Source organism: Myzus persicae, unplaced genomic scaffold, assembly GCF_001856785.1.
Source record: "Myzus persicae strain clone G006 unplaced genomic scaffold, MPER_G0061.0, whole genome shotgun sequence".
In the NCBI taxonomy this organism is placed as follows: Eukaryota; Metazoa; Arthropoda; class Insecta; order Hemiptera; family Aphididae; genus Myzus; species Myzus persicae.
Window position 1 is genome coordinate 617,145 of NW_019104056.1, and position 56,206 is coordinate 673,350.

General features: G+C 29.5%; 5 protein-coding genes across 12 annotated transcripts; 3 read left to right on the top strand and 2 right to left on the bottom strand.

Annotated features, from left to right (window-relative positions):
- The first annotated feature begins 252 nt into the window (after positions 1–252).
- Positions 253–28,534, top strand: LOC111038130 (guanine nucleotide-binding protein G(q) subunit alpha). Of its 5 annotated transcripts, none has more exons than XM_022321079.1 (8): positions 253–2,008; positions 19,734–19,918; positions 20,325–20,479; positions 21,431–21,559; positions 22,068–22,197; positions 22,274–22,427; positions 24,673–24,780; positions 25,896–26,021. In XM_022321079.1, the coding sequence occupies exons 1-8, from the start codon at positions 1,891–1,893 to the stop codon at positions 25,976–25,978; spliced, it is 1,062 nt and encodes a 353-aa protein (XP_022176771.1). In that variant the 5' UTR covers positions 253–1,890; the 3' UTR covers positions 25,979–26,021. The 5 variants fall into 5 exon arrangements, with proteins under 5 accessions (XP_022176771.1, XP_022176770.1, XP_022176769.1 ...); XM_022321078.1 differs by lacking the exons at positions 24,673–24,780; positions 25,896–26,021 and adding exons at positions 25,273–25,380; positions 26,570–28,534 and having other exon boundaries at positions 506–2,008; XM_022321077.1 differs by lacking the exon at positions 21,431–21,559 and adding an exon at positions 20,871–20,999 and having other exon boundaries at positions 520–2,008; positions 25,896–26,019.
- Positions 28,535–33,814: 5,280 nt separating this feature from the next.
- Positions 33,815–36,122, bottom strand: LOC111038167 (SUMO-activating enzyme subunit 1). Its single transcript, XM_022321148.1, has 7 exons — positions 35,981–36,122; positions 35,580–35,822; positions 35,343–35,514; positions 35,033–35,268; positions 34,294–34,391; positions 34,056–34,209; positions 33,815–33,986 (listed from the first exon to the last, which is right to left on the bottom strand). The coding sequence occupies exons 2-7, from the start codon at positions 35,681–35,683 to the stop codon at positions 33,833–33,835; spliced, it is 918 nt and encodes a 305-aa protein (XP_022176840.1). The 5' UTR covers positions 35,684–35,822; positions 35,981–36,122; the 3' UTR covers positions 33,815–33,832.
- A 5,397-nt stretch (positions 36,123–41,519) lies between these two features.
- LOC111038159 (suppressor APC domain-containing protein 2) lies at positions 41,520–44,315 on the top strand. 2 transcript variants are annotated; one of them, XM_022321136.1, is made up of 7 exons: positions 41,520–42,123; positions 42,370–42,527; positions 42,592–43,119; positions 43,221–43,303; positions 43,383–43,529; positions 43,624–43,848; positions 43,916–44,315. In XM_022321136.1, the coding sequence occupies exons 2-7, from the start codon at positions 42,398–42,400 to the stop codon at positions 44,060–44,062; spliced, it is 1,260 nt and encodes a 419-aa protein (XP_022176828.1). In that variant the 5' UTR covers positions 41,520–42,123; positions 42,370–42,397; the 3' UTR covers positions 44,063–44,315. The 2 variants fall into 2 exon arrangements, with proteins under 2 accessions (XP_022176828.1, XP_022176827.1); XM_022321135.1 differs by having other exon boundaries at positions 41,527–42,123; positions 43,621–43,848.
- Positions 44,316–45,556: 1,241 nt separating this feature from the next.
- Positions 45,557–47,546, top strand: LOC111038175 (probable palmitoyltransferase ZDHHC24). 3 transcript variants are annotated; one of them, XM_022321157.1, is made up of 3 exons: positions 45,557–46,051; positions 46,115–46,263; positions 46,323–47,546. In XM_022321157.1, exons 1-3 carry the CDS (start codon positions 45,888–45,890, stop codon positions 46,886–46,888), a joined length of 879 nt encoding a protein of 292 aa, XP_022176849.1. In that variant the 5' UTR covers positions 45,557–45,887; the 3' UTR covers positions 46,889–47,546. The 3 variants fall into 3 exon arrangements, with proteins under 3 accessions (XP_022176849.1, XP_022176850.1, XP_022176848.1); XM_022321158.1 differs by having other exon boundaries at positions 45,557–46,030; XM_022321156.1 differs by having other exon boundaries at positions 45,567–46,263.
- A 1,465-nt stretch (positions 47,547–49,011) lies between these two features.
- On the bottom strand, positions 49,012–55,296 carry LOC111038161 (rho GTPase-activating protein 1). Its single transcript, XM_022321138.1, has 10 exons — positions 54,593–55,296; positions 51,994–52,104; positions 51,714–51,904; positions 51,432–51,577; positions 50,638–50,856; positions 50,473–50,571; positions 50,224–50,417; positions 49,957–50,157; positions 49,745–49,851; positions 49,012–49,424 (listed from the first exon to the last, which is right to left on the bottom strand). The coding sequence occupies exons 1-10, from the start codon at positions 54,630–54,632 to the stop codon at positions 49,254–49,256; spliced, it is 1,479 nt and encodes a 492-aa protein (XP_022176830.1). The 5' UTR covers positions 54,633–55,296; the 3' UTR covers positions 49,012–49,253.
- Between the last annotated feature and the right edge of the window lie 910 nt (positions 55,297–56,206).

Here is a 56,206-nt window from a genome sequence, read left to right on the forward strand (position 1 = left end):
GCACCAAACAACTAAACATCGCGTCACGGAGGTTTCGCGCTTTTCGGGTCCATCCTGCGTCGCCGCCGTCGTTGGTTTTTGATTACCGTCGGGTTGGAGAGGGGGGGAGACCGTTTGGTCGCCGAATTTCGTCCCCCGGAAACGAAAAAAATCAAACCGGCCCGTTATATTTTTGACCAACAGATGTCGCCACCGCTGTAAAGTACAGAAATGGGCGTCTGTAATGCAGCCTGTATGGCGTGTACTCGCGGGAGTGTGCGCGCATCTATAATCTCGTTAATAACGAATTACGAAACTACGAAATGCAGTGCGGCGCTCTTGTCAGAAATGATTGGCTTCTTTAAAATTGAATTAAGTCTAACAGGATAATAAAGGGGCCGCGCCGACGACCGGCACTAGCGCCAAGCAGCACCGGCACCGGCACCAAGCAGCAGCAGCAGCGGGCCATCGCGTGCGTGCTCGTGTGTGTGTGTGTGCGTGCGTGCGTGCGCGTAAAAAAGAGAAAAAGAGCGAAAAAAACACAACAACACACGCCACACACACAAGTCACAACAGCGACAACGGTCGACGGACGGAGTGCTGGTATAGTGTCGTCGTCGTCGGTCGAGGTACTCGGTGCGAGTACTTGTACTGCACACAGTGCACAACGGCCGTTCGCGTCGCCGTTTTTCCGTCACCAGTGTACGGTTCGCGTCGTCGAAACGTTAACGTACAACATCGTTCGGCATACCGGTACGGTGGTGGCGTTCAGTAGCCCCCCGTGCGCTCGGTACGAGTGTGGTAGTAGTTGCTGTTGTTGTTGTTGTTGCTGCCGCTCGTGCACGGCGGTGGTGTAGATTAAAATTTCCGGTCGACCGTTTCACATCAGCTGCTGCACACGGGCCGCCGGATCGTGTACACACACATTTTCACACACACACACACACACACACACTCAGACGTATAATATATTCGCCTCACCACCGCCGCAACGTCATCACTCGCTCACCCGCTCTCTCACTCTCGCTCTAGCGCGCGCACACTGCTGCCGCCGCCGTCACCACACCCAGCCGCGCGCCGGCGAGACGACCGCCCCAGCCGAGTGCGAGATATCGCCGTACCCACACGGCCACACACACTCACACACACATACTCGTACACACTCACGTATTATACACGTCGTCGTATAATATTATAATAATATAACACTCGCACACGTATATTATGTGTGGACGAGTGATGTAGATAATAGTATTATATTTTTGTGGTGAATCGAACGCGCGAAAAATCGCCTTGGCATTTTTTTTTTTTTTGCTCTCGTTTAGCAGCCCTCCCGCGGTAAGTGTGTGCGCGCGCGCTCGTGTCGTTTTTCCACTCGTGTGTGCGGCCGTCGCCCATCGACGGATAGCGATTTTGTGTGCGAGTGTGTGTGTGTGTGCCCGTGTGTGTGTGCGTGTGCGAGCCGCGTTTGTTTTTTCGTGCGACCGATCTCTCTCGTCGCCGGATACCCACGGACAGCCACTGGCCCGACGACTACCCACCCGGGATCAGCGCCACCACGCCGGCAGCACCGGCACCACCAGATATGTGTACACGGACGATGGCGTGCCGCCGGTTGTCGCCGCCGTCCTAGGAGGGTGACGGACGGCCAGAGTCGTTGTGTTTGACGACGACGACGACGCACACACCCACCCACACGCACTGTGCGTTTTTGGTGAGGCACGGCGCGTTGCGGGTCACTGTGGAGTGGCACGAGGTGTCTGCTGCTGCTGGCCGCGTTGGTGGTGGTGGTGGTGGTGAGTACGGCGGGTGGACAGCGCAGCAGGTAATAACGGACGCGCTGCGGCAGCCCACTGTCCTCCGTCGTCGTGGTGGACCGGGCCGCAAGGTGCTGCTACTGTCATCGCTGAAATGGCGTGTTGCCTATCTGAGGAGGCCAAGGAACAGAAGCGCATCAACCAGGAGATCGAACGACAGCTGCGGCGTGACAAGAGGGACGCCCGGCGAGAGCTCAAACTCCTGTTGCTCGGTAAGTACCAACCGTTTACCCCCTTGGCAGCTATGAAGCAAGCCATTCATTATCCCTATTCTAAGCCGACCCGCTGATAGACACATAGGTCAACACCGCCTCTTAGATGTGTCTGTCGGTATGCCTCTCATGTACCTAAACTCATGTCCTAGTCATCTAGGTAGGTTTAAAATTTGTATGTCTTTGATGAGTAGGTCATTTTACCATTTTATAAAATTCTACCTACAAAATATATGATATTTATTCCTATTTAGGTATTACTATTGAGAACGTTCAATAAAAACCCACTTGTGCCACAATTTCTATAAAAAAAGTTTAAAACTGAGGAGTTAAAACCAATCTATGTACGACTCGCGAAAGTCTGTAATATTACCTATTAAATCATTGTTGGTCATTACTCAGTTGTATAGCACCGATAGGAAAAAAAATTTTTTATTGGATGCTCATGATAAGTGCCTTTTGACTAAAATATTTTTGACCGTGTATTGATTGTATTGGATGTCTGTACCTAGGTACATCAATAATATTGAAAATATCAAATCTGTTTTTATATTTATTGATATCAATAATATTGATTAGGTTTATGGTTGTTTTAGTGTTAAAGGTAGGTATACCTAATAGATACCTATATTTTTAATTATAATATTATAAACTTTAAATAATTACTTGGGTAACTGTAATCTTAAATACCTAAACTTATTTGAGTATGGCTTCTTACTTATGCCTATTCTTTTCACTGAAATCTATAAGTTAAGCTATTATAGCTACCTAGGTAATACATCAATACTAATAGTATGCGTCCTGTATGACATATAAACAATTGAATTATCTATACAACTCTTAATAAAGTCGGTTTTGAAGTCAAATTAAAATATTTAGGTTAGGACTCTTATACCTATATAAATACCTTAAAGAATTTTTGCATTATTATTTAATAAATATCCCTCGAAATATCCAAAGCTATAATATGACCCAATTATGTCTTCCTTTTTATCTTATTAAACTACAATGATGAAATCAATTTCAATATCTTTAACTGATATTTTATTTTTAATTATTTGTATCTAATATCATCATCAGCAATTTTGTACATCTACTTTTTCGGAATCACAAAATTAGATAGATCCTTAACTCTTTGGTTAAAAAAAAAATGATTTAGGTATACCTAAACTTAATTAACTATGTACCTATATAAGTTAGGCCTTGGTAATAGCCTATACGGATATAATAAGAACAAATTATTAAAAACATTATACAATGAACATAAATATTAATATTAACCTCTACCTATCATAATATTATAGTTCATATAATAGGTATGCAAAGATACATAGTAGTAATATCCGAAATTGGTTTTAAAAAAATGTAGGTAATTCAACAAAAAAAGTTGTAAAGGCTAAAGTAAAAGCATGTAGGTATACATATTTCTTTCTATTAATAACCATAATAAATAACTAGTTTTATTTCATTCTACCTTGGTAGTTTTTTCTAGAGTTAGAATCTAACTCTTACTTGATTTTTGTCAAAAAAATGTAATGATTATTAAGTTGAAAGATTAATAGGAATAAAGCAACTAAAGTGTATGTTATCAAAAATATCATTGTATTTTTTTACATAAGTATTAACCTCGGTATTAATATAACTATCATTTTATGTTCTAGTAGGCATGTTTTTACCTACTAATTATTTAGGTACCTAAGTACTTCATTTTAGAAGGCAATATAAGTATATATTAAGTACATGTATACATATATTTGTTTTTAATCAAGTTCATTTTGTTCAATAATATGATTTTTAAATTAGCTATCAATAAGCAATGCCGCTGCTGGGGTGGACAAATGGGACAATTTGTCCAGGACCTCGCAATTTTTAAGTATCATCTTAATACAATAAGACCCAACGAGATTTTAAACAATTACATTAACAAATTATAAATCTATAAATGTATTATTCTATACTACACATCACACAATATGTATTATATTAATATTATTCCTATCACTAGTTATTTGGAAAACAATATTTAAAACTAGCCAAAAAAATTTAGCTTAATTTTAACTACAAAGTAAATCGTCATCAATACAACGAAAGAGTAATAGTTTGACGATACCTGTCAGATAGGATCCCTACAATAAATATTTATTATCTCTTTAGTTATTGTTTTCTCTGTTCTTTATTTGAAAAGGCTTTCTGTTTATTTCTGTACTTCTGTATGGCAGTATTATAGAAGGGACAAGAGCGATATTCTTAAAATATTTATTTGATTAGGTAACTAAAATTCATAATATGTTCTTACCTCAATTATATAATATTGTTGTTGTATGTACCTAATTAGCTATTATTTTATTATTTGTAAATAATTTTGTGATAACACATTGTAATAAAAAAAAAGGATAAGAATACCCTAATATTATTATTTGCAATGTTAAAAATTCCAAAAAAAAAAAAAATATTTTTTTTTAAATCCTGATTTAAAAAAATCTAGAATTTTACCCTTCTCTAGGGTACCTAATGGCTAAACCTTGTCCAGGGCCTCCTAGCACCGGCACTGTCAATAGGAACATAGTTAAGTAATACATTTGTCTTATCAAATAGTGTAGACTGAATGTGAATATTTTGATAGTGTTAAAATAAAAAAGTAGGTAACCTACATGATTATTTAAGTTACAGAATAAAATATTTGGTACTTGATAAATATAAAATATTTAACATTAACATAGCTTATGTTAAGTAGGTACATTAATTATTCAACAAAATGCTAAAATTGATAGTTAGGTAAATTATTTTAACATTATTTCTAATCACCTATGTGTATAAATAAAAAATAATACCTAATAATTATTTTAAATAGTTCTGAAAAAGATTTTGAACTAAAGAAAACTGAACTACAGTATCATATATTACCGAGTGTATCAGGCACTCATCTAACCACTACCTATTTACCTAATTGTGTAAAATATATATTTTTTAAAGGACAATATTATGTAATATTATGTTCTATAATGTGTTTAACTTTTACTGGAACTATCGATACACATTTAATGTAATATAATTTAGTGTATACAAATTCCTACAATAAATAGGAAACCTTTTTACTAACAAACTGTTGTACACTATTTTACCTATGAGTACCCATAATTACTCGGCTTTCATTTTTTTAGATTTATGGTTGACGTGTAGGTATCTTATTGATAAAATAATATTGCATTTAAGCGTTGTTTATCAATAACAACCTAGTGTATTTCCTTGGCCGTAAACATACAAAAATGTATAATTATTACATTTAAATATTAAATACATTTTTATACTGCTTGCATTAGCTGTATTAAATATCTTTATTTTCTTTTTAATTTCTAAAATATACCTATTTCATTAAAAATATGTTATTTAATAAGTTAATATTTAGAGGAAAGCAAAACATTTAAAAAAATGTTGTCACTAACAAAATCCTCATTCAATGAATTTCTCACCCATAATATATTAATATGGTATGGTTTATATCAGAAAATGTAGGTAATTTAGGTAGGTACACTATTAATGATATTTTAAATTTTAGGATAAGACAATAATTTATCATGGTATGCATTATACATTGTATACAAGTTTAATGTAAAAGGTGCATCAATTATTAGTTGTAACTTGTTACTTATTATAGTTAGTTATATTTTCTTAATTTAAACTGTTTAATTATAAATACTTTACTATATGATATGTAGGGTATCTATATGAAATAGACAAAGATAGTAATAAATGTTACATTAAATTCCTTTTTATCAGTGTTAAACACTTCAAATTCATATCATAATATACCTTATAATGTACGGTAGTTAAATTGTCTATACTTTGTTCCATGATAGAACAGGAATCTTTTCTCACATATCCAAAGATCGCCAAGACCGTCAAATCCTCTCTACATAACCATCATTATACGGCACAGTATGGGTTATAAGGAGCCGATGACTGGTTTTGGTCGGTGGATGATCCAATTCTCTCATGGAATGGAGTATAAGTATTTTTTCTTACGGACAAAATATTGTCCTTGGTTCTTACACAACCTAATTGTTAATATAACTGGTACTTAGTTTGAAATAACTGTATACAACTTATTTAAAACTAATTTTGTAAGGGACCTAAGTATATTGGATAATGATTAACCAGTTAATTGTTTAAGAGTTGTTTTGAACTAAATGTTGATGTTACATAGTAGTGTATGATTTTGTGACTTATGAAAAGAGTAACAATTCTTGTTAAACTTGGTAGTCTTTAGTCTATATGATGTGCTATCAATATTTGTTATACTTCCTGGTTTCACCAATATTACTCCGGACTTCAACTAAATTACATAAAATTTGTCCACCATCTTTTTTCTATTTTTCAACTTTTAGAAAATTAATTTTTTGTTACCAGGGTAGGCTCAGAAATCTTAAATTAAATTCCTAACTGGTGTCCCAGAAGCGCTATTTCTTCTCATATTCGGAACAATATATTATACGCAGTAGAGCTACCTATAGGTAGAGCTAAAGTGGACTGAGACCCATTTGGCCCACCATTATTATTAAAAAAAATTGCCCTTTACTATTACAACCTTAATTTTAGAACTTTATTTTTGAATTTTGGTAACTCATCAATCACTATAATAAACTAGTAATAAATGTTTTTTAAATTTAAATTTATTGGGGGTAATATTGATTGTTAGTTATTTATATTGTACTTTAAATCATAGATAAAATCTAGAGTATAAATGTAGTAGATATATGGATCATTTTCACTTAGGTGCATAATAACTTCAAGAATAATTAATTGCTTAAATAGATAGATCATAGTACACTTATGTACAACTATTTATTTGGTTGTACTTGAAGCAACCGATCATATTGATGATTGTATTAGGTCATTGGCAACAGCCATATTTTTTTAAGTACTTTGTTGTATTAAAATCAAATTTTAAATGAGAAGTTTATGGGATATATGTGGGACCTGCATTTAAAACTAATAAAAAAAGATCTATAAAACTACATATTTACCGCAATAATGTCCTTAAGAAATGAACAAAAATGTATTTTAACAATTCTTATACTAACAAAATTATGAACTTAATAAAATATACCAACTGATCAATTAGCTGTTGCTGGTTTGAATCCTGTACACATACAACAGCTGTTTAACTGTAAATAGATAAAGTCGTTACCAATGTATTAATATCATAAATAGTATGATCGGCAAAAGGTAAATGGTCAGTACAAAATGTTTTGAATTACCAATTAAGTAAAATCTAAAAATGTATTCATATGCACTCAAAAAATGCCAAAACAAATGAAAAAAAAAGTTAGTTTTTTCAATTCTTTGATGTATGAACCAGGATTATACTTAAAACTCATTGCTGGAGACTAAAGAAACCATTCATCTTAGGTATCTAGGTGTAGTAACTGTTGCTATACTTCTAAAGTCAATCTGTACTTATAGGTATCCAACGTTGGTGAACTGCAATTAAATATATATATTTATACTCAACCGATACTTTAAACTCCGCTCTTAAAATTCAAATCATCTGATTAGCAGAATCAACCTACTAACTATTTCACTCCCTCATTGAAATCACAGAAATATTATGATCCTTGCTCTTGACTTTAATACTATACCAACAAATTCTCTTAGAAGCCATTAGAGAAACAGAAAATATAATTTAAGAGGAATTTGTTACCGCTGTATAATTTTTTTCCAATTTGTGCAGTCTACTGCTTTAATTCTACATTATATTTTTTTTTAAAATTAATTTCAGATTCTTTTAAAATTTTAAATTAATGTTGAGAAAAAAAATACATAAGAATATTTGAATCTGTATTTGCATGCATCATAATATCATTGACATGATTCATGAGATAATTTTGCACCAGGTTGGACCAACAAATTTGTAAGGAAATTTCTAGACTAATACACAATATTGATATTATATTTCAATATGTAGTTCATCATATTGTGTGTATCCCACACCAGATGATGGTCAACCTTAAGTATACATCTAAGGTGTCAATTTTCTAAAATATATTGTATAATTGTTTCATGAACAAAGAATCAAAATTATTTAAAGTTTTAAAGATCCCCAAGTAGGATTTGTCTAACCTTTTCCTTAAATTTCATTCTCGATTTTATCCATATAATATAACAACAGAAAACCGGTTTCATGATAATTAACTATTCATCAATAATGTTGATGCTAAATCATACTTGTATATAACCATTTATAATTTAAAATACCATACAAGAATGATTTGATACATTCAAATTATATTTTTCAAAGCAAGTTCTTAGAATCTTCTATTTGTAACATTTTAGTAAAATAACATAAATATTGTGACATGATAAGGAATTTATAAATATTTAGTACTTTTAACTTATAAATGGACATTACGCATACTAGGTTTAAACGTAGCAAGTATATGGAACACGTTATTAAAAAAAAAAAAATTTAAAAAAAGTTTTAAATCGATAAACAAAAATTAAAAACGTTTTCTTTCCCTGATATCGTAGGCCATAGATGTTCTATTATAGACAATCCTATAAACCATTATTTTAAGTGTGAGAACACATCGATTTTGCCTGCACATCCCCACCCGACACCCTGTTATCGAGATCAGTACCACTATGGCAGGATTTCAGATGGGGATGCGCAGAACCGATTTTTGTCAGGTGTCAACGTGTTTTCTCGCTGGATAAAGTACCTAAGTATTATTATCATTCAATTTTCTAGCTACTAAGATATTATAGGATATTATAAATTTATAAAAAAAAGCCACCTAAAAGTGGGGCAAATCATGATAAAAATATTTTAGAAGACTCGATTTTATTTTATTTTTGAAATGTTTGTCAGTTAAATACCTATGTCCTAATAATATATTTTAGGGGGGGGCTTAACCCCTAAGCCATCCCTTATTTGCACCGTTGGAAACTTCTTAATGTTAGTCTTACCACAGTCCACAGATTTAAATACTATACTAACTAGTACTCATAAGACGTATATTACAGGTCTGTTAATTAAGTCTATAAAAGTTTAATAATAATATTATTTTAAAGGGGCGTCGTCGTCGTTATAGACCTGTTGTTCTTCTGAAGACTAGTTAAAAATAGATCTGATGCAATTATTGATTGCTCTCCTACATGGTGATACCCGTTAACGAGTTCAATGGTTAATTGCCGCCACCGGTTCTTAACTTGCTTTCTACAAAATATGTATTAATATCGTATGCCATATCCGTGTTTTAATTCATTAAAAACACCGCTACAAGAAAGAAAAAGTAAAAATACAATTTGTGATTATGAGTTGTGCATTTGTAGTATTTTCTACATAGTCCCTTCATTTAAATGTATGCAGGCCCAGCCACACTTGCTCTTCTCACTCGACACCCCAGGGTCTTGTGACATAGAACAAATAACATTTTTTTTTTTTAAATTATTCAACGTCAATAATTGTGTGACTGAACATTTTTTTCAGCTGTTATTACTGATATTATACCTCTATAAATAGGTACATTTTATAATTTTTACCTAATTAAATTTTAAAGCAAGTAAGTATAATTGTGTAAGGCACCTAGGCACTGAGGTATTAGTGTATAACCCGAACCCTTTTCCTCTGCATGCTTCGACAAAAACACATTATCACTGATAAATCTAGAGTATATAGGACCCACGGTATATATTGGTATACTATTAAAGAAGAACTTTTCAAAGGATAATATCGGAGCGTTAAAAATATATGTATAAGTAATATTAAACCATTTCAAAAACATAAAAAATCCAATCATATATAATAGCAAGGTTGGAGTTTTATTTAAAAACCACTTAATTTACAACCAAACATTTTTGCTATTTCATTTTTAATGTATTAAGTCTTACCTCTAAAATTATTTCTCGGTATTTTATGATAAATCCGCCTGAACGTATTTTTACTTTGTTGCACGTGTGACGGACAGACAATTTCGGTTTATTAGCTGCGTTTTTTTAGCCTTATTAAACTTGACCACATTTTATCGAGAGTGGCTCACTCCTATATAATTAGGTTTACTATTCGGGCCGTGATTAGCTCGCGATAAAAATATATGCCATTGCTTGTGCTAATACATGTCTAACGCGGGCTTAGTATCTGCAGAAATTACTTCAAAATAACCAATATTACCAATTCGATTAAAATAAATTTAAATAGTTAACTATTTACTTAAAACTTAAAAATAATCATTATACTTATTTTAGTGCATACCATATTTCTCGTTGCATGTTGTTACTTTGTGGATTCAAAATTAATATTCTTAGTACTTATCAAGTTATTGCTGTTAATAATTACTTAGTCATAAGAATCGTTTTTCATCATATCAATAACTCGATACCTGCTATATTGCATTTTTAGCTATGTAAATATCAATCTTATTTTATGAATTATGATTGTTAAATTAAGTGTCCTATATTTTACACGAGATTTTAGCATGTTACATTATAGAATAGGCTTAGGGCGTAATCGAACGTTCGAGACGTATGAACCAGTGATGTTTAATTGCGGACTCTTTTTATCACTGTAATTGTGGAGGCGTAGTTCAAAGGTTAATGAGTAATGACTAATAAGTAATAACTCTCGTGTTTTTATCTGTCCCCGCTATCATTTAAATGTGTTAAATACGTACCAAAGTCTGATTATGATATCGTCAAATCCCATGTTAGGCCATATATTATTGGTATCGCGGGATCTCTTGAACTGTGTATAGGGGTTTTTTATATAATATAGATAGGTATGCCAATTAGTCCGCTGCAACAAATAATTTATTTTACTCTAACAATTATTTATTATAGGTATATTGGTATATTGTAACCTAAATATCTTTAATACTTCTATTTTTTGGAAGATTTCATTGATGTCATATTTGATCCCTTGATGCTAGTTTGTAAAGTTATTAATTATTATTTAGATTCATGTATAACATGTACTATGTGACACTTGCTATGTATTTGATATCCAATTGCACAATTTGTTTTGGTTATATGAAACTAACAATATTATTTTCGATCAATTGTTTATTATTCGAATTACAAATCCGCTAGTTCGAAGCATCAATGTCAAATGGTAAAATTAGAAGAGCCCAGGGGAAAGAAACCTAGTAAAAAGATGATACCCTGCAGGTATTTTCTGGTAGAATGTGTATATTTTTTTATTAAAACCTTTATTATCGTCCTTGACATTTTTTTTTTCGTTACGCAGGGCTTAAAACTATAACCTCGATAGGGGTAGGGGTTCTTTTATAAGGAAACTTATACATTTTTCCTCCCTGCCAAGTATATCTAATTGAATTTCATTTATGGCTAAAGCAAACGCATCACGTTTGGATACGTGTCTTGTGAAGTTGCAAGGCCATGGTTTTGATATCCACATGGGATTTTGTTGTATGCTAGACATTAAAAAAATTGGTATTCTGTTTACGTAATCACTGTTAAGGACAAATTTCAAATTATTAGTCACGATGACTCACGAATACATAATTTTTATTATGGAAAATTGTACGAAAATAAAAATTAAGATATACATGCACAAAACAATTTTCTTATGGGTACCTAGCTGATGTAAAAAAATCATGATTTTTTTTTAATGTAAGAATTGAGTTATAATCAAAAAGTGTCTCTCGTATATTATCTGTTATATAAAAATCTCGTGTCACAATATGAAAAATGTTTGTTATCGAACTCCTCCCAAACGGCTAGACCGATTTTCATAAAATTTTGTGTGAATATTAAGTAGGTCTCAGAGAGTGATGTAAACTATTTTGCATACCTCTAGGTGTACAGAGTGGCTCACACAAAATATTTTTTAATATTTAACGTGTAAATTGTTTAACAATAATAATAATACGCAACTAGCATACAACAACACTATATGGTTACCGAATATTAGTATCAATTGAACTTTTAAACGATCAAATACATATAATTGACTTAAAAAAACAGAGCATTACAATAATTTTTGGTAAGTTTGATGGAATATTTTTATTTTTAAAATGCCAGCCATTAGACGTACAAATTTAAGTCACGGAATTAGCAATGCTACAAGTCAAAGATATACAATATCAAGCAAGACACATAATTTCGCACCCCCGTTTAAAACGTATGTACACGTTTATTTTAATTAATAACTCATTTTCTTAACTTTTTAGTGGAAATTAGTTTTTTTTTTGTTTTTTGGTTGCCAATTGTTAATTGGGCAGAACAAGTTTAAGCATGCATCAAATCGAATCTTCGCACCCATTGCCTACCAAGGCGGCTGAGATGCACTTATAGCCGATCATCGTAATGTCCAGTCAAAATAAAAATAAAACACATTATTCATATTATAATCATATAGATAGTAATGTAGTATGCCCCTAGCGGGGACTACAATCCTGATAATATACTGCTCGCATTATCACCATCAAGTCTCTTATATAGAGATGAAATTTTTAACGGGCAACGAAGTACACAGGATCAGCTAGTTTAAATATAATATATTGATTCAACTACCTCACGATTTAAAATAGTAATTTTTTATAACTATATAAGAGCTTGTATACATGACAGAAACACTTATGCAAATCCATTGGCAGTCAATTGTGTAATTCATCAGTACCGACAGTACCTATATAAAGCCAAGCTAGGCTATAGTATCACGATTACACTGTTTAAAGAGAATATCATAACTATATTTTGGCGAAATTCTCAAGTACCTATATTGTTTGATTCTATAATAATAGTATGTGGATATCAGTACAATGTTCATGATTATAAGTTCCAGTTTTACTAATTAAGTTATTTAAGTTACCTGCATTAATTTGTATTATTTTAAACAGTATTTTTTTTGAAATACGATTAAAATAGTATATAGTGTTATATAATGTATTGTAAATTTATTTTAATTGGGCGATGGAACGAAGTAATGTATTTCCTTAAGATGAAAATTATTGCTTAAAAAATGCTACACAATGAAAATATACAACAAAGAACATTTATAGCCTTTAGTTTGAACATATGTGTTAGTAAAATGTTTTTAATTTGTTCTATTTTATGTGCTCGCATAGATCTGGTCGTAAAGGGACGAAGTTTATCGTCTAGAAATATTTCAATCGTTTCCAGATGTGCATGTTGTGAATGAGTTTAAAGTATATTTCAATTTTCTACTTAAGAGTTTATTACATTTGGCTAGAAAAATAATTCCGTTAAAATTCTATGCTCAATTTATACGTTGTTTAATTATAAATGAATAAGTATAAAATATCCATTACAGTTTAAAATTTAGTATATCAAACGAATACACAATAATTACGACGATTACATACCTACTTGTTGATTATAGTTTATTGTTAAACAAAAATTATAATAATAATATATTATTTTTACAAAATGCTCATAATAAAGGTTTATTTCATCGGATTAATAGTAATTTATTAGTAAGGTTTATTAGCTATTTTAATTTAAATTATAGTTATGCATTTATGCATTTAAGATATAAATTATAAACATCTTCACACAAAATCTTAATAGCTATATTATATATAATTTAAATGTATTTATTTTAATTTAACTTATGTGTATATTTTCCTATAAATATGTATTTTTTTCATTAAACATTTTCTACTCTTCGGAAATTCTAATAATAATAAAGACCGAATGTGAAGAAAATTATATATTTATACAACCTATAATAATAGTGTGACAATGGGAACTTTATTGTATTGATCAAATTATATTTGAAAACAGATTTAATAATTGTGTACGTAATAGATTTTTTACACAAATTATACGTAAATACTAAATAGAGTAATACATAATAGTATTATACTCAAGTAAAACAAATTTTAGCTATAACTCGCTTATGAACTTAATCTGAAAAGACAAAAAAAATTCTAATTATATAATTATTAGTTATTAAAGTGTGTTTTTACAAAGTATAGACTATTTTGACAAAACGTATTACTATTAATTTTTTTATTTCATGGATAATTTTGGTTGGATTGAAATCTATAATTATAATTTATTCAAGTTCTTCTATCGTATTAAAATTATAAATGCAAACACACTCAGTTAAAAAAAAATACACCACCTATTTGTAAAATATACTAACTTATCCGAAAGATTAATAATATTCGTCGTATGTTATAACATTTTAATTAGGTAAATTATTCATGTTGGCACCTATAATTTTTCTGAATCAATATAAAATATTTATTTTAAGAATGTTGACCAATAAATAATTAAACTAGGGTTCTTACTTTTTTTCGTAAAAACCCCGAATGAAATACTAATCTATTTTTTTATGTTAATATTTATTTAACCAATTAAATTTAACTTAATTTTAAAACCATTGGATTTCTTATAGAACCAATTTTATACATTTTAAAATTCCAAGTTAATTATGCTGTGCCATACTGTTTTTATTAATAATAGTAACAAAAATCATCTTAAAATTTAAATTTGTATCCGTAAAATATTGCCTTTTTAGCAATAATGGCCCGTGATTAGTAACTTTTTTTGTAAAATTCTTGTTAACCGATGACCTACGAAGAACTTAACCTCGATCATTATAACTGTTCTGGTGATAACTATAATACTGATTGATTTTCTTAACAATATTGGTTATAGTACTTACAAATTGAAATAAATATAGGCGATTGTATACAATATGTTAATATTTTAATTTTTAAATCGATAACATTATTTATAAACTACTGTCGTGTTTCCTATTCTAAGTTAGTATTAAATGTATATGTCTTTAATTTTAACGCAAGACTAATTAATTTAACCCCAAAGATACCTTATAATATGCACTCATACTAACATTTAAAACGTATTGTAACAAAACTGTCTTTAAAATATTGCCTTACAGTATGGCAGTATGGATACAAATAAAAACATCCATTAGAAATGTCCCTTTTCCAATTTTAAACTAAATACATTTTTTACACTTTTAAAACTTAAATTTATTTAACTCGAATGTGCTTCAGTAATTTTTATACTCATATACCTATTTAATTGAATTCCTTCACTTTTAAGTTTTGATTCTTTTTTGTATAAAAGTTGTAATTTGTTAACGTGATTTTAATACAATCAAAGAAAGTTGACTCAATCTTGCACAACCTATAATGGGTAGAATGTAAATGAATCATGTACCTAATTTATGTATATTTTCTAATTTCGAGGTTACCTAAATGTTTATTAAAATGTTACCTAATACAATGACCTAGATCATGCAAAAACTCTTTCTAATTTTTGTAAACTGTTTAAAAATATGCAAAAAAACACCACCAATGTATTTCTAATTGGAATAAAATAATAATACTCACGAATCTAATAAATTTAAACAAAGCTTTTTTCATAATTAAAAATGTTAACTAGTTATTGATTCCCTTGTGAATGTTTAATAGGATTATACTAATATTATGTGGTTTTTTACCTAATTTATTGATATACCTATGTATATTTTTTTATTGGTCTTCAAATTATAAATTTCTGCTTCGACAATTAAGGCTATTAGCATTACATTTGTATATGTACATATATTTTAAATATAAGCATAACATAACTTTGACTATAAAAATAACTCTAATATTTAATTATTTTGATTGGAATAATATAAAGTGTACATTAAAAATCAAGTTCTATAAATATATTTTTACGGGTTAACTAGTATAATATATATGTCATATATTATATGTAAGTGAATTAAGAAAATGAAAAGAAATGACTTATTCTGACTGTCAGTAAAAATATTACCAATTAGTATGATGGCAGCAATGCTTGTGTTTTGCAAAAAACGCATAATAAAATAATAATATATTTATTGGTGACAACTAGTTGCTGTGCACACCCTTGATACCACCCCCCCCCCCCACACACACACACACACTACCTGCAAAATGGTTATATATATCTGGTGACTACGTTAAAATCGGGAATGATGCTCCGTGGATTCGCCTCAGAAAAAAATACAAATCCGGTAAAACATTTCTCCTCATCCTTTGAAAATGTGGGAAAATAAAAATTTACTCCCGGCGGTGGTGGTGGTGTGCAGCATATTATACGGGTGTATAAAATAATAATGCGTCGGCGGCGGCCGTGTGTGAATGTGCCGCCGCCACCACCGCAGCCGCAGATTGTGCCGAGGAGAAATAGTGTGTAAATGCCGTTACCGGTACCAATCGATCGCGGCGTGCACACGACTCGCACAGCGTTGCCGGATTGCGCACGAACACGCGAGTCCGCCACCGTTCGAAATTTCCGGCAGAGTACCCGCGGCGACGGTGCCGCCGCTGCCCAAACGGCAAACACAACTTACCATCGCTCTGCGGCGGGCGGTTTATGGGCGGCGGGGATGACACTCGCTCGAGCTCGGGCCACTTAATATCGTGCCATTTTCAATTCCGTAGACTTGAGATCTCACTCAAACGCGCATGCGCGCCAACCCTGAACCCTCCCTCCGCCGGTCGCCGGCAGTGATAATAATATAATTTATACAAATTTCAAATTGTTCCGCCGGGTTTTTCCGTATACACAAATAGGCGCACGTCCCGTACGAGCTTTTTAATAACGCTTTTTACCTGAGATACCCCCTTAATTTTTGAATTTGGAACTTTTCATTTTGTCCACCCACCAAGCACATAGTTTTTGCGACGGCAGTCATATTTCGACCCGCTGTTGGAGCACATAAAATAATAAATTAATCGTCATTCGTTTCCGGCCTGGTTGCGCTTGTTCTTACGAAAATCAACGTGTAGATCTTTTGGCTTCCGGTCTCTATTCCTATAGTACAGAAATCGCACGATTACCTTGTTATTTATTATCACACCGTATGATTCATACATTATTATATTGTAAAGTAAACCGACATCCTAGTCACCAGTTACCTATTAAAATTACTTATCGGCTAAAGTTATTGATCGGTTGCTCCAAATGGATTCCATTCCGTACTCATTACCAATAGTATCAATTGTAGTTATGTGTATCTAATATTGTTTATTCTTTGATTTTCGGACGATTCTAATAATAAGACCGCAACCGAATTTGTTTACTGTTTATTATACAAAGCCGGGCAGCTAAGGATCATGACAAACGGTTTATCTTGAAAACATATTCGATACTTCCTACACTCTTGGGGTGATCAGTAGTTCGTGGCTTCGTGCTGCCGAAATGGAGCCATAGGGGGGGGGGGCATTATCAATATGTCATACTACAATGAAATATTCAAATAACCAATAGTTCCCCTTAATTTTTACCACCCAAATTTTGACAGTATACCTTACTTGTTGTTTGGTTTTGTTTTAAAGACTTATTAACCGTTACATTATACATTTGTAGAAAATTGTTGTCAAATTCCAAAAATCATATTCGGTTACAATACAACAAGCGGAATAATTATTGTCTATGATATTATTTTCTGCTGACCTAGAATTGTTATGTATGTTTTACATAAAAATGTTTGATAAGCAACCCTAAAATGTGATTAAGAGTGTTTCTGAATAATTTCTAATTGCTGTGAATTCATATTTGTGTGCTTAGTAGAATTTTGAATTAATTTCTTCGAATATACACTCAAACGTTTAATACCTATACTGACAACAGATTCTTAAAGATATAAATTATCATTTCGTCGTAATTAAAATACATTTTCTTAAAATAAAAATTGTTGACAAGAAATTCCGATTATTAGATATTTTTTTTTTGTGTGATGTACCTACTTTTAAAGTACCCATTGAATCATATCCAAAGTATCAATAATTAAAAAAAATATTTCGTACATAGCCACATAGGGTATTACATTAAAATTAAATTTAACGTTGTGGATGTTTTAATATTTTTTTTATAGATTTAAATGAATTTAAGCTATCTTAATATCGATCTAAAAATGTAGTTTTCCTGTGAGATTTAGATTTGTGACAAACAAAAAAATTATAATAATATATTTTAAGACAAACTGCGGCAAACGGACCTTGGACGATGTTTAAGAGATTACAGTTAATTTCTAATTGTTTTGTTTATATTATACACTATACACATGATCATTCAATTAAATCACATTATATCTAATAGTCATTATTTCTGATAAACTGTAATTTCAATTTGTATTTGAATACAAGTGTCCAACTATAAATATAATATATTTAACATATGTTTATCACAATAAGATATCACAAACATTTATAGTAAGAACATTTGACACCTTCTGGACTGACTATCAAGATCTATTGGAATTAAGTGTCAAGATATGTCTATTATCTATAATTTTAACGGGAAAATTTTAATTTTATTATTGTTACTTTGGTTGATTTAATAATATTTATTGTGTTATGAGTATTACATTTTGTATTTAATTACAGTTTAAAGTTTATTATTGTACCTACACCTACCTAATGGTCATGAATTGATATTAGTGCACATTAGTTTCTTTGTGGCACTCTGTATTCATTTTGCATGACAAACTCTCTCTTTTCCAATTATGGTCATCATCTACACATTTCCATCACTACATGACTTATTTACTAATTATTTGTTTTACGTTTCTTACCGTCCTTCTACCAAATTATTAAATCTCTTTACGGGAATCCTCGTATAGTGATTAAAATTATGTAAATAATAAACATGGTGTACTTATATTATATTATGATAACTACGACAAATCAGATACCCACTCATTAGTCAGTAATTCATTAATTTCATAAATCGTATTACTTTTCAAGTACCTACAACTTAAAATAAACCATTATATTTGGATATTATCTTTATTCTTACTCTAGATTAATAATGGATGTACCCCCAACTAAATGAACCTCAAATCATTATAACATATTAATCTATGGGTAATTTTAAGATTCAAATATTCTTTTGAAATTATATAACCAGTTATAACTTGACTTTAACTACTTTTGGCTATATAACTACATAATAATATAACAAATATAACTACAATGGTACTGTAAAATGATATTTAAAAAAATTTATTTTTCTAATTTATCTGATATGGTTTTAAAATAATAATTAATATCCCACCTTGATAATTTTTGTTTCATATGATTTTAACTTTGATATTAGTAGGGTTCAGTCTTAAAAAAACCTTCAAGAATAAGGTTCTAATTGCAGGCGTATTAATATTCAATATTATGTCACCTAAATAGCCTAAGCACTTGAATACTATTTATTCAATAACTGTCTTTGATAATTATATTGATTGTTAAATTATAGTTTTAAAAATATTATATCAAACACTTTTACGTATCTTATATCCGGTAAATGGACGTTTCATCCCTATAAAAAGAAACCAGTCAACTGACAGTTTGTCCATGTCAATTATTAAGATAAGACATATGGTCTCCGGGAGTTATAAGGCGTTCTTTAGCTATAGTTCACTTATACTATTTAAAAATTAAATTTGACTGATGAAAATTGTATAATATGTAAGTGATATAGCTTATATTTTACTAGTATAAAATATACTGGCATTTTATGTTTTATAAAAATAATTACTTATACCAAAAAATAAAAATTAAATGGTCAAAAAAACACTCAACACTAGGGCGTGTTCATTCAAAAGCTTAAACTGTCAATGGTCCAGTAATATATACTATGTCACTTAGCCTCTTTTACCTTTTACCAGTCTATAATATGTTTAATATATTATTAATTTAATTTGCATTTGATTTTATGCTATAACTAATGTTTTTGTATTTAGGTACTGGTGAATCGGGGAAATCCACGTTTATCAAACAAATGCGGATTATCCATGGTTCTGGTTACTCCGACGAAGACAAAAGAGGGTTCATCAAACTAGTATACCAAAATATATTCATGGCCATGCAGAGTATGATCAGGGCCATGGACATGCTCAAAATACATTACTCTGATCCATCATGTTCTGTAAGTAATTACTAATCAACACAATACTAGATTTTTGGATTAGTGATTATTAAAAATGTTGAAAGAAGAGACTACTCAATTTTTATATTTTTATTCTTAACATAGTCAGCATAACAGATATTGAATACTCTCTCATGCATAGTGGCGGGATTTTAATATTTATATATATACACGCTATATTACAGAATTATCTATGTACCTATTTCAAATATACTGAAATACGAACCTCCCTCCCAGAAAAAATATTGAAAATTTGCCACTTCTTGTACAACATATTCCCTAGTTGCCTGCTTTTTTTTCTTTTAATATCTAAATTTCAAACAATATTGAATAAAATATTAAAAATTCACAAATACAAAAATAATATACTGTCTCATGTTGTAATATTTATAAATATATTTTGAAGGAACGTGCGGAGCTCATTAAAAGTGTAGATTTTGAAACCGTCACGACATTTGAAAGTCCATACGTCGAAGCGATCAAAGCACTCTGGGGAGACTCTGGCATTCAAGAATGTTATGATCGCAGACGCGAATACCAGCTCACAGATTCTGCTAAATAGTAAGTACAAAAAAAAATTCAGGGCTACATGTTATGTATTATGATATATTATCTAATGTATAAAGATGCATTTAACATGGATCCAGATATTGGTTACTGAAATCTATCTATCAGTAAAATGTACGACCAACATAAGTTAAACCACCTACATAAAAATGATATGTATGAATTTCAAATTCCTTTTATAGTTATATTATGATTACTGATTAGTAACAAAGAAAGCAGTACAAACTCTACAACTTTTAGTTACATAAGACATACATAATAATAATTAATGAATTGAAAATAAATACATATTAATTTGTTATAATGACATTTATAGTTTAATATTATGGGTTTGAATGTTTGTTTGTGTTTAAATATTCTCCAATAACGTTATACTCGTTTACAGTTATTTAATGGAAATAGACAGAGTGGCCAGTCCAAATTATCTGCCCACAGAACAAGACATACTTAGAGTAAGGGTACCCACGACGGGCATTATCGAATACCCGTTCGATCTAGAAGAAATTCGGTTTAGGTAAAAATAAAAAAGCATGATATACAATTTTAAATGTAAAAGTTTTTTGCTTGCGCATGTGTTTATAATGTGTATCTATTTCTCTACATATTATTGCCAATTTATTTTTAAAATGCATGGATGTTATTGTTTATTGCTAATAATACTAATCAAACACACTACATAGGCTATTCCTTCAGTGGTTTCTGCGAAATAAATATAACAGTAACATAAACATCATGTTCTAATGTACACTGTAAAACTAAAATATGCATACCGACTAGAAGTTGTGATAGGGTAACAGTGTTAAAATTCAAAAATTAACAATACTTTACAACTACTTAATTTTTAAATCTACTAATACCAAATCATAAAATGTATTTGATAACTTATAGTATTTTTTAAATAAGAAATGTATCTAAAACATATATACATAATAATATTTCACACAGTTACTTAAGCGACTTACCAAGAATCGAGGCCCCCGATTATTTACCTACCGAACAGGACATTCTACGTGCTAGGGCTCCAACTACAGGCATTATCGAGTACCCTTTCGATCTTGATGGTATTGTCTTCAGGTATCATTGTAAAACATGTACATTACAAAAACCTTAAGTATCCTGATGTAGCTAACCCAATAAGTCATTATGTTCTATGCTCCATAAAAAATTCAATGAACATATATTATTTACCTATTTATGTTAATTAAACTAATCATATTTAGTATTTGTGCTATTAACCTGTCAATAGTCTTTTGACTAGTTATAATCACAACATTACGTTTTAAGGTGTTGCACTTTGTTTGTTTAAATGGCTTTCTTCAACATTGTTTTAGCTTTTAATTATTTATTATTATTATTGATATTGAGAGTAAATTATCAATTTATTAGTATTGTGCTTTATTTATTATTATTTTTTTTTTAAAATAAATTATTTTACCATTAAGAGAATTGTCATAGCTTTTTTTATTATTTTGCTTAAAAAAAACGATCTAACAAATGCTTTTTTATATTAAGTACATTTTGGTATACTTTAGTATAATTTTAATTTCAATTTTTTTCAATAACAACAAATATTGACATTTAGGATGGTTGATGTTGGAGGCCAGAGATCAGAAAGACGAAAATGGATCCATTGTTTTGAGAATGTAACATCTATCATATTCTTGGTGGCACTTAGTGAATATGATCAGATTCTTTTTGAATCCGAAAATGAAGTATGTATTATTGTATTTTACATATTTTATTTAAGTTTGTATTTTATTAATTTTTTATGTTATAATTTAATTTCAGAATAGGATGGAAGAATCCAAAGCATTATTCAAAACTATCATAACATATCCTTGGTTCCAACACTCATCTGTAATATTGTTTTTGAACAAAAAGGATCTTCTCGAAGAGAAAATCATGTATTCTCATCTGGTAGACTACTTTCCAGACTTTGAGGGTAAGTATTTATACTTAATAACATATCACAAATATTATTGTTTCATAGTACAAATGACAAACTGACAATATCTAATGTTTGAACATAAGTTAACTTACAAAAACAATAATTTTAGTTTTTGTTAAAAAAATATAAATTGTTTAAGTTAGGTATGTCTTTTATATTTAAAAATATCTGACTTATAATTCTTTGAATTAATTACTTATGTTTTTGTCAACAGAATGCTCTTAAAGTATCCCGGTGCTAATTTTCCAAATTTTACATAAATGTATAACATTTTATATTTTAGTTGCTACTTAAGAGGATGCTACACCTTCATGTGTTGTCTCCATCTTACAAGAGCATAATATATCAAATTTTACATTCAGCAGATCACGTTTAGCTCAGTTAGATTAAAAATTAGATTGAATTGACTTCTTATTAAATTTAAGGTTTTTTTTTATTAGAAATAAACAATCTATACAAGTAATGTACAATAAGCTTATGTGTTAAGAGGACGCCACACCCGCATGTGCTGTCTCCGTCTTACAAATGTACAACATAGCAAAAACTGTTTAGCGCGGGACAACTTTTCTCGCACCATATTTGTTGTAGAATTGCCAAATTTTCACAACACGTAAAGAAGAACTTTATCTGTGCAACAGCGTCCTTTTTTTTTAAATTACACTTTCCAATCATTTTTTATAAGCAAATGAAAAAAACAAAAAAAAACAAAATGTTTAGAAGCAAATAACTTTTATTGTATTTATGTTATCTAAAATATAGGCACGCTGTTGCATAGATAATTTTCTACTCGATATGTTCAGAAATTTTGGAGCCACTACTACAAACACAGAAAGATAAAAGTTGTCCCGCGCAAAACAGTTTTTGCTATGTTGTTCCTTTGTAAGACGGAGACAACACATACGGGTGTGGCGTCCTCTTAAGAGAATACTGGACGTGGGAAATTGAATAAGAAGCCGCCCACTGGCAACACTTAGCATGAGTTATTTATGTATATATATTTTTTTTCTAATTAAAGGTAAGACTATTACGGAGGGCTTCTTGTGAGCTTTTTATTACATTTCAATTTTAAAGAGAGTTAAAGTTGTACAAACAATTTACAATTTTTAAATACTCATAACTTTCTTTAAAATTTATTTTAAAAAGCCTATGAGAAGCCTCCCGCATCAATCTTACCTTTAATTTTAATAAGAGCTCATCTCTAATTTTTAAGCTAACTGAGCTAAACGTGATCTGCTGAACGTACAATTTGATATGTTACGCTCTTGTAAGACGGAGACAACACATGCGGGTATAGCGTCCTCTTAAGTAATAATATTTTTCCACTGATCTACTGCCTGAAACATGGTATATTTTAACAAAACTGACTTCACATGAAAAGGTCAGGCCACTTAGAATTTTCTGATTTTTTATTTTAAAAAAGAAAACATTTTAACTCTGATTTTTATCTTATTTCAAATAATGGTAGGCATAAAATAATTTGTTAAAAAGCTTAAATTTTTTTATAATATTGGTGTTGAATATTTCTCTATTAATTTAAAAAAAATTAAATTTTGTTGATCCCACAGGACAGGATCATTATTTATGTAGATTGTATTTATGAGGTTAAAACAACATCAAAGGCACCAGGCGCCTTAAAAATAAAAATATACTGTTTGGTTCCAACATATTCTATGTACTTGATATTTAAATAGAATATTGTCTTTTATTATATGTAGTTACAAATAATGTACAACATGTGGATCGAAGCATTCTCTTTATAAGCTAAATTTAGTGTAGGTACTAAAATTGTTGATATTCGTTTAATATTTGGCCTACCTTATTGTTATACGTTTATGTTTAATACTTTTAGTCAAAATCATAAAATGATGTTATATTATCACTATTAATTAATTAGTGATACAAATATGAAATAATACAAGATTACATTTAATAATGTCATATCAGTAAAAAAAATGGATGAATATTATGGTATACAAAATACACATGTATATACATAATATACCTTTTAAAGCAATATGTCGAAATAATTTTAAAAATGTCATAAAATTATTTTATTTCAAAAATATATATCTTCATATATCAGTACTCGTACGGCCATATGTTCTTTGTACATAATATAGTTAATCGTCTCGGTAGGTCACATTTTAAACAAATGCCAAATTTTTAATCATTAGTTTTAATTAAAAATTAATACTTTTGTTTTTTTGCATTTTTATAAAAAACTTATTTTGATAAATAGGTAGTAAACAAGACAATGATGCTGCCCAGCAATATATTTTGAAAATGTATCTTAAAACAAATCCAGACCCCGATCGCATGTGTTATTCACATTTTACAGTTGCTACAGGTTATATATCTATAACATAAACCCTTTGTCCTGTAAATTCCTGTGAATTTCACATTACCGGTTGTAATTTGTTCATGTGTATTGCATATTACCTTTTTATTACTTTTAAACCTTGCCCCTTTCTAGTCGTTATTTTAGTAGTTTAAAACTTACAGTAGACGGCTGAAAAATTGTAAAAATAAAAAATAAAAAAATACTTTACATTTGTTATATTTTATTAAAAATTTAGGTCAAGCTCTTGTTTATTTTTCATTATAACACTACTAAATATTAACTTAATCAAATGATCAATCATTTAGTTCAATTAGGTACTACACCTATATTAAATTTTTGATTCATTATCTGGTTACTTGATATCTAGCTTAGGGATTTGTTGTGATATTTGTTATATTCTTAATTTTAAGACTTCTAATTGATGATTCTGTTTAAAAAAAATGGTGCATAACACCCAATTATTTGATTTTATATTTATAACCAATATAATTGTCTTAGGTCCTCAAAGGGACGCCATAAGTGCACGAGAGTTTATACTAAGGATGTTTGTGGATTTGAATCCTGATAGTGAGAAAATAATTTATTCACATTTCACATGTGCCACAGGTATTTAACAGAATTGATAATCGTTGTGCATGAGCTTATGGGACTTCTGGTTTTTTTGTGTGCATTGTATTCAATGTGGTTATGCATGTTATAATAAAAAAGAATGAAAGTTTATATTTTTGCAGTTCAACATTTACCAAACATCAGTTTTATTTTACATAATATTGTATACTTCAATATTTATTTGGTGTTGAGTATTTTTTCTGCCAGGGTGTTGTAAAGAAGCAATTTTAAATTATTTATTCAAATATATGTATAGTTAATGACCTGGACTTATCATGTAACTATTACTGTGTACAAATAATTTTTTATCTTGATGTTATTAATAGAATCCAAAAACTATCCGTGTAAACAATTAGTGTAAGCTATAATTTCTCAGTTATTATACAATTCCTATTATTTTAATTTAATCATTTTTTTTTTTTTTTACATGGAATAAAATTAATTAATTAAATTACAATATTAATTATGTTATGTTTCTTCTTTACATGCTGCTTGTTTTTACAACAAATCAGATACGGAAAATATAAAACTGGTGTTTTGTGCTGTTAAAGATACAATTATGCAAAGTGCTTTAAAAGAATTTAATCTAGCTTAATTGTTATTACTTATTATTATTATTATTATTATTATTATTATTATTATTATATTATTATATTGTTATCATTATTATTACTCTTTATTATTGTTATTTAAAAATAACAATTCTAACAGTTATCAGAACATATTTTATTTTGATTGTGTTTTATTGAAAGTTATTAAATCAATAAAATTATATATTTTATTTTACTTAGTGTGTTTTGTCTTTTTTTAATAATTTATATACTAAATTGTTTTAATGGTATATTATACAACACATTTCATGACTTAAAAGCTATATTATCTAGTATCTACTCATAGATTTTGCATTTTCTTGTGGGTTTTTAAACTGTTAGATTATGTGCTTGAAATACTGAACCATAATTTTTGCATGCTGATGGTTGTCAATAATTTCTCATTATGCATATGATTTTCTTAAGGTAATATCAAACATTTTTAATTTACTAACACTCAATATATATATATACTTTTGCATGTTTTTTTGTTTAATAACAACACAAGCATGTCTTTTGAAATATGGTACTATAGAATCTAGATTAAAATGCAGCCAATTAAACAATTAATTAAATGTATAATAACTTATTTTCAGATACCGAAAACATTAGATTTGTTTTTGCGGCAGTGAAAGACACCATACTACAATCCAATCTCAAAGAATACAACCTTGTGTAATGTTGCACAAATAACGCGAAACCCCATATGTTAATATTTTTTACTATTATAATGTTAAAATAACAATACGATTAGTATAAATCCTAATTATATACAAAAACAAACAACAAAAAAGTTAAAAAAAAAAAAAACGAGAAAATGTATCCTATGTTTTTTGTACAATATTTTTAACAGAGTACGTTTTCTCTCACATTTTTATCTCCATGAGTGTCAGTTTGTTAATGTTGGTGTCGTGTGTGAGTCGGTGTAAATCCGTCATGATTTCGATAACATAACATATAAAGGGTAACTTAAATTTTTTTTTAATACAAATTTTTTACTCATGTAAAAATTAATTGAAAGAAAATTATGATTAATACTTTTTATAAGAGCGCATTTTTTTTAATTTAATTTAATTTTTTTTTTAATTTAAAAAAAATATATGGTTAATCTCCTATATGTTCATTGCATTTAACCCTTATGTTATAATAATTATACAAACTATATAATATTTAAATATTTTAAAAAAATGTCAATATGAAATACATGTACATAAATCTAATGAGATTAAGAAATTATTAATATCAGAATATAAATGTTTAAGTGTAAGTAAAAACAAAACAATTAAACAAAAAAAACAAATGTTATTTCCTCACCCACCCTCCCTCCCCCCCCCATTTACCCAATTAAGTATAATTGTTTTCTTAAATGAAAAATTATTTTTATTTTATTAACATCATGAGGTGGAGGTTTTACTTGTGCAATTTTAATAATTTATTAAACCCTTGAAAAATGTGTAAGGGTAGTTCTAGTCAGTCTCGTTTAAAACTATAAAGCATACATTTTAAGCAAAATATTGTGAAATTTTCTGAGTTACCTGTGTAAATTTTATTGATTAAAAAAATGTAATTTTTGGTATTTATATTGATAATCTATGGGAAACATCTCAACATTGTGCTCACCCCATTTTCGCTCTGTATTTTATTTAAATTTTAAGACACTCGTTTTACTTGTTATTATTATTATTATTATTATTATTATTATTATTATTATTATTATTATTATTATTATTATTATTTAATATTTATACATATAATTATATGTGTTTGTTTGTGTGTGTGTGTGTGTGAATGTGTGAGTGAATACATTATGCTTAGAAGTCGAGAGAATTAACCTCGACAATCAAAACATATTATACTATCAACAAATGGCGCTAATTTTTTCTTATTTTTTAATAATTGTTAACATTATTTTCAAAATTGAGAAGACCCTCCCAAACAATAAAAAAAAATTATCAAAATAAAATAGTTGTAGTAGTAGTAGGAGTCAACCTTAATAACTATGATGGTTAACAACATAACTATTGCTTGTACTGTCTTGTACGACGGATACACACACACGCACGGGCATTGTGTACACCTCAAACACTGTTCTGAGCCGTTTACGTATTAGAATAAACTATTGACGTTTAGACCAGCGCTCTTCTGCTTTACTATTTGTTTGCGTGAAGATGACCAGTTCGCAATTTCAACGAAACATGAGTATCTAGTTAACAGTGATCTAATTCCCACCTATTTCTACTTCTGCTACTACTACACCTCTGCTGTTTTCATTACACAGACCAAAAACAGTGTTCTTAATCAGTATCTCATCTTTCATATTTATTTTTTCGGAAGTAATTTAGTGAGAATTTTCAAATGTATCATCGGACTGACCTCGTAATAAATATATATAATGTACGTCTAATAATAATGTTATTATAATTAATTTTTCTGGGGTGATCACATCAACTCGACCACCTGGTGTATTTAAAATTTAATGTATTTTTTTTCCTTTTTCCATTGTATAAATATTGTTTTATACTATTGCAAGCCATTATTTTCAATACTTTTATAATATGATATGGTAATAAGAGAACATAAAATATAAAAACGACTATCGTCGCAAGTAAATATGTTATGTATATTTTATTTTATTTTTGTTTTTTTATCAACAGTCAAACACAAATAAAATATACACATATTGTATGGATAATTGACGTTACATGTTTTGTAAGCCACATTTTATTATTTATATTCTGATATTAAATTTTTGGTTTTATTAAATTATGTTATATTTTTTCCGTTTTTTTTTTAATTAAAGAGAAATGCTGCCGGTTTTTTTTTTATTATTATTATTTTTTTTTTTTTTGTTATATTTTCTTATCGGTCATCCGATAAAACTAGTGCAATTTCACTTTAAAATTATATGCAAACATAATTATTAAAAAGTACTTAGTCAAAGTGTTACCTGTTAGTTTACAGTACTAACGAAAATATGTATGTACATAATATATACATCTATCATATATGTATATGTATAAAAAAAAATTATTTATATATACATAAATGTTCATGTATAAAAAATTGTTTTAATAACAATCAAATGTTGGATAAAAAAATATTCCTTGAGTTCATTATTTTGATACACATGTATATAGTTTTTTTTCTGTGTGATGTCTAATGTGAATTTTTTTTCAAAAAGAAAATATACAATTATATCGCTTTTTAAATGGTTCTTTTTCATTTCTATTTTTACAACATACATAGTATTGTATATTTCAGTTTTCGTTTTCAAATTAATAACAATACAAAATATTTGAAAAAGACTTTCATTTATTCCATGTTATTGTTCATATTTTGGTTTTGATTTAATAAGTTATATTTTGACCAAAAATGTTAAAAATTATTTTCTATTTTTTAAATTATATTATTTTTCCATATTTTCATTTCAAAGTTGACATATTTGAGTTTATTATTATTCTATGTTATGATTTTTTAGATTTTTATTTACTGACTTTGTGTTAACAATATATATTTATATATATGTAGATCCTTCAACTTATATTTTTTGTTTTCTCTGGCAACTATATTTATCAATTTAAATGTAGTCATGCATTGGATATTAACAATTCATTGAATCTTGGTAAAACTATTGAGACGTTCAAAGTATTTTACTCATAGATAATATTATATACTATTGTCTATGATTGTACCGCATATTGATGTAATCATCATAAATTTCTGTAATTTAACTAAAAAAAAAACCATATGTGTTTACAGCTGCAAATACAATGTTTAACCACCAACAATAGGAAAAACAATAAACAGATATAACATTTAGTTATTAATCATGATAATCTATCAATTTATTTTGCTCAATGTTGACCAGTTAGTTATCATTACATTTTTTTGAATTTCAGTGGTAAAATTATACAACTACCAAAAGTTATTGCTATATTAAAATAACCTCTATTCGATAACTATCAAATATTGCCTTGGTTGAATTTTAATTATTAGGCTGTATGTTGTGTTCTCTTGAAATTGTATTACCTATTACTAAATTTTCACCCCAATATTAGTTTTTAAACTAATATTTTTAATGTGTGTCACTTATTTTTTCAGTGATATTAATTTTAAACATGAAGTACATAAAAACTGCTAATTTTTATAATTTTAAGAAAAAAGACATAATACACTTCAAATGAGCTTAATTTATTTAGTTCAAACAACCCAATTAATCATCTATTATGAGGTTATTTTCGATAGGAATACATTTCAAATAGTATTTGTTACATAATATGTTCTATGTGCCCCTTGTCTCCTTATGACATAATTAAGCTATTTAATTTTATAGCCATTAATGTTCATTAAGAAATTAACAACTGTCATCTTTTAATAAATGAGATTTGTTAAAAATAGAAAGTTGAATATTGCATCAAACATTTTAAAAATGTGTTTTAAAAAATGAAAATAAATGAATGTTATAATACAATCTACTAACACCTCATTTACCAGGTATAATAAAAACATCCTTAATTACACAAATAATTATATGTTACTCAATGTGATATTAATGAATGTTACCCAGTGTTTTAAATAGTGCCTAGTAAGACATTTTTCATTGTAATTGAATAAATGTATATTTACATCAAGGCCTCAGTAAGTCTCCATCTTGTAGGAGGTATAGGTGCCTTAAGTTTGGTAAAAACCAATGACAGGATTATGAAACTTACCCTTATGTGATTTTATAAATAAAACTATGATATTATTATTATAGCATGTTGGTTAGTCATGCAAAGCAAATTATATTGTGCTGAGAACTGTTCTCACTTGAATAGAGTATCAAATACGTTATTAATATGATGTAATGTTTATATTTCCTGGTATTTAATAAAAAATATGTGTAACATTTTATTGATTGATACAAATTAGTTGAATGATAATTTTTTCCCTGTATACTGAATACCACAATTACTTAATTACAAACCTAATAATTAATTAAATGAAAATAAAGTAATTCATAACTATTGTCTAAAAGGTAGATGTAACAAAACATCATCAGAAAATAACACTGTACTGTAGAAAAAGGAACATAAAAGAAAAATTATTTATTAATTTACCAATATTTGACACAATATTATGTACTATAACTTACAGCTGTTTGAATAACTCAATTTATGAATGCGTTAATGAATAATAACTAATATGAATCTTTATTCTTAAACTTATTTAAAACTTTTATAAAAAAAGGTGGGCAAATGGATACTGTGTCTGCTGTATGGTAAGTGTTGAGTGAGTAACTAACGGATATATCAAATTTTAAACTCAATGCAATGAACTTTTTCACCTTGTGTCCCCTCCACCTCTAACATTTAATGAATATCGTTCAGTATTTTGTATTGTTTTCATTAAGGACTAAATAAACATATTTCCTGGAACTGGGATAGCTAATAATCATTGGCAGGTGGTCACCGTTATTGCTAGAACAATTCCAGTTTAGCTCCCAAGCAATATTTTGGCCATTTTATTTTTCAAAATGTGTATTTTTGCTTGATTAATTTAATGGTACTTCCGAAAAAAAGTCGCTCAAACTTCATTTGGAAGTGAACACAGAAAATGGTATAATAAACATTTTGTGCAAATTTCAAGTACATAGTTACAGTTATTTGTTTATGTTATGCCAAAAACAAATCAAGTTTGCATAAATTCCCAGTTTTTGTAGATTTTTTTTGGTATTTCCTGATGCTTGAAATCTACTGAGAATTTTCAAATTGGACCTCTCTAAAGTACTAATTTTCCCACCAGAAAAATTACTGGAGTTAAAAATCAATACATTTGTTCCTCTGCTAAGAATCTAAAATATTGTCAGGAAACAGGAATCGTAACAAACTTTTGTACACATAATTATAAATTCTCATCTAATCAAAGAATATAATAAATGTTTTTTTTTCTTGTTTTTCAATATTATTATATTGATCCTACTATAACTCATATAAAAAATAAAAACTACATGGATTCAGTTGATCTAATGGTGCTAATTCGTCATGCGCTCTATAGGTTTTGCCATTCTATACTCGGTCAACGTTGGGATATTGAAAATATTATACTACATATTGCCTCGTTTTTATATGTTGGGTATTTTTTATGATTTAATCTTTAATCATCTCTAATAATTTTTAGCTTAAATTATATTAGTCGTCTTTTTGTTTCAGTTACATAGCAATAGCGCTCACAGAGGTTATTTGTTACAAATGTAATATTCATTTTCTTAATATTTTATTTGTTTGTGTATTATTTATTGATTATGGAGGCTATGATGATGTTTCATGAGTTACATACTATAATAGTACCATATAAGATTGTGTGCCATCAGTTTTTTATAGAAAAGAGATTGTTAAAACAATGCCCCTTGTCATAATTACGGCACAGAAATGTAGGTAATACGATGGAAATGGGGAGTGGATGGTCATTTTTTGGTGTCCAAAAAGAGGCTGTCAGACAACAAGATGCCACGACTGGTAGCAGCTTTTTTCATTTTACTGACTTGAACCAATATTGTAACAGTGCGTTAACACCTTGTCAAATTGTTGAACTTGTGTTTATGTTAGTTTTGGAATTGCCCATTCAAATGGTAATGGACTGGACTGGGAGAAGCAATGTGTACGTCACAAACTATTTTAATGTGCCGAGAAGTATGCACAGTTGTTTTGAAGACTAAAAGAAAAATGGTCGTAAATGCACAAAATCTAATTCAGATTGACAAAGCTCGTACTTTGGAGATAGACTATTAGCTGGAGACACTCCTCCTTCCTTGACAGATATAAATACTAAACAAATAACCAAAATCACGTTAGCTCGTGAAGGCGGCCCCTGAGTAGGTAGTTGGTTTAAGAAATAGAAATGCTTGCCATTATTTGTATGTTCGTTGACACAATCAGGAAACACTTCAACCAATAATAGAACATGAATGCGAGGCAGGATTAGAAATTCATTCTAATAAATAAGCTGAATATAGATGCACCCTCAGACAGTAGAACACCAAATTTCATAATATGTCAATGCAAATACAGGAGCCCACACTCAAAACATTGAAAGGTCATAGTTGGACACAAAAATTAACTATTGAAGAAAATAAGGGGTGTTCCTTTAAATCATTTGCAGTCCCATTTAAATCACTGTTGATGGCGACCTTACCGTCAAGACAGACAGGACCTTTTTCTCGCCATATTAGAAGACATTCAAAATGTGAATAATCAATAAAATAAAACACGATCAAAACGACATATGTAGAGCACTTATCTAATTATACTTCCACTCTAGCCTCTTATTTTTCCTAATATTGAATCAATTTCCAACTAGAACATATACATTATGTCTTACTTCTACCCAACCTTAGCAACACTAGATTGAATAAGTATCTCAATAATCTAAATGGTACTACGTACATTGTACTTCCATTCAATACTCACTTATATATATCACATTTCCTAGTTGGTTTTATAAAATTCTCGTGTTACCCTAATGGCATACTTTTGTCATACAGCTAGCAACTGTCATCAATAATAACAATAAGTCAATGAGTTTTTAATACATTTTATTGGTTAGTTACACAATTATTTAATACAATTATTGCGTAAAATAATGTATTATTATCAACAGTTTAAAAATTTAATTTAAAAAAAAAAAAATTGTAAAATATGTTAATTTTAGAGACCATCTCAGAAAAAAAATTACACTTCTAATAGTGATTATGTACTACCTACTTTTACAGTTCACTAAACAGCTAAAATATATGAATTTTCAACTAAAAAATTGTTCTTTATATGAAATTATTTTAATAATATTACATTTTTAAATTAGAGGACAGTCTATTCATACTTTTATAACAAATGAAATGTTCCTTCATGTTTAATATGATTATAGAAAAATACATTATATTTTTCAACCGGCTTATTCATTATAGTATTTATAGCATTCTGGGCTACCAATGCGCCAATTATTGAGGTGGTTGGACTCAATTCGCAAAATAATTCACTAAAATAAAAATTTCATATTAGTTAATATAAATAGTGCATGTATAGTTATAATTATTTATATAATTACCCATAGTATTCTTCAAATTCATCATCTGTTTTTTCTTGATCTGGAGATGAGTAATCGATTTGATGATGAATAATTGATTTCAATTCGTCTATATCTTCTTCAGACGTATCAGGATTTGGCTTACGATGAGAATCAGTTTGAAATTTTAATAAAGCTAAAAGAATCACATAAAAATTTTCAATTATTTTCTTCAGACACTAGTTACAATATAACCAACAATAACATCTATTTAATGTACCTGAAGTCAAATAATATAGCAGCGGCTGTTTCTTTGTTACAGTATCGATTTGAGCATTGTTTGAAAATACCTCACCATATAGAGGATGAGCATGAATCCTAAAAGATAACATAAAAATTAAATATTTAAAATTACAGTCAAATCTCTAAATATCAAACAATACTCTCAGTCACTAAAAAACATTGCACCTATATCAAATAATAATTATTCCGGAAGATGTGTAAAACGTTTAGACATTTTCAGCTTAAGTTCTATAAAAAGCATCTTAATTTTCTATATCTACAATTTATGTTTAACTAACTTTAAATAACTCAAAATAGCACAACGATCATACTTGTATTTGAAGCTCAAAATTCAAGAATTTAAATTTTTTAGTTTAACTTTTTCTTTTAGCGGCCATTACGTAATGTATAGGTATATATTATGTATTTAAATTACAATCAAGACAACTTTACATGAGATAAATTAGTATAATATTTTTAAAAACACAATAGGATGAAAATAATTGGTAATAGTAATAATTTAGAACTTCCACATGTACACTTTAAACTATTCCACAATTAGTATACATTTACTCTAAAAAATTAATAATATACCGTAAAAGTTTCATCATTAAGAGTGGCATGTATTTTAAAGTTTTCATTAGATAAGTATTAAAAATGTCCGCTTTTTTCCCCGCCATAAGAGAGGTTTCACTGTTTTATTTTTTTTATTAATTATTAAATTACTAATTACTTACACATCTTGGTAAAAATATCCAAATAAACCATAAACATCAGCTATGAATAATTTTACATTAGCTTTCCTGCAATTTTCACTCAGTCTTTTATAAGTACTTGGAGAACATTCTGTGGCTATGACAACATCAAACGAATTAACAAAACTATCCACGTTCTCTTCGATTGGTGTTGTATCGACTATAACTTTGACATTTGGGTTTAGCTTTTGTGCAGCACTCAAACTAGCTTTAGCACGCTACAATTATATAATAATTATTAAAACAACTGTATTACAATTTAACCATAGTGATAACGAGATGCAGTACTTACATTACGTTCTTCGCTATCGCGTGGGATAAGGAACTGGGAACAACGGTCTAATATGGACACTTCTGTATGATCCTTCAAGGTAATAGAATTAACGCCAGACAATATCAAATTTTTAGATATCTCTGCGCCTATGCCTTGCATTCCGATTAAAAGTATTTTCGAAGCTCTTAACCTATAATATGGTTATGTTAGACTACACATGACACAAAATTTAACCAACTCGTTTCCAACACATACTTGTTTTGTCCATCGTAGCCCCACAGCCGTATTTGCCGGTCATAAACTTTGCGTTCATCTTTTGACATTTCACCGTCACCATTTTTCACAATTTCGGAATCCATCTCGTAAACAATAGAATGAGTCACAGGTACTGAACTTTACTTGAGTAATGAATATTATTTACGTGAAATTGTTGTCTTTTCGAGTTTCGCAGCCACTGCTCACCAGCGTGAATCGCTCAAACACGAGGCACAAGTGCGTCTGAACAGAACGAATAACAACTGTACTATAGAACAACTCTACGAACGGTATAGCATTATCGATTATGATTATTGATCGAAAATCAATCGGTAATAATTCAACTAAGATTACGGAGTGAATTTAGAGACGAATATTAAATAAGCAAAAACTAAACTTACGGCAGCGGCAACTGGAGAGCGGGCGTCTAGCAAATAGCAATCAACAGTTGCATTCGAACAACTACAAACAGGTAACACACAATGGCCAACGTCGAACTGGTGGCCGAAGTGCTAAACAGTAAACACGCAGCCCGCCAACCCGGCTTGGGAGTAAACAATAAAAAGACGCGATGAATGATGATAAACTATGAAAGAGTTACCAACCGATTTTGGCCAATAGCCTGCTGATAGTGGTAAACCGGAGCCTATTAATTCGTAAGCCTACAATATTGTTCTGATGCTATGAAGGAGCACGCAAAACAGCAAAGTAGACCCTAAATAGTTTATTTCGTCATAGGAACACGGATTAAATAAAACGTTTTATTTAATCTGTGGTAGGATGGCGGCATATTGTCGTATTGTAGTGGGCACATTATAACATTAATATCTCTGTGGTAGGCACCACTGGTCACCGGTGGAGAAATTTAACGTTTCATTTTTTCCATGGAGACAGATGAGAATTAACCACGAATTAAGATATCTATTTGTGGAATAATTAACAATACCGGAGCGAGGAGCGCGTATTTTACATTTATAATTTTATAATTTTATATGCAGTATTGCAGTATTTCAGTGGCGTACCAATAGAGTGGCATGACAGGCAATGCTGGTGCCGCGGGCCCAGAGCCCCGAAGGCCGGGAAGGGTCCTTCAAAAAATGTGGCGATTTAAAAGAAAACAGATTACCGTTATTACAGAATTTTAGTTATTTATAAAACTAAGTTTTAGCAAAGTTAAATCACTTTAAAGTAAAATAAATGTAATAACTAAAAACATGACTGATTCACGCAACACGCTTATAGGTCGATTTTAGGTTACATTTTATTTTATAGTTTTGTCTCAGTGTAAGAAATGGATAAATAACTTGGCTGAACTTGGTATGCACTATGTTAGCAATATTTATTATGAAATATTAAGTTGTACGTGGACCATAATTATTTCTAGTTTCCCGATACGTGCTTGGTATTATATATCTAAAATCTTGGTACTATATATATGAAAATGGAGCCAAAATGTATAACAATTCATCAATTGAGAACGGCTGGGCCGATTTGGCTCAAATTTTTTTTTAATTGTTTGTAATTGTCAGGGTTTATACAAAAAAAACTTTGGAAAAACTTTTTTTTTAATTTTTTTTTTTTAAATATATATTTATAAAAATGTAAATAACCATAACTTGTACAAAACCCTATACTAATAGGCTAGATATCGATGTATAATGATCAATGAAAAATAAAAAGAAGAAAAATGTCTAACTCCAAATAAATTACAAGTTTTAGTGATTTTTACGAATATTGTCATAATTCTAATTTCAGACGCCCATAAAAAAATTATTATGGATTGACGCTCAACTTATTTTTCAATTTCCACAAACAACTTTTAAGGAACCTTGCGATAAATTTTTAATTTTTGACAGAGTTAAAATTTTTATTGACAATGAATAGCTCAAAAAGAGTCGAAACATTTTATGATGTGAAAAAAATGCCATTACAAACATTCGATGAAAATGTCATGTACCTACCGCCCTATCTACAGGAATCCCGAAAGAAAACACTAAGGGAGAAAAAACAAGAAATAAAAAGGAAATTTTTAAAAACTTAAAATATTTAAATTGGTTATATAAATTCAAAAAGATACATACATTTCAACATTTGTAATTACAAATTAGTGTATGAAGTGTTCTCTTACATCACACATATTATTTACACCATAGACATATTAACGTGTTAAGGCCGGGGCTATACACGGCGTTTTTCCACCGCGTTTTCCGTCCAATTCAAAACTCGTTGTTTCTAAGTACCTAGCTAAGCACGACGGAAGTAATACGCCAAGTTTTAATCCGTAGCAGAAAACGCCGGTCGGCTTGCGTTTTGGCAGACGAATGCCGGAATAATAAAAACGCAAACTCCTAAATTTACATTGTTTTAAATTAGGATGGGCTATACTGCCATACTGGTGACGGTAAACGTCGAGTTTACACCATAGATTTATGATTACAATACATTTACGTGAATATTCAATATTTTATCTATTTGCTTTAATTAATTACTCAATAAATAGTACCATCTAAGTGAATACATTATTTTAATTAATAATTGGTGTTTATAACTTGTGGTTGGTTACCTCAATTTAATTTATGGGAGTATATGAGTATAATTATGTTTTATTGAAGAACAATTTTGTAAATAACAATCATAAAAAAGTTCAATTTGTAGTGTCGTCAAAAAAGTGGTAAGTATATAAAACTAGCTGCATTGAAACCTCCTCCGATTCTCCCTCCTGACCAAAACTTGCAAAGTTGCAAATTGGGGGACGTAAGAACACTCGGAGAAGCATTTGGAACTTAGAACACCTTTGTCAATAATATACATTAACTATAGACTTCAATGAAAGTATGGAACTAACAACTAAATAATATTTTCCATCATGTTATAATAGGTACCGTTTATAAATTAAACCAAAGTATAAGCCAATCAAAATTAGGTAATTGTTTCCAACTATTGTCAGAAAAAAAGCATGACACAAGCTAATAATAACTTGAAATTAAATGATTTCTGTTATATCGAGATTATAATATATACATGATGGGATATTATAATTTAAAACTACAGTAGAACTTCGATTAACCGTCACTGTCGGGACCGGGGCTATGACGGTTAATCGAATAGACGGTTAACGGAAATTTTGCAAAAAAAAACGTGTGCATACATACATGTACACACATTTATTATATTTTTTACGTGTGTGTACTTTAAAAAAAAATTACTTACATATAACATATAAATTAATTATTATAACACATATAAATTATAAACATACATATCACACATATTATAAAAAAAATCTGTAATTTTAGTTTGGTTTTTTGATTCTTTAGCTTTTTTAGCAGCAATATTACGTATTTGACGTAGAAGTAAGACTTGCGTAGCATTTGACAATCGTCTAATCGCCTAATTATTTATTTTTTTCGGCGATGACCGATGACGGATAACAGAGAGTGACGGTTAATCGAAGTTCTACTGTATTTATATAAATTATTAATGAAAAACTATTTTAATAATATGTGGATATTTTTTCGTATCACCATGCTATTGCCATTTGCCTGTATTAACACAGTTCAGTGTTCACTGTTCACCATCCGGTCTCGAGCTGTATAGTATAATTATTTGGAAATGTATAATATAATTAAAAGCCGTCAATAAGTAAGTAAAATTATTAATTTCTTAATCGTGTTTTAAATGCAATAAAAATAATTTGTATATATTATTGTACTTAATTTTCTACAAAACAGATAAAAAACATGTCATTTAATACTGATCATTTCATTATATCAATTGAACAAAAAAAAATATTTGGAACACATCATGTTTGGACTACAAAAACGGTGACAAAAAAATAAAAGATTGGAAAGACATTGGAGAGACTATGATTTACACGGACCGAATGTACATTGAAATTGCCTATATTTAACTCCTTAAAAACGGTCGGTATCCAATCGCCTCTAAAAAAATTATGTGAAAATTATAAATAATATATATTTCATTCTTCAACTTAACATAGGTACTAGGTAGTATATTTAACTGTGTTAAATACAATATACATATAACTGGTGGTATAACAGAGAGTAAAATACATTTCTATTGGGTAATAGAAATTCCTTATCTAAAGAGTATAGGGGTGTTTACCAATTGCCCCCCGTGGCTATTATCGTGATTTAAAAAAAATATACCAGTTGCCCCCAATTGAATGTACCAGTTGCCCTCACATGTTAATATACACACAATACAATATATAGATGGTAAAATAGGGGAGGTAAATATACAAATCATAAATAAAATATAAAATTCAAAATTATAATAATTTGTCAACATAACATGTAATTTTAGATGCGTCCGAGTGGATATAATCATCGAAACCGTATGAATTGTTATTTAGAATGTTAAAAGAAAAATGCTGTGGCTTTGAACTTGAATTCAATCCGTCAATTATTGTATCCGATAAAATAAATATAAAAACAAAAATATTAGCAGATTAGATTTTGAAAAATCGGTTAGTAATTATTATAACAAAACATAATACTTTTGAATTTTATACTATTTATATGTTGACAAATTATTATATTTTGATTTTGTACTATTTTATATTACCAAATCATTATAATTTTGAATTTTATATTTTATTTATGATTTATATATTTACCTCCCCTATTTTACGAGCTATTTATTGTATTTGTGTATATATTAACATGTGAGGGCAACTGGTACTTTTTCCTCTAGGTAGTTTGGGGGGATTTGGTATAAAAAAAGGTATTTTTGGGGGCAACTGGTACATGCCCGTTTTTCAATATTCGATGTAATGGTGTTCAAAGCTTAAAACATTTCATTGATTATCTTAATGCTCTCATAGTGCACTTACACTTGATAGTGAAAATTGCAAGCGTCGAGCTATCATTGTTCAGGCTCTACGTTGATCAGTCAGTGCACAGCATTATTCTGTGGTCAGTGAGTCAGTCAGGAGTCAGGTCCCGTTGGATTAAATTATATTATAGCCATCCCGCCCAGCGTTTCCAGTGAGACACTGAGACATACTTGTGATTATGCGATCAATACATTTTCATTTAGGCAATCCATTACAATAGATGTAGACACGTACTACGTAGTAACTTTAGTATATCTACACACATTAAATAGGTAACTTAAAATATTACTTGTTAGAAGTTCTAACGTTTTCAGAAAATAATTTAGAGTATAGAAAAAGGAGGTTGTTCTCAGTTGAAAACCCGAAGTTTGGATTTCCACGACGTCCTCATTAAGTAGAAGGTACAAAAAATAAATTGTTAATATCGTCTATGTATATTTTAAAATTCCAGAAATCAGATTTTGAATGACTGCATTATCGAAGAAAAAAAGTGATGAGCATGCTTATTCGAATCACCCAGTAGATACCTACTGAGTTTACGACAGTACTATATGGTAATATTGGCAGGTGATATATTATATATATATTGTAATATTATGCCTATATTTTGTAACACCTATTCGCGTTTCAAACACGTCACTTCAACTTAAAGTGTTGTTTTTTTTTTATTAGCTATTAGTATATACTATGATAGCTCAACATATACAATTATACACGAACTTAAAGTGTTATTGAACTTATTTGTTTGTTGTTTTTGGCTCGAAACCAGGAATAATAACGTTTTCTGGTTTTTGGACCCGGTACTCGAAACCTGCCAAAAAATTTCGGTTTCTGAATACGGAACCCGAAACGTTTTTACATGTTTCGACTCCCTAATTAATATCACGTCCAGCATGTATAGAGGTACCTCGCCCGCGGGTTATAATTTAGTTACGGTTCACGCAATCACCACTTCACGGTCTCTCGGTTCTCGGAACGTGCCCTCGGCGGTGGCTACTGGCTGGTGAGCGCGATCTAGTGCCGCCGTCAGTTCATCTTATTGGTCTCCCACATTCCCACGTACGGTGATTTCACCGGATCGATGTCGGGGAAATATGTGGGCGGCGTCGACGGCGCACCTGTTGATTAACGCAAAAGCACGTCGTCGGTTCCCGTCGGCTGGTCCCGATATTGGCGAGAAGTGAGAATCCGTCTCTCGGATGGCACTGCGTCGGTGGTGGTGGTTGGGTGACCTAACCATAGCAGACGTTTTGGACGACGTAACGGATAGCCGATAACAAGTCACAGCTATAAGTACTGAGCAGCGCTGCTGCACCTACTTCTGCGTGCACTCCGATGCAATATTAGTGCAATACAAGGCAGTTGCCTCGCACTTTCTACGGAGGCAGTACTCTGCAGGACCATGTCGTCTGCCGATTGCACGCACTCCTCCACGACTGCTGCCTCATCGCACCGTCACCGACGACCGCGTACGTTTTTAGGGCAACGCCAACGGATGTCGAATGCGACCCGCCACCACCTGTGCGACACGGCCACGATATTGTCGTTGTTGTAATAGAAATATTGCCGAACATAAATAACGTTACAGGTGTATCATTATAATTTACTCGGGCCGAAGACGGTCCGTTTTGATCGAGTATTGTGACACTGAGTGAATCACGGACACTGCTCACACGATCTACACATGTGAGTATATGTTTCAATAGATTTGTTTAGCCAGTGTTTCTCCGGTGCCGCGTCTACCGTGTGACCAGTGATATATTTAATATTATATCTCATTTAATGGGCTCTATTTGGTACTAATCCAGTGTCATCTTAGGTCCATGATTCTCAAGATGCATAATATACAATTTCCCTATGCCTAACGCCTAAATGGAATGTATCTTAAACTGTGTTCATCTCTTACTAATTTCAAAAACCGACTTTTTACAGCGCTTGTATAGTCACACATTACATTGCCATGACTCCGACGCATGTAGGAGACGTCAAAAATTCTGCCTCTGAGGGATTGCCAGCAAAATTTGTTTTGTCCATGAGAACATTGTTCGACATTTTGGACGATAAAAGGACTGGATATGTTAAATTTTCTGGTAAATTTCTTTTCCATTTGTTTTTTTAAATGGAAAAAATTATTTCTTTATTTTCATTTTGCAGAAATTGAGACACGATGGCAAGATGATGGTACAAAAGGTCTACCAAAAGGTGTATTAGATAGTCTTCGAAAAGTAACTCCACCAAATGGTCTGCTGTCTTTTGACCGTTTTTGTACAGGTTTAAAAATGTGCCTACTTCGAAATCAAATGGAAAATGGTCGTCGGGATAATGACTCTGTACGACCTCCATCTGCTCCACTTTTGGATATAGACATTAAACCTAATGTACAATGGACAAATGGAAATATGGCTGCCATTCGACCTACTCAGCAAAGAACTCTTAGTATGCCACAATTAGCTTTGGAGCGTAATAATAAGGAAGTACATCAGTTACCGCAAAAATCCACATCATCATCACTTTTTGGACCACCGAAACCCCCAAGAACTGCAGCAGGCTTAGAACGAAGCTTACAGCTTGCTTCTGGTGAACGCATTATTGATAAGGCTGAAATAAGAACAGCCTTGCAAAATTGGCAGTTGGGAGTACTATTAAATGATCAGAGCAGTTCTAGAAGTGAAAAGCAATCAGGTACTTTGTTATATCTATGAAAATTCAACAAACTTATATTTTAAGTGGTACCCTAACCATAGATAACAGTTTATAACTTAACAATTATAATTTATTTCTAGGAGAACAAACGTATAAAAGAATTAATCAACGACGAAGGGAACCAAGACGCCATACCCTCCAAAGTGGTGTGGATTATAATATGGTGTGTATATTTTATATTTTATTAAAATAATAATTAATAGCTGAAATTATATATTCTTTTTTTTCATTTTTCCATTCAGCTGAAAAGAATAAAGCAAATAGAACAGGAAAAAGAAGTCCTCATGCACGGGCTTCAAGCTGTGGAAAGGGCAAGAGACTGGTACCATAAGCAGATATCTGCTGTACAAGACAAAATGAAATACCTTGGACGAACAAATTCACATACAGTTAGTTAAACAGACCTCTTATAAATCATCAGTATATTTTATCTTATTTCTTACATGTTGGTTACACATTTATTTTTTGTGATCATTAAAGCAGGACCAATGGACTGAAGCACAACAGGAGCGTATTGAGTTACAACGGGCTAGAGTCTTGGAAGTCAATAGACATTTGTCTGCGTTAACAGATGGTGGTGAACGATGGGGTGGTCTACCATTGCACATGAACTTAGCTGTGCATTCATCAAATAATCCTGGAACAATGTTACATCAAAATCCTCAAGTAATGGCTACATTAAAACATCGTAACCATATACTCACTGAGGTTGGTTTTTATTTAATATCACAGAGGTGTATAATTTTTTTTTATTGTCCTATTTGAATTTGTTTAGGAATTAGGACAAAAAAGTGAAAGAATATCAACATTAGAAAGAGAAAAGGCAACTCTTATTAGAGAATTATTTCAAACACGAACCCAGATGGGACGTAAACTAGGGAGAATAGATAACAAACCTGATGGTCAGTCATATTTACCTTAACAACTGGAATCTGTTACCGAGTGCAATAAAAAGATGCTCTGTTAATAAAAATGGTGCTTGAATAGAACAGAAGAAGGAGGATACCATTATTTTTTAGCTCAATTTAGCAGGTACACAATTTAATATTATAAAGTTTCTTCTGTGTTGTGTCAATACAAATGGTATTGTAATGATTGCCAGCCATACCTCAATTTTATCCGTGTTAGATGTTATTTTTAATTAGTCTAAACTTAACTTTTTTTCTCATTTAATGTAAAACAATTTTTAATAAAACATTGCTTAACATATGTGTTTCATGAGAAAATAAGATTGTATTTATAGAAATAATCATGGTTTACAATTAGGTACAGCTATTTAAATTTGTTAAGAGAAAAGTTTAGTGTCTTGTTATAAAATATAATATTATAAATTAATTTTGTTTATAATAAATAATTTACTCAGCGTTTTAAATATGTAAAACTGCCATACAAGTAAAGTAGTTTTCATAATAATTTTAACATAAGTTTTCGTCCACCTTCTGTGATGCTAATATTAATTATTATTCAGATTTAGTAACTGGACATTTTTTTAAAGTATAATGATTGTTGCTAAATTTTTAATATTTAATAAAATAAGATAACCTTAAATTTGTTTAAATAATTGTGTGCCATAAATATTTAATGTACAGCATTAAGTAACCTGATGTAATATATATATATTATTATTATATTTTTGGGATATGGCAATTATTATGTTATTACTTATATAAAAAATATATAATATTTTACAATATGTTGATGTATTTTTTCTGAATTTTATACATTAAATGTTTTTAATTTATAAACATTGTTAAATTTGTATTTTTGAAAAAAATAAAAGGTAAATAAATTATCGAATTAAAAATGTTTTTATTCATATTATAAGATATTAGTTTATACAATGGAACCTAGAGAACTCAAATGTCTACAAGTCAAATTTTTGATAGCGAGAATAATTATATATTTTTATCTACTAATTAATTTTATTATTTGTTGTTTAGTTTATAATATCATATAAATCATATTCAATAGCATTAAGTTATTACAGAATGTATAAATGAAAACTAAATACTTTAATTTAGTATTTTTTAGTGCCTGCTACCTAATAAATATTACTAAAATTGAGTTTGAAAAAAAATGATATTATAATAGTATTTTACTGTTTACCCAGAATCAGAATGGTATGTTACCATAACTGTGTACAGTGGCGTAGCGAACCCCTGAAATGTTAATAAAAATTTAAAAATTATTTTAATGGTCTATAGTATTCGATCAAAAACTAAACCGCCGCCGTGTAAAAAATTGATAAGCCCCCCCCCCCCCCCGAAAAAAATCCTGGCTACGCCACTGACTGTGTAAACTGTGTGCTTGTAAAAATAAATAGAAAAGCTTATAAAATAACATATTATATTACTATGTATGTTATTTTTAAAGAATTTATGCAAAATAAATTTTATATTAGTATATCATATTCAATTATTATTAAGGTATAAAATTCATTTTTTCCCCCTAAGTTCCTACTCAATAAAATCCTTAAGAAAACAGCTAATTGGACTAACTTCTAGAGTATGAAGAAAAAATTATTTAGTACTTTTGGATCATTATTAATATTTTAATGCATCTAATCAAATTTGCATTATATATATTTTGGATTTAGAATTAAATTAATCGATACAGCCAATCATTAAATTCATATCCCAGCACCCCTACTTATAAATAATTATAAAATATGTGTGTAGTGCAGATGTAACCATAGCAACCATTTGACATAATGTATTGACTGTTTTACATGATTAAACTTTAAAGGGATGATAACAATACACTCAGAAGTCAGCTGCAGCCAGCTAGCTAAAGTTGTAGATAGACTATTTTGTTACGGAATTACAGCTATGGTGACTATCGACAAATTCTGGAAATTTTTAAGGACTGTTAGAAAAAAGAGCTGTACAGAGTTAATATTGTGTTTATTTCTGTTGGTTTTAATACCTGCATACTATTTAGTAGACGTTTTTCACATATTACCATGTATGTATAGGCTACCGTCAGGGTCAATTTGGTATTTAACACACGTACTGCCTCTAACGTTTATGGTTTTCAACCTGCTGACAAATTTTGTAGCCGTGATGTACGCAGATTCATCAGTAATCGGCCGATTGCTTACTGTGACTGAGTACACATCAAAAGGTATACAATATTATTGTATAAAAAAAGGTAAATAATAACATTAAATTACGTTTTTCCAGAAGATACTATGTACTGTACTATTTGCCAATGCCATGTTCCTCTAAGGTGTTGGCACTGTGACATATGCAATGTCTGCATATTGACTAGAGATCATCACTGCACTTTCAGCACGACATGTGTTGGCCATTATAACAGACGATACTTCTTATGGTTTTTGCTGTATTTATCTGCAGCCAGTTTTTATGAGATAATCTTGATTGGTTATTATACATATTGCAGGGTGACAATTAAATTTTCTGACTTGATGGTTTTAGTGCCATTTCAATCGGTGATAACTGGCTTTCATTTAACAGTGGGTCAAATTTTTGTAGTTTTACTTACATTAAATCTTATAGCCGTGACAATGTCATCATTGTTGTTAATTTATCACCTTGATAAGGTACGCAAAGGTCTCGTATGCCATGAAAAACAAGATAGTAACTATGATTTTGGCCTAATGCGAAATCTGGAAACTGTCTTTGGGGAAAAATGGTATATAACATGGATTTCCCCATTCATTAAATCAAAATTACCTAACAATGGAATTGATTGGCAAAGCCATGTTGATCAATATAAAACAAAATAGATCAATTTTTATTGATATAACTATGAGATACCTAATAATATAAAAAATTTAAACCATCTGTGATATACAAGTCCAGGCTATAGTACAGTTGTAAGTTTTAATTTTGTAAAACATTTTTTTTTTTTTTTAATTTAAGTTTTTAGTTTTAGTTTTTCATATTATGTATGCTTCAACTTATGTCTGCACTATTCATAATTATACAAATGTTAAAAATTGAACAAATATATTTATTGTATGTTTAACTGCAAATATCTTGTTTAATCAAATTATTTTCATTTAGTTACTCTTAAGCTATCATTAACCACAATGTTAAAAAAATCATTCGGTCATAGCATGAAAAATAATTATTATCTAATGTATAATGAGGATAATTAAAGGAAAAGGGTTTTGGAAAAGTGTAAGTGAAAAAAAATACACCTCAACGTATGCGTCAACAATATTGATATACTTTACTGTGTACAAAAACTCCTGTTATGGATTAAAATCATTAAAACAATGATGTACAAATATCACTAAGTTTCAATTATGAACTATTTGACCAGAATATATAGATGCGTTATTTGTCTGTACATAAATTAGGTAACATTTTAATAATAATTTTCAAATAAACTAAAAAATTAAAAAATAAATAATAATATTACACAAAATCTTTGGTATACAAACAAGTTTATGGTTTCCAGATAATGATTTCATAAAACTATAGTTAGTTAAAAGCAATTTGACATTATGTAGTAATTAAATATAATTATTATTACATTTATTTAATTAACTGGAATACTTGGTCAAGTATGAATACAATAAAAAGTAATTAAAATACAATTTTAATTTTTATAGTCTAATTTAGGAAACTGTCTTGGCTCTTCACAATTAATTATATTTATTAATATATATAATTAACACATATTTTATTTATTAGAGATTGTATTAATGTGATAAAATAAAAATTGAATTGTTGTATGTGGTTATTAATCAAAAATGTATGATTTGATAGATGTAATAATAAATAGGTATTTGGATTATTACAACAAAAATAGTATATTTATATTGGTATAATATGATGACATAAAATATAACATAACAAATGCTTTTTTCCATAAAAAAAGAGACTTGAAATAATAGCGGGGAAAGGTTAAATTTTTTATAATATGGATAATTTTACTCATATTAATTAGAAGGTCAGAAATGTAATACTTAGAAGTAAAAAAACTAGAAAATTAGTTCTATCATCATTAGACCAAATCCTTTTAAACTCTGTTGAAAATGCTTTGAAGTATAATAATTAGGTCACATTTAGTGTAAACATTTGATTGATTACATTTGAATTATTGATGAAAGATTATCATTATTAAATAAAATTGGTTGACAATTGCTAAATAATTGTATTGATGACATATCATCCACCATCTACACCTAGATCACAGACTATTTTTGAAAAATTCTTAAGCGGATGCTTTACAACTAATAAATTGACAATAAACTCATACACTAAAATCATTTTTGTCTAAGAGTACATCAATTTGATATGCATACACAATGTTCCAAATAAAAAATTGTGTACCCATTACCTAGTGCAGTGATGTATGCAAGATAAATTTGTAAATTATTTGAACCTAACTATTCATTAACAACCTGAATAACTATACAGTAAATATATAGTACAAAAAAAGGGGAAATAATAATATAATTAAAACAGAAAAAAGAATAGATTTTACATAAAGTATTAAAATAAAAAAAATAAAATACTTATACATATAATATTAACGAATAAATAAAGTTATTGCTTATCGTAGATAAAAAAAATGGTATGTTGTAGAATAAACTTTAAATATGAGCGTTAACCATAGAATCGATAGAGAATATTTTGCTAAGAATAAGAATTTTATTTTTATGGTAGATTAATTTATAAATCATAAAAACATACTACTTCAACATAAAATATAACAGCAATATTTCATTTTAAATCAATGTTTAAAATTAGTTCTCATTAATCTTTTTAAATGCTTATTGTTCAATATTACATAGGATTATCTTCTATTTTATTATTATTAATACTTAAAATGATGCAAAGTTTATATTATAAACCTTCCAAATACTATATTTATGGAATCTTGATTATTTTCATTGTAATACTTAATATTTTTAAGATTATAAGTTGAGAACAAAAAAAAAAAAAATATTAAACTAATAGAAATAAATATTAACGAAAATACTCTCATTGGTAAGTAAATTAATGAATTAAAAGATTGTGAAATGAGTTTCAACCATATTATGTTAATAATATATAGTTATAAGTTTTGGAATGATAAATAAACCGTGTCACAAGATAATACATTCAGAATACTATGTTTTATAAATTATACTGTCATCAAATAATGAATATTTGGTCATGATTGACTAGTACAAAATCAGTAAAAGCATTAATTGGGCCAATCGCAGCTAAAGATAACTGACTATTCGGACTGCGTACTAAATTTGGACCAAAAACGACTGCTAAATTAGACGAAGTCATTTTATTCAGGTCACACCTATCCATTACCTAAAACAAAAGCCAAGTATTATACTCAAAGAGTTATTTGAATTACCAAATATATAAATTATGGAGTGAAAACAGGTTCAATTTTTATTAAAGTTTCATGTTTTTTTTTTTATGTAATATGTTAAATATTTAAATAATATACTTGTTTCAAACCAGTTTTGACTCCCTGATTTAAATAAATGTTTTATAATATATTTCGCACAGAAAAAAATTGTATCAACTGTTATAATAAACTCGATAAATTGTACAGCATGTATGTGTAGACTGTAGAGTAAAGCAAATGTATGATAAAGTGTAAATGAATAATAAGAAATACTTACTTTTGATAAAAATTGAATAAGGTATTTGAGTAAATGGTAATTATCAAGAGGTAGTTTTTCCAATATCAGAATTTTCACTTGCCTGGGACGTTCATCTTTTGGAAGTGCTAAAATGAAAAGTATATTTAAATATATTTAATTTATGAAATATCATAGAATAAAAATAACTAGTAATACAACATTTCATAAATTAAATAATAATAAGATCTTACTTTGAAATTGTGTAATCTCATCAAACAAATCAAATGTCATTAATGGTTCTTCAAGTTCTCGCAAAAAAGTTTTCAACAAAACAGCTGCAAGATGCACATCATTACCAAAGTCTACAGGTTCGCCTAGATTAATACGACTTTGTAAATCTCTCAAATGATTAATGTTTGCAGATCTTCTAAATAATCCTTCAGTTTCTAAGGCTGCGTAATTAAGAAATATAGTATAAATATCAGAAAACAATACTTATTAATTTGTTTTGAAATTACCATCTGGCAGACTTAGGTACTCAACACACTTTTGTACCAATGGAGGAATTATTTCTCCATCATTGTTTGCTTTTATGAACTGTAATGAAACACCAAATTGTTGGGTTGGTAATGGTTCAGGTTTTTGTTCAGTTTCCTGTTCAACTAGTGAAACTTTTCTTTTATTTAATTTTTTCATTAATTGTTCATCATGACTGAAAAATAAAAGTTTAAAAGTATAACAATATTTTTATTGTTAAAAATAATTACTCTAAAACCGGTGCTGGAATAATTAATTGATCCAAATCCATGAACAGTTTCAATTCTTGTAAATGGTTAACATACATAATTTTTCGGCCAAATTTTGCACTATAAGTTACATATATGCTTATTATTCTCGGTTAAATAGACACAATATACTTCATTAAAATTCACCTAATTACAGCTCTAAAAAGCTGCCAAACCACTTTGATAAAACCAGTTGGGTGTACTAAATACAGAGCCTTTAAGTTTTTTTTGTATTTTCTATCAAATGCTCGGTATGCTTGCCATAGCCACGATAGTGTTGGCTTATTTTTACTCGTCAACCCATAATGGAAGTAGACCAAGCTGTAGTCTTGTTCTACAAATTTGTCCAAAGTGTACATTAAATACCTATTAATAATAGATAAAAATAAGTTATTAATAAGTTAAAGTAAAATATTTAATTAATTTTTAAAGATGTATGTTTAATAGCACAACATTAATTGTTTGTATTAAGAGGATGTGAAATCTGTATGTGTTGTCTCCGTCATACAAGTGCGTAACATAGTAAATTTTACACTTAGTAGATCATGTTTAGCTCCGTTAGTATTAAAATTAGAGTGGATTGACCTCCTTTAAAATTTAAAGGTAAGATTATTATCTGAGGCCCCATGTAGGTTTTTTTAGATATTATTATTTTTGAGTAAGTTATGATCATTTTAAATTTTACAGTTTCAAAAAAGGTCATAACTTACTTAAAAGTAATACCATATAAAAAAAGCTTATATGGGGATCCAGATAATAATCTTATATTTGAATTTTATAGGATTATTATTCACTCTAACTTTTAAACTAAAGGCGCTAAAAGTGATCTGCGAGCGTACAATTTGCTATATTTTGCACTTGTAAGATGGAGACAACACTTGCGGGTATCACGTTTTCTTAACAACTTTCATTAAATGTATAGATAAATAGATATATTAAACCTTAGAAGTCTTGGATGATCAACTTCTTTATTGCTTGGTAATTTACAAGCCGAGACAACAATGATTTTACGGCCAACTGCATCATCACCAACGACATCAACAACACCACATTCAGCAACATCGCTAAAGTCTTCATCTTCTTTAGACTGAAAAAAAATTTAGTTATCCAATACTATTATAAACTTAAGTAATTAAATACAGCCTATTATCAATCAACATAAAAAGGTAAGATTAACATGAAACAAAAGTTGAATGTATAAATATAATTAATAATATACATACATCATCTGCTTCCAAATCATCTAACAAATTCCCTGTGGCTGTATCATTTACAGATGTTAAGCTTTCAACTTGAGGAGCATTTACTAATTCTTCTTCAAAATTTTCTTCAATAGTACCATCAGAAACAGGAGATTCCATGTAATCTAATGTTCCTACAGCCCCATTTACATTAGCTAAACTTTTCTCCAAGTCTGGTAAAAAATAAAAAAAAAACAAAATACCTAGTTTTGAAATGGTCATTAAAAATCACTAGTGTACTGATAAAATAACTACAATTTACCAATATCTGCAGATGGACTTTGAAGTTCAGTATCATCAAATTCTAAGTTTGGCTCATAGTCATGGTAATCAGAAAGACTAGGATATGGTTCTTCGTTATCAGCTATTGCAACTAAAAAATTAACAAATAAAGAATTTTAAAAATTTTAAATTAAATAAACATATAATGAAATAAATAAATGTTTGTGAATTGCTTTATTTAATTATAAGGGCCTGTCCGCTTAAGAGTTGAAAGTATGTCCCCAGCATTTGTCTTATATTCTGGGTACATCATAACATGAAAAACACGGCAAATATACATAGGTATAGCATTATTATAGAATTTAAAATTAATTTGGATATTATTAAATTTATTGGACAGTGTATTTATTGAACATGGTATTTTTTAAATAATAGTTATGTATATTTTATTTTATATGGTAAAATAATCTGTAAATAAATAATTATATGTAATAAAAATACAGAAATATGTGCTAAAAACATCCAAATATGTGAGTAAAAAATTTAATTTAAAAAAAAATACAATTAAAATTATTAAATTTCAAAATGATTTGTTGCGTTGAATTATTACAATTTCTTTTAAATTATCATACATTAAATGTAGCCTATTAGGTCTCAAAATATTTTTAAAACAGCTAAATGATCGTTCCACATCAACCAATGTAATTGGAGCATATTTGAAGCGCATAATATCAGAAGGCGATAATTTCGAATTTGTAGAAGGATGTCTGTCACTCATTATATCATTGATTTTTTTCTGTAACAGCATGAATTATCTTTTTACAACATCTCCTATTGGTCCGCTTACGAGCTTTAATTGTTCAATCGCTGATTCAACAATTCGCATACTATAATCGTCTGCCAATTGTATATAAATGAATACAATATTAGGATTTCTATTATATTTATGAAATTATAAGATAACAACTAAAAACTAAAACAATAGACAGATAGACAACTACTAAATATTTGCTCCACGTGGATCGTCACAGTTCATAATGGCTGTTTTTGTTCACTGCAACATGGCTTGAAAATATATGAATGATGAAATGATAAAATATATTTAAAAATATTTACAAATTAGTCAAATATGTAATTATACCAAAATATGTAAAATAAAAGTAGCATCATTTTATAGGAATGATTTAAATCATGAACATTTCTTATCAAATCTTACATATAAATCTGTTCCCAAGTAATTAGGATTCATATTACATATTTATATATTTATCCTACATAAGATAAAAAAAAAAAGAATATGATATCAGTATACAACACATAATAATATGATTGAGAAAGTAACCCATACATTACAAAATATCTGAGTATTGATTCACCTACATTTACAATAGTTAATCATGACTCTCAGATATGTTCAAGCAATAAGGCTACTAAGAGATTTGCTAAATATAATATAACCTTTATATAAGTTGAAGCCGTATTTTTAATGAGGTAATTTATACTTAAATTAACTCATAAATGTTTAAAAAAATAAATAATTATTTAAAAAAGCTTCATCATGAAATCCATTTGCTCATTATAATTTATATTAATAAACTATAAGATAATATGGCACTAATGAAGTCCATGAATTGACTATTACACGTGTCTAGAACCAAGAGCTAGATGTGAGTGTACTGTCTAATTAAAGTGAATAAGATAATTAAATATCAACTTTTTGTAATAACACTACCTATAATAGTTTTGTTTGGAGTTTTGTTCTGTTGAAAATAACTTTCATGGTAAAATGTAATAAATAGTTTACATTTATATTTTATAATATCATAGCAAAATTGTATCAACATAAATGTAGAAAATGTCAAGACATACAAATTCCTACTAATTCCTATTTTGATTTTTTTCAAGCTAATAGCTTTAAGGTACATCTAAGTAAGAGTTTACGCTATAGTATAGCAGGTATACCATACTTATGCATATAGGTAGGTAATTATATAAATTAAGTACATCTTTAATTTTTTTTACTAATAGTTCTACAGAACTAATTATGTTTGTATTTTAAACAAAACTCAAATATATATGTTTATACAATGCAGGTTGTTTAAGTCAAACAACTAGGTATTTACATTTATAATAGGTACCTAATTATTAATGAATAAATCATAACATAAATAAATTTACCTATCTATTATTGTTCAATAACAAAATACGTAGGTACTTTTTGTATTTTAGTGCATGAATCAAATTATATTATAATTTATTGATAAATAGCGCGATGCTAAAAATCTATATTTTTGATTAATAACACAAACAACAAATTATGTACTCATTTTATAACAGGCAAAATTGGACGATATTAAGTACCTAGGTACTTCACTATCATAGGGTTGCATAAACAATCGCTAAACATTTAGCCAATCAATAGTGAGCTAATGGTCCCTTAAACATGATTGGTCCATTCAATTTTATTAAACCATTAAATTAATACATTCTCATACAGCTCGGTATTTACACACGTAAACCTTAATTAACATCATAAATAATAAGGAATGGTCAGTAGAAGATCAGCACCTATGACTCATGCCCTAAGCTTTCTGAACATATTTTTGTCTCTACCATACAGTAAATTGTTGAACACTTACCTGGGAAATACTTGCTGGAAGGCTGCACCCTGGGATCCATTTCGGTGACCGATAATGATGGAGTGACGGGTGCCAGAAGTACGAAACAACGAAATCACGCGGGCAACACTAGCTACCTCGGCAATGGTTACCTCATTCCGTCAACGTTCTCAAAAGCTGCGGGCGGAACGACGACGAAACACATGCACGATTCAATGACGATTTAACATCGACAACATGGAGTACCGTTTTGTTAGTGCAGTCACCCCTACTGTGTTAAAAAGTGGTTACCGTATCGACTATCGACACACGGCTGGTGGTTTTGTTCAGATGTGGACTTCTTTGAACTAGTAAGACGAGTTTGATACGGTGAATAGGTGTAGGCGGTGAGGACAATCTGTGACGGCTTTCGGACATCGGCTCTTGTATTCGACTCGCGGCGAAAAATAAATAGAACGGATGTGAACATTAAACAACAACAATTACTATCGTAATCATTTTCGTAAATATACTATATAGGCACCGAGTGCGCACCGTAAACTGCAAAGACTACAAAGATAAGTAAACACTGCAGAACAGCAGAAGACTAGAGACCACGAATTAAAATATACTGGATACCCAACGATACATGATAAGGAGCTCCAAAACTGACTTTCCAAAAGTGTAAAGGTATACTAGCGCTGCAAGGGAATTAAATGTATACTACTAGATTGACTATTTGAAAATAAACATAATAGAAAGATTTAATGTTATGATTTTTTAAAATGATTATTTTAAAGAATTTAAGCAAAATTAAATTCGTAATTAATTAAATTTGTGGTACTAACAGATTTTAAGTTAAATTATTCTGATAAAAGTAACCACTAATATGATAACAAGCGCTAGGTGTAGTTTGCAACAGCTGTTCTGGCAAGTCAGTTTGGGTCCAAGAAAAATAGGTGTTCATATAGGTCGTTGGGTATTTTGTATCTAGTATATTTTAATTCGTGCTATAGACTACGAACTCCGACCGATCGTAATTTGTGATGTACACAATAAGACCTTATACTAATTAATAGACGGTACATGGTAGTAGCTCCGACATCCACTAGTGAGGACGCTGATCAAGGTAGTACATGTACAGTGCACATGCGCACAAAAACAATGGGATTGTACAATAGTTTTTAATTTTACCGTGCGCTTTATCAGTACACACCAAGTACTATCTATTCTGTGGTACTATCACAATGGTACAATAACAATAATATTATTAATTATTATTATTATTATTGTTAATTGTTATCCTTTCGAATTTCCGTTTTTAAATTTTCAACGATTTTGCCGTTGTCAGATTTGTCAATTTTATAATTTGTATTTTTATTAGCCACTAGATTTTAGTCTTTAAGGTATCCGTTTAATGATTTTCCTGATTTTTACCAAGATACCTAGAATGTGTGTAATTTGTTTAGTTAATAGGTATTTGTTTAATTTTAAATTATTTAAATATGTTTACTACAATGTTGACTATTGAATACAAATTGTACAATTAAATGATTTTACGTACATGATATCATTAACTATAGTCTATAATGCAAATATTATACAAATATATATATTTTTATTACCTTTTACTGGCGATTGGTAATATATCTATAC

Excerpts from the sequence above, each read along its gene's own strand:
- LOC111038159 (XM_022321135.1), top strand. The coding sequence starts at position 42,398 with ATGACTCCGACGCATGTAGGAGACGTCAAAAATTCTGCCTCTGAGGGA. Across the intron at positions 43,120-43,220 it reads TAGAAGTGAAAAGCAATCAG|GAGAACAAACGTATAAAAGA; the intron begins GTACTTTGTTAT and ends ATTTATTTCTAG. Across the intron at positions 43,530-43,620 it reads GACGAACAAATTCACATACA|CAGGACCAATGGACTGAAGC; the intron begins GTTAGTTAAACA and ends TGATCATTAAAG.
- LOC111038167 (XM_022321148.1), bottom strand. The coding sequence starts at position 35,683 with ATGGATTCCGAAATTGTGAAAAATGGTGACGGTGAAATGTCAAAAGAT. Across the intron at positions 35,269-35,342 it reads GCGATAGCGAAGAACGTAAT|CGTGCTAAAGCTAGTTTGAG; the intron begins GTAAGTACTGCA and ends ATATAATTGTAG. Across the intron at positions 34,392-35,032 it reads GGATATTTTTACCAAGATGT|GATTCATGCTCATCCTCTAT; the intron begins GTAAGTAATTAG and ends GTTATCTTTTAG.
- LOC111038161 (XM_022321138.1), bottom strand. The coding sequence starts at position 54,632 with ATGGATCCCAGGGTGCAGCCTTCCAGCAAGTATTTCCCAG. Across the intron at positions 52,105-54,592 it reads TTCCAGCAAGTATTTCCCAG|TTGCAATAGCTGATAACGAA; the intron begins GTAAGTGTTCAA and ends TTAATTTTTTAG. Across the intron at positions 50,857-51,431 it reads GATCATCCAAGACTTCTAAG|GTATTTAATGTACACTTTGG; the intron begins GTTTAATATATC and ends TATTATTAATAG.
- LOC111038175 (XM_022321156.1), top strand. The coding sequence starts at position 45,888 with ATGATAACAATACACTCAGAAGTCAGCTGCAGCCAGCTAGCTAAAGTT. Across the intron at positions 46,264-46,322 it reads GACTGAGTACACATCAAAAG|AAGATACTATGTACTGTACT; the intron begins GTATACAATATT and ends ACGTTTTTCCAG.
- LOC111038130 (XM_022321079.1), top strand. The coding sequence starts at position 1,891 with ATGGCGTGTTGCCTATCTGAGGAGGCCAAGGAACAGAAGCGCATCAAC. Across the intron at positions 2,009-19,733 it reads GCTCAAACTCCTGTTGCTCG|GTACTGGTGAATCGGGGAAA; the intron begins GTAAGTACCAAC and ends TTTTGTATTTAG. Across the intron at positions 21,560-22,067 it reads CTTGATGGTATTGTCTTCAG|GATGGTTGATGTTGGAGGCC; the intron begins GTATCATTGTAA and ends ATTGACATTTAG.